This window comes from Sarcophilus harrisii, chromosome 4 (assembly GCF_902635505.1).
Source record: "Sarcophilus harrisii chromosome 4, mSarHar1.11, whole genome shotgun sequence".
NCBI classification, from domain to species: Eukaryota; Metazoa; Chordata; class Mammalia; order Dasyuromorphia; family Dasyuridae; genus Sarcophilus; species Sarcophilus harrisii.
Window position 1 is genome coordinate 404,672,095 of NC_045429.1, and position 72,089 is coordinate 404,744,183.

General features: G+C 33.5%; 1 protein-coding gene across 3 annotated transcripts; it reads left to right on the forward strand.

Moving 5' to 3' along the window:
- Positions 1-260: 260 nt before the first annotated feature.
- LOC100917086 (pancreatic alpha-amylase) lies at positions 261-21,806 on the forward strand. 3 transcript variants are annotated; one of them, XM_023503412.2, is made up of 11 exons: positions 261-334; positions 10,062-10,275; positions 11,309-11,455; positions 14,076-14,273; positions 16,406-16,636; positions 17,023-17,156; positions 17,898-18,020; positions 18,130-18,229; positions 18,362-18,480; positions 18,703-18,828; positions 21,110-21,806. In XM_023503412.2, the coding sequence occupies exons 2-11, from the start codon at positions 10,108-10,110 to the stop codon at positions 21,315-21,317; spliced, it is 1,554 nt and encodes a 517-aa protein (XP_023359180.1). In that variant the 5' UTR covers positions 261-334; positions 10,062-10,107; the 3' UTR covers positions 21,318-21,806. The 3 variants fall into 3 exon arrangements, with proteins under 3 accessions (XP_023359180.1, XP_012404995.1, XP_031823035.1); XM_012549541.2 differs by lacking the exon at positions 261-334 and adding an exon at positions 7,705-7,830; XM_031967175.1 differs by lacking the exon at positions 261-334 and adding an exon at positions 8,524-8,579.
- The last annotated feature ends 50,283 nt before the right edge of the window (positions 21,807-72,089 follow it).

The following is a 72,089-nucleotide window of genomic DNA, read 5'->3' on the forward strand; positions in this document are numbered from 1 at the left end:
TTGTTTGTATATGTGTCTCTGTTTCTCTCTTTCAGTATTTTTCTCTCTCTTTCCTCTGTTTTTATCTGTCCCTATTTCTGTCTATTCAAACATCCTCATATGTATTTAGCTTGTATGTTCTCTCAGAAGGCTTTGCCTTCCAGCCATCTGACTACTGACCCCCGTTTATTACTTTAGATTACTGGTCCTTTAAGACATGGAGGAAGGGAAGGGATTCTTTTGGGCAGGCTGAAAGAGCTGTTCATTTTTAGGTACTGGGCAGTCCCTACTACACAGCGGAGGAAGATAGGCTGGGTGACAAGCAATTGAAGAGTGTTGTCTCCTGAATTAGCAGGTGAGGTTACGAACCCGAAGGATCTCTGCTTTAAAGGAGAAATAGGGCAAGTTGTTCCCGTTGTTTAAATGTCCAGTGTGTATAGATTCTTTTCTGTTGAAATAAATTGTTCTGCGTATGTAATTTGATGCAGTTCAGTGTTTTGAAATTGGTTTCAGGCTTGTTGACAGCTAAGTATTCGTGTTGAAGTTCAGGAGCACAAACAGAAAGCTGCCTACTGCTGTTTGTAAAGTCCCTGGTCATGCTTGGGACCTCTGACTTTGCTGTGGGAAATACGTGCAGGGAATCAAGAGTCTTTACAACTCTGCATACAGTGAGTCACCGTAATGTTGCAATGTTTTCTTCCAGTTCTTTAGGAAATAACAGGCTAAATTTATAATTTAATGAAACAAAATCTAATTCCAAAAATTTTTCTATAGGAATAGCTAGGTGGTTCAATAGTTAATATAAAATTTCTAGCCAGGGAATGGGAAGACAGTCTGGTGTAGATGTTCAGCTTTTCTGTTGGAGTTAATGTTGTCTTTGTTTAGAAGCTTTTCCATGGCATTGAAGATTTATATAACTTTTTTTTTTTTTTTGGTGGTGGTGGTGGTAAGAGTTACTTCCATGTTCCCTCCCAGAGTGGATGAAGGTCTGGGCTTGAATGAATAGGTCTTTTCAACTGTCTGAACTTTTGTTTTCTCATCTGTAAAATGGAGTTGATAAGCTCTGCAGTACCTACCTCACCTCACAAGATTGTTGTAGGACTCAAATGAAATAATTTATGTGAAGCGTTTTGCCAGCTTTAATAGCACTCAGTATATACAGTATCAAAAAGTTTTTATAAAGTAGAATAGGATCATGTTGTATCCTGTGATTAGTTTGAAAGCTCCTTAAGGCGCAGGGGGCATTTTCCTTTTTATATTGTGTCATATTGCCTAGCATAGTACCTGGAACAAAGCAGATAATAATAAATATTTGTTGATGGGTGGTTTAATGATTTAATTTGAAAATAAGCTCCTTGAGGATAGGTTTTGTTTCAGTTTTTGTCTTCATACTCTGAACATCTAGCAGAGTGTCTAGCACATAGTAAGAGCTCTCAATTAATACTTGTTGAATTGGAGAGATATAGGTTGATATAATTGAGGAAGTGCTAGCCTTGTAACACTGAACAGGATTCATATCCTGCCTCTGGCACTATTATTTGTGTGACTTTGGGCAAATCACCATTTGTAAAATGAGAGTGTTAGATTAGACTTTGAATTTAAGCTATGATCTTAATGAAATGCACTGGCTCTTTTTTTTTTAAATGAATACAGGAAAATCTAACAATAACAGGAAAAAGGGATGGTAAGAAGCATTACCTAATTAAGAAAGTCTATAATGAGGAGCAATTAAGTTTATTGCTTCTCTATTCATTGGTTTTGATTTTTTTTTTAAATAATTTTGTCCAGCATTCACCTAGACAAAAGGTAGAATTGGACAGCCTATCACTTTCCAGCCCAATGATGAGCACTTCCTTGGTAAAACAAAAAGATTTTTGTGATTGACTCTCACTTAAGGCAGAGCCAAGCTGGGGCATGGAGGAAGTTAGAAGCACCATGTTCAAGAACTGACATTTCTATGCTGAGAAAGTGAGTCCATCTATTCTAAATGTATAATCCTGGGGCAGAGGGGTAAGAATAGGGCTGTACAATATTAAGTTTCTCAGAAGCATATTGTGTTACCTTGGTGACTTTTTCTTTGCTCTTCTAAGAAAGGATCACTTTTTTTATTCTTTTATTAGCTTAGAAGAAAACTAGAACTGATTTACTAAGGAAGATGAAGGAAAAGGCTGAATTAATACCATTTATTATGTTAAGCTGCTTCTTTTGGGGTCCATGAATTCTTTTAAAATATTTTGATAACTATTTCAATATCATTAGTTTTCTTTATAATCTTATGTATTTTGTGCATGAATAAATTCTTTCTCTCATACACATACACACAAGCACACAAAAGCCACACATATAGATCAACCCTTAATTGACACTGGAGTCTTCCTTTAATGTTGTTTATTTATAGTAATAAGTAACTTATGCTAGCTCATTTGATCCTCACAATTTTTGATGTAAATGCTATTATCGTTCTCATTTTAGGCATATAGGCATATAGATAGTAAATACCTGCAGAAGGATTTGAATTTAGATATGTTTCCAAGTTGAATGATTTGTGCATTGTGTTGTCTAGTTTGACTTAGATATACTTTTTTTCTATTTCAGTAACTTAATACCTTTTAAACTGCTCTAATAAAGTCCTAGGTGACTGCAATTTTGCTCTATAATGAACAAATATTAGATTCTTCAGGTTAGAATATTATATTTTCTGGAAATATGTTTAAAAGGATTGTGCATATTTACCATCTCAGATTGCTTGCTATTTTGAATAGAAAGGGCATAAAAGAGGGAGGAAGAAAAATTTAGAACACAAAGTTTTACAAAAGTGAATGTTGAAAACTATCTTTTATGTATGTATATTTGGAAAAATAAAATGCTATTTATAAAAAGGATGTTATATTTTCTTTTCTCCATTTCCTCTTCCTGCCTTCTTCCAAGCTTAGCCACATGAAACACAAAATGCTGTCTTTAGTATATTAACAAATGTTTTATATATACAATAAACTATTCCAACTCATAATTTATTTTTAAATGATTTTATTATTCTCATTAAAATAAAAACTGGTTTATGTAAAACTATTAATATATTTCTTATATTATTGCATGTTATCTCATTCTTTTACATTTCTAGTTTCATATATGGTATGAAAGGTAAATAATACATTGGAATAATAATAAGTACATATCATTAAGAAATAAATACACAGATATCAGGGGTGTATATTTTTACTGTTTAGGGTATATGTACAAAATAATTGACAACTACTGATTTAGCTCACTCTGCTAAATACCCAAAGTGGTAATCATGGTGGAGGAATCTTTCTTTCTATTGCCCACTTAACAAATATTTAGTTTTGTCTATAGGAGAGTAGAATCAAGTCTGTCTTCTTAAAGTTTCTGATTAAATGTATTTAGTATTTTATTTTTCCCTAGTTATATGTAAAAACAATTTTTCACATTTGTTTTTTTCTAGAATTTTTTTTAATTTTGCATTTTTAATAATAGCCTTTTATTTTAAAAACAAATGCACAGATAATTTTCAACATTCACCCTCGTGTTCCAAATTTTTCTCCCTCAGTACCCCCAAGCCCTAAACAACAAACAATCCAATATAGATTAAACATGTAATTCTTCTAAACATATTTCCACATTTTGCATGCTGAATAATAACAACAAAAATCAGATCAAAACGAAAAAAAAAATGAGAAAAACAAGAAAACAACCACAAAAAGTTGAAAATAATATGTTGTGATCCACATTCAGTCCCCACATTTCTCTCTCTGGGTGCAGGTAGCTCTCTTCATCATAAGTCTGTTGAAATTGACCTAAATCACCTCACTGCTGAAAAGATCCATGTCCATCAAAGTTGAATGTCATATAAGTCTGTTTTTACTCATTTCAATTAGCATCAATCTGTGCAAGTCTATCCAGGCCTTTGTGAAATCATCCTGCTGATAGTTTCTTATAGAACAATAATATTTTGTAACATTTACATACCATAACTTGTTTAGTCATTCTCCAACTGATGGGCATCTACTCAATTTCCAGTTCCTTGTCTTAACATTTGTTTTTAAAACTTTGAGTTCCAGATTTTTTCCTTTCTTCCCTCCTAATTCCCCTAACCACACTGAAAAGGCAAGAAATTTAATATAGGTTATATATGTGTAGTTATGCAAAACATTTTCATAATAGTTATGTTGTGAAAGAAAACATACACCAAAAAACAAAACAAAGCAAAACAAAAAATCCTCGGTCCTCGAGAGTATTGGGCAAATTTAGAAATGTATAAGTTCATTGTGACCCATGCACTGCACAAATACCCACATATACCACCTGGAAGGATTTTAAGAAAATATGAGAGAAGATCATGTTTTATTAGACAAATATAGGAAGTCATTTGATATAAAAAGAAATGGTTCTCTAGTATTTAAAATATTTAAGAATCTTAATATCTGTTTATTGTATGAGGGAAAGCTAAAGATGTGGTTTCACTGGAAAATATCTTCAATTTATGATGAAAAAGTGATTGGATGATAGATACTTTATGAGCTATCTTTAATAATTGATTTTGTAATTATCTGTTCAATAATTCCATCAGCAAATAAATGAGTTCTTTAAGATATTTTGCAAAAGTATTACACTAATGATTTTTGCTTTTCCAAATTTCTTTGATAATGTAAATGGGAAGAGTATGTTCAGATGCGTGAAAAATCAAAGGCAGCTATAGTAAAAGAATGATTTGCTTCGAAAATGTTTATATTTCACTTTGAGCAATGGACATGTATTGACATAAGGCCCTAAGCTTGGGTCCAAGAGTAATGAAAAAGACTATTTCCATATTGGAAAAGAAATTTCTTTGCCTAAAGGAATACCTCTGGCTGAAAACTTGTTAAACAATGGCTGTGTAATGTTTCCTTTATACCTCTGTGTTATCTTGTAATTAAGTGAGGTTAGAGTTATCCTGGTAAATAAAATTTAAAACATGAGCAAATAAAATATTGTGTATTTTTTAAAGTATACTTTAACCTGTATCAATTCTTTCTCTGGATATGTTCAATATTTTTCATCATAAGTCCTTCAGAGTTATCTTGAATAATGCATTATATTGCTGAGAAATGCTAGGTTATTCACAGCTGATCATATTACAATATTGCTGTTACTTTCTAAATAGTACATTTCACTTTGCATCATCTCATGGGAAGTTTTCCTATTTTTTCTGAGAGCATTCTGTTCATCATTTCTTATAGCACAACAGTATTCCATCATTATCATATACCTCAGTTTATTCAATCATTCCCCAATTAATGAGCATCCACTTAATTTTCAGTATTTTTGCTCCCAGATAAGAGGGATTACAGATATTTTTGTATATATGAGTCCTTTTCCTTTTTGTTTTATTTTTAAAATCTCTTTTGGCATATAGACCTAGTAGTGGTATTGCTAGATCAAAAGAGTATACAGGTTTTCATAGCTTCTGGGGAATAGTTCCAAATTGCTCTACTGAATGGTTGAATCAGTTCACAACTCCACCAAGACTATATTATTGTCTTCTTCCCTCCATCCCAAATTCCCTTCAACTTCTGTCATTTTCCTTTAACGTCTTTTTAGCCAATCTAATAGTTCTGAGGTAGTACTTCAGAATTGTTTTAATTTGCTTTTCTCTAGTCAATAGTGAGCATTTTCCAATAATGTTGACTATTTCAGCTGAAAACTCCTTCATACCTTTTGATCATTTATCAATTGGGGAATGGCTTTTATTATAATTTTATTGTTTTCTTTATGTTTAAGAAATAAAGCCTTTAACAGAAACTTATATTAATTTTTTCCCCATAGTTACTAATTTCCTCTTTTTTATCAGCCTCTCCCCCTTCTCTCTTATCCCCTTTTCTTCCTATTGCTAGTATGCTAGTATGCTAGTGCTCCTCCTCACTCAGGGATGCAACCTGGATGTGATTATGGGGAAGGCAATTGAGTCCTACCTCAGCGTTAACCTTAGTGTTAGTAAAGAGACTCCCAAAATTTCCTTCTGATTAGTTGTTTAATCCCATTACTGTCTGTGAGCTGAAAGCTCTGGAAGCAGTTTCTGCTGCTGTTGATTCAGTGGCTCCTAATGAATGCCCTTGGTTTGATGAGGCATTGGGGAGGATAGAGATGGGATGGAGCAGAAATAGACTTGCTCTATTTCTCTTCTCTGCTCTTGCTCACCCAAGTATGACAGACCCATCCTAACCTTTTAAGTAGTCTTTAACATCTATACACTGAAAATACTGGAAACTGCTACTGCTGTACTGATTCAGTTGCTCTGGGAACTATTTCTGATCTGCAACAGCCAGGTTGGTCCTGGGGCAACCTGTGTTGAATTGCACCTTATCCAGGTGCAACAGAATCCAACATTGCAATTTATAAGAAAAGTGGGAAGGGATTTCAGAAAAGCAAACTAAAGCTTATGGGACACATTTGTTAGTTTAGGATTACTGCTTTTGAGTGGGGCATATTATAGGAACCAAATGGTTTGGAACAGTAAGCATTCTGAACAGAGATCTCTTTTTACTTAAACTTTATTTTAGGACCTTGTAAGAGCTTACAGTGTTCTGTATACTCTCTGTATATGTGTGTGCATGGCAATAAGTATTTATTCATTTATGTGTGTGAGAGCGGCCAGAGTTGTAGCAGCCATTCACCAGCCACATCCTAATATAAGGAGAGTTTTGATCTTTATTTGTTTTTTCATGATACTTGTGTGCTTCTCCTTAGACAGCCTGGAGACTCTATGCTCTTGGGGGATCACCACATTGATATCTGGACCTGGAGCAAACAGTGGATTGGTTTGAGGGTCAGTTCAGAACTCAAACTCAAGCAATTCTCTGTCTTCAGATTCTCAGGTTCCCATGTGGTAGGAGTTACCAGTATATGTCAACAGTATATGTCAACTATGTTCTACATGTTTAGTAATAAATAAGTTTGAAATGCCTTACCATTTCTCTGCCCCCAGAGCTTTCAGATCTTAGAGACAAGAAGTTGAATTTGATGACTTACTTATACACATACACTGTAACACTGGAAAAGTCATTTAACTTCTAACAAATTCATTTTTCTAATTTGTAAAATGAGGATAATGAGTACTTGCTTCACACAATTGTGAGGATCAAATGAAATAACATATATTTTGCCAGTCTTAAAGGATGCTAGCTATCATCATCATCAGTACTGTTTTATTAGAATGAAATTTCAAATTCTTTAAGGTTACTGAATTTTATTGGTTTCAACTCACCCCCAACCGCCAAAATGAAATCCTTTGCCACTCTATTCAATTTTTTAAATTTTTAAAAAAAGAGTTCATCTTTTCTTTTCATCAACACAGCATTTTGTGATTGAATTTGTCCCTGGATTTGGAGTCAGAAGAACTTGGTGTGAATTTTGACTCTGCCATTTTTTGACTCTGTTATCTTGGGCAAGTCAGTTAAACTCTGGCATTTCGGTATCCTTATCTAAAAACATCAGACCCACCAGCTGGACTGTCTTTATCTTCCTTATTTAAGGACACATTAGAGAGTGACACTCCTTTATTAAAAAGTCCATGACAGTTAAAAATGAGAGGGATACTTGATTTAGAGGGAAGATGATAAATACTGTGGTGCAGTCCTACCTCTTACTGCTCTCATTTCATCTAGAAACTATGGGGTTGGACATAAATGGCCTTTAATGTTCCTTTTTTTCTATTCTAGCAAAGGAGACAATAGCTTAATGGTTTCAAAAACTTATTGTGGTTTATCAAACACTGAAGAATGGAAATATTAAAGAAGAGAGTTTTGATTCAAGGGCTACCTGCCAGCCTCCTTCTTTCTCCTTCCTCTTAAACAAGTAGGTTTTAGAGATTGCTGCAAATTTAGAAATATTTATAAGTGCAAAGTTTGATGAAATTATGGGCTTGCGGAAATACAAGGATAGGTTTAGTATATGCTATTTTAGGAAAAAATGTGTAGAGGTTGGGAGATGGAGTAGTGAAGATGGATAGAGCATTGGACTTGGAGTCCCTGAGATCTAAGTTCAAAGTCTGTCTCTAACACCAGCTATGTAATACTGAACAATTCACTTAAGCTTTCTCTGCTCTTTCCTCATCTATAAGTAGCAATGATAATGACATCTCTCTCACAGGACTATTATAAAGATCAAATAATAATTGTAAAGTATTTTGCACTGTGAAAATCCTTTACACCTAGCAAATCTTTTACTCAGTAGTGAGGATTAGAAAAAAGAAAGCGAACAAGAAAAAAATGTATGGCTGGATTGTTAAAAGAGTAAAATAAAACACTAATTTTATAAGTAAAACAATTATAATGAGCTCTCTAGGGTACCCAAATCATGTTACTGAAATGTGATTTTTATTCTTCACTTGTTGATCCAACAACATTGGACTGGCTTTTAGTATGGTAGTTCAGAACCTCCCAAGTCAAGCAATTTCCCCATCATCAGACTCTCATTGATAGGTGCATAGTTTAAAAAGTTAGGTTTGAAATGCCTTAACATTTCATATCCTCTGGAGGTTGTGGGTCTTGGAGACAAGAAGATCTCAGTTTGATGACTTATTAAGACATTTCTTATGATCCTAGGTAAGTGCCATTCTCTGAAATTGCTTTTTTGAGTCTTGCCAAATGCAATTGGAACCATTCAATACCAAACCCAAATAATTTGGGAGGTTATGTAGGAATGTAGAAAAAATCTTGAATTTGAAGTCAGAAAGCTTGGATTTGAATCTTGATTTTGCTCCTTAGTAGGAGTGTGATTTCTGACAAATGACTACTACTCAGGGTCTTAGTTTCCTCACCTGTTAATTAAGAAAAAATTGTACCCAATGGTTACCAAGGATACCTCATTATCACAATATCATTTCCTTTAAATGATAAGATGGTAATATTCTACTCCAATTATAAAATGCCATTAAGTTAAATACTTTCCTCCCAACAATTATGTGAGATGTGTAGAATATTATCAGTGGTTTCAAATAAGTATCCTTCTCCTTGGAATCGGAGAGATGGTAACTTGACTAAGGACAAGATACTTATTAGTAATGAAGCCAGAGCTTTGACTTTCCTATGGCGTATGTATATCCAGCAGTCAGAATGTTTGGGACAAAGATTATGGATGTCCTAGTTATATTTTTTAAAAAGTTAGTCTTTTTGGAATAGTTGGATCAATTCATAGTTCCATAAAACAGTGTATTATGTGCCTATCTTTAGGCAGCCCTTTCCTCATTGATTTCCATAATTTGTCTTCTTGGCCAGTTGGTTGGATGTGATGTCGAAACCTTAGATTCATTTTGATTCATGTTTGTCTTATTAGTTATATGGGAAAATCTTTTATGTGCATGTTAATAGTTTTCAATTTGTCTTTTTAGAATTATCCATTCATATCTATTCAACCACTTCATTTATATGATTAAACTTTTAGACAGTTTTTCATGAAATCCTACAACAAAAACAGTATTTTACAGGTAGAGATTGAATTAGATGGTCATATGACTTTTAAGGTTTGTTCTAAGAAAATTAAAAGAAACTACTTCATAGATATCTGTGTTAGAATTTTGAAATTGGAAAGAGTATGATCTTTTCATTCAATTCATGTATGTTCAATTCTGGGAAAATATTAGATTTGGATGAAAAACATTAAATAAGAGTGTTTTTTTTTTTTTTTTTTGCAAAAGAATACAAGATTGAATAGTTTATTTTCTCGAAAGAAGGATCATGCTTCAGCATTTATTAATTAGTATGTAATATTCTCAATTGGCATTAACTGTTATTTTTCTTTTGTGAATGAAAGATCTTAAAAATAAAGTCTGATCCAAATTAAATAACAGATGGGTCAATATTGTCAGTATAAATTAAAGTTCCAGATGCTTGGTATGTCTAATATTCTCTGAATAAGACAAACATTAAGTCCTAAAAGGTTATTTGTGGTTATGGTCCTGGGAAATTTTACAGACTATTTTCACCTGTTGAATTTTGCATTACTTGTAATCTTTTTCAGAATACAAATAAGTCTGTGTTCCAAGAACTCTCCATTCAAATTAATATTTGCTAGTTTGTCTCTTATAGGAGTATAAATGGTTGCTGAAAAGAGTACTAACTACTTCAAAGCAAAATGAGGCTCTTGCTGTTGCTTTCAGTCCTTGGGGTCTGCTGGGCACAGTACAACCCCCATACCGTACCTGGTCGAACATCTATTGTCCACTTATTTGAATGGCGCTGGGATGACATTGCTCTCGAATGTGAGCGTTACCTAGCTCCCAATGGCTTCGGGGGTGTTCAGGTATGTACACTTCAAAATTTATTTGATATTCATGTTCTAGGCACAACAAATAACTTTAATTTATGATTGTAAAAAAGAGAATAAAATGAAGGGGTTGGACCAGAAGATCTTGAGGTATCCCTGTAGTTGTAAGAAGTAGGCAGTGTAGTGTATAGAGCCTGGGACCTGAAATCATGAAGTCCTGAGTTCAAATACATCTCAGACATTAGGTGTGTGATTATGGGCAAATCCTTTAACCTCTGTGTGCCTCAGTTCCCTCATCTGTAGAATGGGGATAATAACAGCAGCTTTTATTATTACCTATTATCTGGGATTGTTGTAATAATAAATATGAATTAATATTTGTGAAGTGATTTGCAAACTTTATAAATTATTTATAAATGCTACCTATCATTATTAATTACCATTTTAAAAAGCAATGTTGTACAGAGGCAAATTCACTGATAGTTGTTGTTCTGTCATGTCTGACTCTTTATCACCCCAATTTTTTTGGGGGGAAACAAAGATATTGGAGTAGTTTACTATTTCCTTTTTTTAGGTCTTTTTACTGAGGCAGAGTTAAGTGATTTGACCAAGGTCATATAGCTTATAAGTATCTGAGGCCATATTTGAACTCAGGGAGATGAGTTTTCCTGACTTCAAGTCCAGTGCTTTATCTACTATGCCAACTAGCTACTCTAAAAGCACTGGACCAAGTGTTAAAGGATCTGAGTTTAAATCTTTCTTCTGCTACTTACTGTCTTTGTAAGCTTGGTCAAGTCCGTTTGAAGTTTTGTGTTTCAGGTTTCTTATCTGTGGGTGATTATATATTATGACTTTTCTAAATCTATGATTCTACAAGTTAATGAATGTAAAAGGACCTTTCAAGGACAGTTATAATGCTATGAAAATAAGGGTTTCTATCTAAATAAACTCTTGTTAAAATCTAATACTATATGACAATTCATTATGTCAGTGGATTTTGAAACATTTATAAATATAACACAAAATATGATCTATGTGTTACTAATCCTTTACTCTTCCTAAAATGTAGATTTCACCTCCAAATGAGAATGTAGTGATCAATAATCCTTCAAGACCTTGGTGGGAAAGATACCAGCCAGTTAGCTACAAGATATGCACACGGTCTGGAAATGAAGATGAATTCAGAGACATGGTGACAAGATGCAACAATGTTGGAGTAAGTGGATAACTACTTTAAGTGGTTCTTTAAATCAAGGGTTTTTATTCTGGGGCCCACAAATACCCAAAAGGTCTCTTGATTAATTTCATGGGGTCCATGAACTTGGATATCATAAAATTGCATCTTTATTTTCACCAAACTCTAACTGAAATTTAGAATTTCCTTTGGTTCTTTAAAATGTCATTCAGAGAAAGGGTCATTGGTTTCATCATTTACAGGATCAATGACCAACAAAAATAAAGAACCCTTATTCCATGGTTCAAGAGATTACATTGTTAACTTTCCTTTTTCCACTCATGCTCCCTCCATCTAAATTTTGAATATTTTGATGTCCCTGTGATCTCATGCTATTGGAGATTTCCTCTAGCAGAACAGATTTGAACATCTATGTCTTTCAGTCCCTGTACAACTCTTATTCTGTCTTGTAACTCTTCCACCCAGTAAAAACTAACTCTCTCTCTGTCCGTCTCTGTCTCTGTCTCTCTGTCTCGCTCTCTCTCTCCTCCCTCTCTCTTTGTCTCTGTCTCTCCGTCTGTCTCTCTCTTCTCTCTCTGTCCCTGTTTCTTTCTCTTCTCTCTTTCTTCTTTCTCTGTCTCTCTCCCTGTCTCTCTCCTCTCTCTCTCTCTCCTCCTCCTTTTCCTTCTCCTTCTCTTTTCCTTCTCCTCTTCCTCCTCTTTTCCCTCTCTTCTCTTTCTCTTTCTCTCTCTTTCCAATTCAGTTAGTAGCTATCATTTTTTGGAATTCATTTATTTACCAGAGAGAATGTAAGTCAAAGAAACCTAGATAGTAGATTTGGCCTGTGTCTTACTGAGGAAAAAAACATTAATTAAACTTGGAAAAATGAATAATTTCAAAAACTACCCTTCCCTATTCTAAATCAAAACTAGATGTTGTTCATCAGTCCTTTTTAGAGTTATACTTTAAGTCTTTCTACTTAGAAACCTTTTACTCTTCTAACCAATCTGTTGATAGACATTTTGATAGGCTATTATAAATTTATATTACATATATACATATTTATAATATTTTAAAGAGTCTCTTAGAGTGAGTCTCTCCAATGGATAGCAAATACACTTACTCATAATCAATTTAGTCAGTTTAGCTAAACTGATTAAATGAATTAACTGACTTTTTTAAATTGACCAAAATGGATAGATTGGTTGTGTGTGGGTATAAGGATATTCTCACCCAAGACAATCAAAATATATTTAATCTGTTCTCTTGGGAAATAGTTCTGGGAATAAGGTAGTAACTTTGAGAAAAGGTGATTATTAGCTTAAAATTAGAATTGGTTGGTTTTTTGTTTGCATTTTCAGTGTCTTGCCTTGAAGTGTACCCTGCAGTAGTATTTGTTATGTTATAACTGGAAGGAAGAAGAATATATTAAGTTAGGTTCATTGCCTAAATAAATGTTCAAAATTCTGCTGCTAAAAGAAATCATGCGTCCTGTCAAGCTTACTAGTAGTACCTGTCATCTTCTTGACAGCTGGTGGCTGGACCTGGACCTGGAGTCAGAGAAACTTGCATCAAAATCTGGCTTCAAACAATTACTAGTTTTGTAACCCTGAACTAATCACTTACCTGTCTGCCTCAGTTTTCTCATCTATAAAATGGGACTAATAATAACATCTACCTCTTGGGTTTGTTGTGAGAATCCAATGAGAGAATAAATTGTAAAGGGCTTAGCACAATGTTTGGGACATAATAAGTGCTATATAATTGTTAGCTTGGTATAATTACTATTGTCCTATTAGTTTTATTTAGTTATATATTTCCTGTTTGCTTGATTCTTTTGGGTTCAATGTGGATCTTTTACAAGAGACAACATAGTATAATAGACTTATAATCAGATTTGTTCTTAAACCCTGTTATCTTCTAACTAAATGATATTGAACAGATCACTTATCCTCCCTGGGATTTAGTTTCCTTGTCTATAAAATAAGGATAATACTGTTTACCCTGCTTGCTTCACAGGGGGTTTGAAAGGATCAAATGGTACTAACTATTATGCCTAATACAAATACAAGTTGTTACTCTTGTGAGCGCATAAGGTAGGGAGACTGTGCATCCCTCTCTTCCCCTTTGTTATAATAAAATAAAATAAAATATTGCTAAGCAAAACCATCTGATACAGTGCCTCTAGTGGAATGCCTAAAGCACCTTTCATAGGTTAAGATTGGTCATTACAATTTGTCAGTCTCTAGCTTTGCTTCAGAAGTGTCCTTTGTGTTTATACCTTTATTTGTACCTTTATAGTCATTGCATATATTCTCTTTTTAGTTCTATTTACTTTACCCTTGAATAATTCACACCCTATTTATATACAATTAGTGACCATTGGTTTTTAGGACTAGTCTGATTTATTTAAGGTGCAGAGACCAAAGACAGAGTTTCATGGCTTAATTATATGAGACCAGGAAGACAGATTTATAAATTAAGTGAAATAGATGTTGTCAAATTGCATTAACATTCATTATAATTCATTAAATAAGGAAGAAAAATAGCTAGTATCCCAAAGTAGAAGGAGTGCAGCACACTGACTCAGAAAATGAGAGTTCAAGTCATTTCAGTGACATTCTGTTTGTCAAGCTTCAAACACGAACCTTGCTTTTTGCAGGTGCGCATTTATGTGGATGCTGTAGTGAATCATATGTGTGGGAATGGTGTGAGTTCTGGAACAAGTAGCACCTGTGGAAGTTACTTCAATCCTGGATTAAGAGACTTTCCTGATGTTCCATATTCTGCCTGGGATTTTAATGATGGCAAATGTAAAAGCTATAGTGGGGACGTTGAAAACTACAATGATATTTATCAGGTAAATTTTTAGTGGTAATTAGCCATATATGATTTATCTGAACCCAATTTTTGTTACCAGCCCTATCTGATTTGCATAATCCTATGTTCCCAGCTATCCTTTACTGCCTATATGGTTTATGTACATGAATATCAATGTCCTTATCTCCTGGATTATAGTGTTACTCTCTTATTTGGTCCTCCTGCTTCCCATCTCTCTATTATTAATCCATATTCTAGGTCCCAAATTGATATTTCTAAATCACAGGTCTGACTATGTCACTCATTTAAGTCATCTCTGTGGCTCCCTATTACTTACTGATCAAGTACAAATCTTTCTTTTGGCATTTAAAGCCCTTTCCCATTTGGCTCCAGTCTATCATTACAAACTTATTCATATTCCTTACCCTCACCCACTCTATGGTCAGCCATACTGACCTGTTTGCTGTACCCTGTACATGACATTTTCTTTCCAAACACTGCCTTTGTCTGAGATGCTCTCTTTCTTAATTCCACATCTTGAGGTTTCTAGTTGCCTTCCAAATTTAGCTCAGGCACTATCTCTTATACAAGTTATTATCTGGTCCCTCCAGTTTTGGGTATTTCCAACCCACTCCCTTCCTCCAATAAATTTGCATGTACTTATATATGTACATGTTTCATTTACCCTAGTAGAATATTAATTTCTTGAGGACAGTTGTGTTTTGGTAACATAATACTTCACATATAGAAATTCATAAAAAGTATTTATTGGATAGAACTATATCCAAAGGGTTATCAAACTGTGCATATCTTTTGATCCAGTAGTGTCTCTACTGGGACTGTATCCCAAAGAGATTGATCATAGAAGAGGGAAAGGGACCTACATGTGCAAAAATGTTTGCAGCAGTTCTTTTTGTAATGGCAAGGAACTGAAAAATGAATGATGCCCATCAGTTGGGGAATGGCTGAATAAGTTATAGTATATAAATGTTGTGGACTATTATTGTCTCTAAGAAATGATGTGCAGGATGATATCAGAAAGACCTGGAGAGACTTACATGAACTGATACTAAGTGAAGTGAGTAAAACCAAGACACTATTGTACACAGCAACAAGAAGATTACGTGGTCATTAACTATGATAGATGTGGCTATGTTCAAAAATGAGGTGATTCAGGCAGTTCCAATGATCTTGTGTTGGAGAGAGTATTCTGCATTCTGAAAGAGGATTATGGGGACTGAATGTGGATCACAACATAGCATTTTCATCTTTTTTTGTTGTTGTTTGATTGCTTTTTTGATTTTTCTTATGCATCATGATAAATATGGAAACATGTTTACAAGAATTACACATGTTTAATTGATATTGAATTGCTTGCTATCTAGGGGAGGGGATGAGGGGAAAGAGGGAGAAAAATTTGGAACACAAGATTTGGCAAGGATGAATGTTGAAAATTATCTTTACATATATTTTGAAAATAAAAAGCTAAAAAATATTTATTGGGGGCATCTAGGTGGCACAGTGGATAGAGTACTGGCCCTGAAGTGAGGAGGACCTGAGATCAGAGTTAGCCTCAAACATTTACTAGCTATGTGAACCTGGGCCAGTCACTTAACCCCGATTGTCCCAAAGAAAGTAAAGAAAGAGTTGGACTTCATTAGTATAGGGAACTCTCTAGAAGAATTGCAACCCTCTATGTTTTGGAGGAATTCCCTAAAGGACACAGAAGTTATATGATTTGCTCAGAGGTAGCATTTGAACAGGTTTTTTTTTTTCCTGATTTCAAACCCTGATTGCTATCCACAATACCAAACTGCCTCCAGGTCCACATGAAATTATAGGGTCATAAGATCTAGAATTGGAAGGAACTACTTTGACCATGTAATTCAACCTTCTCATATTATAAATGAGACAACTAAGGCCCAGGGAGGAGAAATAGCTTGCCCAAGATCATACAAATCAGAAGCAGAATTTGAACCTAGTTCTTCTAATCCGGAGTCAGGACTCTTTTTACACTAAAGAAAAATTAGCAATTTCTAGAAGCTAGTAATTTTAAGATTATTCTAGCCAAAAATGCTTACATTGTGCCTCAGGTGTTTAAAATGAGCACTTCAAAATCTGGAGGCAAAAGATGTTGCTGCCCATGTATCACATCTATCCTTGTTTGTACAGGTTAGAGATTGTCGTTTGGTTGGGCTTCTCGATCTTGCCCTGGAGAAAGATTATGTGCGTTCCAAGATTGCTGAGTATATGAACCACCTGATTGACATTGGTGTGGCAGGATTCAGAATTGATGCTTCCAAACATATGTGGCCTGGAGACATGAAGGCATTTCTGGATAAGCTGAAGAACTTAAACACAAGCTGGTTCCCTGAAGGAGCCAGACCATTCATTTACCAGGAGGTACTAATATAAAATGTGTGTAAAAGCTGGGAACAGAAGTTGAGTGACAGCGTATTCATGCAATGATTTTATTTATTGTGAAAAAAATGATAATTTTTATTAAATATGTGTTTTCTATAGGCTGGCCCAATTATGAACTAATCTTGATTATACAGTCCTAGATTGGGTCAGCATTTTCACAGGGTAAAATATTAATTGCCTAGATAATTTGATGCTTTTAAATAGCATCCTTACAGAATGAAAAAATTCAAGTCATCTCTTAAAACAAAATTAATTTGAACGTTTTAATAGCATAGAGCACTAGAATTGTTGGCATAAAATGCTAATATGATGATTATTTTTGGAGTTTCTATGAAAAATCATATTCTTTTTCTTATTTCTAACAGGTAATTGATCTAGGTGGTGAGGCAATTAAAAGCAGTGACTACTTTGGAAATGGTCGGGTTACAGAATTCAAATATGGTGCAAAACTGGGCACAGTTCTACGCAAGTGGAGTGGAGAAAAGATGGCTTATTTAAAGTAAATGAAAAAGAGGGTACCTTTGGACTACTATTCAATGAAATTTTTCCTGAATGTGTAACAAATTTTAGGCATTTATTTGCCTGTTCCCACTGTTAATTGGGATAATTCTACATTGATATCAATTAGGCATTTTTGTTACAAATAGATGTCAATTCAAAAACATGTATTTTTGGAACCTTCAGACAGAATCACTAGGTTTTAATTCAGTCATGATAGGAAGAAACGTTATTTGTCTGCTTTTTATTATTATGATATACTAAAACCACATGAATATGAACATTTAAAAATCACTGTAGTACAAAAATAACATGTTGGAGCCTCAGAAGTGACACCCTTTGCTTTAATATAGATTCTTAAGTATCCTTTTATTTTACAAAGTCTCACACAGAATATATAAATACTACATGAGCATCTAACATATATAGGACTCAAAGGGTTTCAATTTGTCTCTAGAATAGTAGAGCTGAAAGAAAGCTTGGGGAATCAAACTAATTTTATTGATATGGAAATTAATGGCCATAGTAGTGAGGTGACTCATTGGAGGTTAAATTGTTAGTACATGGTTAATTCAGAATTTGATCCCACTTGTTCTGATTCTCAGTTTAGTTCTCTTTCCAGTACACTATGGATATTCTGGATTAAGTTTTCTGTTTATTTCAAAGAGTACCCTACAGGGAAAGAGGACCAGGAGAGCTACCTGTGATCCTTAAATAAAACACTCCTTATTTTTTTGTGCAGGAATTGGGGAGAAGGCTGGGCCTTCATGCCTTCAAACAGAGCCCTTGTCTTTGTGGATAATCATGATAATCAGAGGGGTCATGGAGCTGGAGGATCTTCCATTCTCACTTTCTGGGACCCCAGGTAGTTGGTAGAGTTCTCTACCTTTTTTCTCCAAATTTTTTCCAATTTCTCCAAAAATTTCTCCAAATTATTTTTCTTTTCATTGATAACCATGCTTTATAACTTCCAGATTGTACAAAATGGGAGTTGGATTTATGCTTGCTCATCCTTATGGATTTACACGAGTGATGTCAAGCTTCAGGTGGCCAAGATATTTTGTAAATGGAAAGGTATTTTTAATTTCAATATTTAGAAAGTGACTACTACATAAAGAATCTTGTGATTGGAAAAGTTATTAGAAAGATTTGATTACAAAAGAAATGAAATCACTGATACTCATGTCTATGTTTTGACAAATTAAGGATATTAATGATTGGGTTGGACCACCCAATGAAAATGGAGTGATTAAACGAGTAACTGTCAATCCAGATACTACTTGTGGCAATGACTGGGTTTGTGAACACCGATGGCGTCAAATAAGGTAGGAAAGCAAAGTTGTACTAGCCCAATGACATTCTTTTAACAACTAATATATAAGTATCCCAAAATTTTTAAAGCAGTATTAATCTTTAATATTTTAAAACTGCTCTGAAATACGACTGTTTACATACACACAGAGACACACACATATATATCCTCACAAAAGAAGAAAGAATATTAAAATCAAATATATTTATTAATATTTTGTATATTCTGTTTACAGGAACATGGTTATTTTCCGTAATGTAGTTGATGGCCAGCCTTTTACAAATTGGTGGGACAATGGAAATAACCAGGTAGCTTTTGGTAGAGGGAATAGAGGATTCATCGTATTTAACAATGATGACTGGTAAGTAGAAGTGAATTTTTAAAAGTTCTTTTAAATATATTCTTGAGTGATCTGATGCTTTTATTGATATTCTGAAGAATACTATCTAGGGATTAGAATAGGTGCTCCCAAGTAAAGACAGAGAGGAAAAAAGAAGGAAAGATGATAGAAAGGGAGAGAGAAAAAAATTTTCTAAAATCAAGACTTCTTGAAGTACATGCTTAAGTAATTTTTTTTTTAAATGCAGTTGGGCTTAAGAGACTAGCCCAGGATCCCACAGCTAGTGAGTGTTGTGTCTGAGATCAAATTTAAACTCAGCTCTTTCTGAGTCTGGAGCTAGTGCTATATCTACTATGTTATCTAGTTGTCCTTCAGATTATTTCTAACTTGGAGGAATTCCCTCTTTTAGCCTTTCTATATACTTCACATATTTGAAAACAACAAAGGGAGTATTAATAAAAAAGATATCACTATCCATCTTCAAAATTCTGCTTTGTTGCTCTTTGTTCTTGAAATATATCAAAAGAACTCCCATGATTTTTAACAGGTTTTAGCTTCATATTTGTTCTTAAATTTTTGAAATTATCTATTTTTATGATATAAGCTTTATTGATCCCTCTTGTTTTTATATCATAGTCATTTCTTAATATTCCCATCCTGTAGGGCCATCACTCCTATCAACAACAACCACCACAAAAATCACAATACATAATTAAGGGAAAAAAAAACTATCAATGACCAGTACAAGTGAATATATTGGATTGTAGATGCAGCATTACATACAGTGGCTCCTCACTTCTCTACATAGAAGGGGGAAATGTGTTTTATTTCCCACATTTAGATTGCTTGTTAAAGTTGTTCATAGTGTGTCTTGCTTTTAGAATATTTTTTAATTTACATGATTATAATAATTGTTTATAATAATTACAATAAATATATAATTTATAATTTCCTCACTCTATATAACTTTATTAGGTTTCTCCTGGTTTTCAAAATTCCTCATACATGCCATTTCTTATGGCTATTCCTCAGTGTATGTAAGTTTTCAGTTTTTTTGCTATCACAAAAGTGCTTCCGTAAGTATTTTGACATATATGAAATCTTTCTTTTTGGTCTTTGACCTTCTTTGATCCATTTTTAAAAAAACTGAGTAAGTTTGACTAAATGATTTCAAAAAACCCTTCCAATTCTAATTTATTATTCTCAATGAAAAATTATTTCTAATGCTGACAAGTAACTCAAGATCCTTGTGATATTCCAGTTATGCATTTTTAGGAAGACAACAGGTTTGTTGAACAGGTAACAAATATTGAGGGAACAAGGATGCATTGTTGTCATCATTATCATCATCATCCTCATCATCGTCATCATCATGCTAATAGTAACTTTGATAACTGACATGTCACAACCATTCTTTTATTAGAATAGGAGGAAATCAAAAGAAATGAATGAAGAGAGACAAAAAAGGAAATCTTAGTATAGTAGTTGTGATAATACCAGGTAGAGTTGGAAAGTTCTATATTTTAGTTAATTTTTAAATTTTGGGAAATATAACCCAAGTAAAAAGATCTTCCAATTTCTCACACTCTTGTTAAGAGTGAATAAGTTGGCAGCAGCAATTTACAAAGGGTATATAAAGTTTTTGTGATATTGTGGCTAACTGGATATGCCTTAGCATTTTAGATCCTTTAACAGACCTATATCAATGAACCTGCCATACTAAGAACTGAGTTTTCTACCTCCAACACTTAGTCTCTTAGTCTGCTTACAGAAGGAAAAATTCAACCAAGTTTATAATTGCCTTGTCAAAAATTGTAGCTTTTTGTCTTTCAAATTAATATCTTCCATGGCCAGTGACATCAAAGTACAATTTCATTGGGTAACTTTAGATCTCAATCATTGAAGCACCAATGACTTGTTTTTTTAGCCTTCAATCCAAAACATTTTTTACTTCCTCAAGGAAAAAGCTAAAAATGATCAAATTTAAATTATAGATCTTTCCTGAATGGAAGATTGCATAGATTTGAAATGTTCTCATTTATCAAAAAGATTGTAATGAAAACCTTTTATAGATACACGTTTTGTGAAGTTTCCACTCTTGTTCAAATCTTCATCTTCAAAAATTCATCACCGGCTAAGAAATCTTGTCCTATCCTTAAATTTTTTGGGTCCATTTGAAGACTGTCCAAATTCATTTATAGGACATATTAATAATAATCATTTAGGGTAGCCACATTTGTTTGTTTTTAGAACACATTTCCTGTTCTTGTTTTATAATGGTAATTTGCCTTTTGTTTTACAGGGAATTGTCAGTAACTCTACAAACTGGTCTTCCTGCTGGAACCTACTGTGATGTCATTTCTGGAGATAAAATTGATAACCAATGTACAGGAATTAAAATCTATGTTTCTGGTGATGGTCGTGCTTACTTCAATATTAAGAACACTGCTGAAGATCCATTTATTGCCATCCACATGGATTCTAAATTACACATCAAACTGGATAAATAGCATTTCCAGAAACAATAAGCAAAAATAAATACCATATTGGTCAATCCTCTCTTCTTAGATATCAAAAATAAATAAATTTTCTACTATATGATGTAAAAATATTACAAAATAAACCTAACATCTTGACATTTAAAACATATTTTAATGTAATAATTAGAATGCAATGATTATGTCCTGTATTAGATTCAAGTAAAAGCAACATGGAAAGAATAACAAAAATACTTGGGTGTTTATTATGAATCCTATGTTATTTAATTTGCATTTCAAAAACATAGGATTCTATTTTGTTTTATTTCATGTACTACATTAGTGGGGCAAAATACATCAGATTTGTTCCTATTTTCACTAGAAAGGAACATTATTACAACAATCAATAGGCAGAATGGTTCTATTTTTGATGAAACAGTGTATCTGTTTCTCAAATCTCAAATAGAATTGTAAAGGTTATCTAATCCAAATAAATCCTTACTCAATGTGAATTTTTCCCAAGTGTTCTTTCAGCCTCTGCTTATTTCTTTCAGTGATATTTTAGATGTCACTTCCAGATTTGACTCATGTAAATTTAATAACTATCCCTCCATGTCTTAAGATTTACAAAGCACACTATAAATTTTATCCTTATAAGAGCCTTTTGACTTAGACGGTATTATTATCTCCATTTTATAGATGAGGAAACTGATACAAAGAGAGATTAAATGACTTGCGCAGTCACCCAATTAGTAGTTATGTGAAGTCAATTTGGAATTCATTCCTTCTTGACTTTAATCCCAGAACTCTACCCATTGTCACACCCAACTGCCTCATAATTGAGCAGAACATTGTAAAGAATAGTCAAAAATATCACAAAATATATCCCTCAACTATGACATTTCAATTGAAAGATGGCTGAATGAGTGGTGGTATATGATGGAGTATAAAAAATGAGTTATAAGAAATAATAGATGATTTCAAAAAGATGTAGAAAGACATGAATTGATAGACATTCTTTAGTTTCCAACTTTTTTGCCAGCACCACAAAAAAATTACTTTAAATATTTTTATATCTAAAGGATCTTTTTCTTTTTTGGATGTAGGTCTAGAAATGGTATAACTGGATCAAAGGACATGGACTATTTAGAAGCTTTTGTATTTATGATTATGCTCATTCACAGGTTTGCCAATAATACATTCATGTATCTGTTTTCCCATAGATCCTCCAACATTTAGTATCGTTTTCCTTTTTTGTCATTCTTGGTACTCTGATGGGTATGAGGTGTAATCTTAGAATTCTTTCAATTTTCATTTTCTAATTTGGGAACAATTTGAATTTTTTTCATATGATTATAGATAGTAACTATCTTCAGATATAATATATGTCTTCAATATATTCAGTTGAATAATGGTTGTTTTTCTTATAGATTTGAATCAATTTCTTGTATATCTCAGAAAAGACACCGTTATCAGAGTATGTTGCTGCAAAGATTTTTCCAATTGTTTCCCTTTTAATTTTTGCTATATTAGGTTTGTTTGTGAATATATATACATATAAACTTATGTGGTCAAAATTATTCATTTAATCTTATGCAATCCTCTCTATTTCTTATTTGGTCATGAACTCATGTGAAGGAAACCAAGAATCTCCTAAGAAATAAGCAAGAGAAATGGGAATGAAGGGGACCTAGCCATGACATATTTCAAAATATGCTAAAAAATAGCAGTTATTAAAATCATTTGATATTTGATAATTTGTGATTTCCTCATACCAATTTTTGTCCCTAATTAAATTATTAGCCTTTTGCTAACAAGTTAAAAGTTGTTTTTCCTCATTCACACAGAGATTACAGATTTTTGTCTAAGGACAGGAACCAGTCTTTTGGTGTAACTGTCAGATAGGTTATAGGTAGGTTGTAGATCTATTTAAGACAAAGATTTGTTATGAGACAGAATTACTTAAGGAATCACACTGATAATTATGTTATTTTTTGTGATATAAAGGAGAAAAATTCCACTGGGAATACTTCAACAAAAAATAGAATTGCTGTAAATAACAAAAATTTACAGAAAATTTTTGTCATTGTCTATGTGGCTTGTTGCAGAAATTTTTCTATTGTCTATATAGCTTGACTAAATGCACCTCTTTGATTTGAGGGAAATTTTAAGAAATTCAGAGGGACTGGAGGAACCAACTCTTTTGAATACTCAGTTTTCTTATTTCACAGATGAATAAACCAAGAACTAAAGAGATAAAGGGAACTTCCTAGTTCACTCAGAGAATGGAAGATGGGACTAAAACTTTTTTCTCATTTTCATGTTCTGTCCACTGTACCACTTTGTCTCTCTTGGTTTAGATTGAAGCTCAGGTTTGTTTTTTGTTTTTGTTGCTTTTTGCTTTTCTATTTTATAAGAACAATAGAATTTCTAAGTATAACAAATGACATTTCCACTTTGGCATAAAAACGGGGGTTGAAGGATAAAATTTATAGAAAAACAACTTAAGAGCTCTGATGAAAAAGAAATAAAACAATAACTTCTATTTTTAACTGAAAGGAAAAAACAGAAAGAAAAAGGTTTGAAGATAAGACCTTTAAAGGTCTTCCATCAGAAATTGAACAGATGGGCAAATACACAATCTGTTTGCTCGATTTGCCCTTTACCCTTGAATGTAAACTTTAGGAGAAAAACAAAAAGATTGAGTATGGCACAGGGCCACTGACACACTTTGTTTTTAAGTAGAAATGGATTTATAGAAGAGATTAAGATACAAAGTGCACTAGACTCAGATTGGCATGAGAAGTGGAATTGTCCCTCTTTTCCTAAGAATTGTAAATTTATCCTATGCATGTTTATGCATAGGATACTTTATGTTATTTGACATTTTTAGGGACATTTTATGTTTCACATCCTCATTTCCTGCTACTTTAGTTTAATGGTCTTGACTTTTGGTATGGTATCATGCTACACATAAGAAGGCCATCTGGTATTTCTTTCCTTACTGCCACCCAGCCCATGTTTTGAAATCTCTAAGAGATATTGGATATTAGAACTAGACAGGAATTTTTTTTAATAATAGCTTTTTATTTTCAAAATACATTCAAGAGTTTCCAACATTCACCCTTGCAAAATCTTATGTTTCAAGTTTTTCTCCCTCCTTTCCTCCCATTCTCTTCCCCTAAATAACAAGTAATCTAATATAGGTTAAACATGATCAATTCTTCTGTACATATTTTTACATTTCTCATGCTGCACAAGAAAAATTAAATCAAAATTAGTAGTCTTAAAAATGAAAAGGGAGTACTTTCCACCAATGAAGAGGAAATTAGAGAAATAATAAGGAGTTATTTTGCTGAACTTTATGCCAATAAATTTGATAACCTAAGTGAAATGGATGACTACCTCCAAAAATATAGACTTCCCAGACTAACAGAGGAAGAAGTAAATTGCTTGAATAGTCCCATTTCAGAAAAAAGAAATAGAACAGGCAATTAAACAACTCCCTAAGAAAAAATCCCCAGGACCAGATGGATTTACATGTGAATTCTACCAAACATTTAAAGAACAATTGGTCCCAATGCTATATAAATTATTTGATAAAATAGGGAATGAAGGAGTCCTACCAAATTCCTTCTATGACACAGACATGGTAAGTGATACCTAAACCAGGTAGGTTGAAAACAGAGCAAGAAAATTATAGACCAATCTCCCTAATGAATATTGATGCTAAAATCTTAAATAATATATTAGCAAAAAGACTACAGAAAATCATCCCCAGGATAATACACTATGATCAAGTAGGATTTATACCAGGAATGCAGGGTTGGTTCAATATTAGGAAAACTATCAATATAATTGGCCATATTAATAACCAAATTACCTAAAACCACATGATCATCTCAATAGATGCAGAAAAAGCATTTGACAAAATCCAACATCCATTCCTATTAAAAACACTTGAGAGTATAGGAATAAATGGACTTTTCCTTAAAATAATCAGCAGCATCTATTTAAAACCATCAGTAAGCATCATATGTAATGGAGACAAACTGCAACCATTCCCAATAAGATCTGGAGTGAAACAAGGTTGCCCACTATCACCGTTACTATTTAATATTGTATTAGAAACGCTAGCTATAGCAATAAGAGCTGAGAAAGAGATTAAAGGAATAAGAATAGGCAATGAGGAAGCCAAATTATCACTCTTTGCCGATGACATGATGGTATACTTAGAGAACCCCAGAGATTCTGCTAAAAAGTTATTAGAAATAATCCACAACTTTAGCAAAGTTGCTGGTTATAAAATAAACCCACATAAGTCATCAGCATTCTTATATATCACTAACAAAATCCAACAGTCAGAGTTACAAAGAGAAATTCCATTTAAAGTAACTACTGATAATATAAAATATTTAGGAATCTATCTGCCAAGGGAAAATCAGAAACTTTATGAGCAAAATTACAGACCACTTTTCACACAAATTAAGTCTGATCTAACCAATTGGAAAAATATTAAATGCTCTTGGATAGGGCGAGCAAATATAATAAAGATGACAATATTACCTAAACTAATCTATTTATTTAGCGCTATACCAATCAGACTCCCAAAAAACTATTTTAATGACCTAGAAAAAATAACAACAAAGTTCATATGGAAAAACAAAAGGTCAAGAATTTCAAGGGAATTAATGAAAAAAAAATCAAATGATGGTGGCTTAGCTGTACCAGATCTAAAATTATATTATAGAGCAGCAGTTACCAAAACTATTTGGTATTGGCTAAGGAATAGATTAGTTGATCAGTGGAATAGATTAGGTTCAAGGGATAAAACAGTCAACAAATATAGCAACCTAGTCTTTGACAAACCCAAAGATCCCAGCTTTTGGGATAAGAACTTACTGTTTGATAAAAATTGCTGGGAAAATTGGAAACTAATATGGCAGAAACTAGGCATTGATCCATACTTAACGCCGTACACCAAGATAAGGTCAAAATGGGTTCATGACCTAGGCATAAAGAATGAAATTATTAATAAATTAGAGGAACATAGGATAGTTTACCTCTCAGACCTGTGGAAGGGGAAGGTCTTTATGACCAAAGCAGAACTAGAGATCATTACTGATCACAAAATAGAAAATTTCGATTATACCAAACTGAAAAGTTTTTGTACAAACAAAACTAATGCAGACAAGATTAGAAGGGAAGCAATAAACTGGGAAAATATTTTTACAGTCAAAGGTTCTGATAAAGGCCTCATTTCCAAAATATATAGAGAATTAACTCTAATTTATAAAAAATCAAGCCATTCTCCAATTGAAAAAATGGTCAAAGGATATGAACAAACAATTCTCAGATGAAGAAATTGAAACTATTTCTAGTCATATGAAAAGATGCTCCAAGTCATTATTAATCAGAGAAATGCAAATTAAGACAACTGTAAGATACCATTACACACCTGTCAGATTGGCTAAGATGACAGGAAAAAATAATGATGATTGTTGGAGGGGATGCAGGAAAACTGGGACACTGATGCATTGTTGGTGGAATTGTGAATACATCCAGCCATTCTGGAGAGCAATTTGGAACTATGCTCAAAAAGTTATCAAACTGTGCATATCCTTTGATCCAGCAGTGCTTCTACTGGGCTTATATCCCAAAGAGATCATAAAGAAGGGAAAGGGACCTGTATGTGCACGAATGTTTGTGGCAGCCCTCTTTGTAGTGGCTAGAAACTGGAAACTGAGTGGATGCCCATCAGTTGGAGAATGGCTGAATAAATTTTGGTATATGAATATTATGGAATATTATTGTTCTGTAAGAAATGACCAACAGGATGATTTCAGAAAGGCCTGGAGAGACTTACGCGAACTGATGCTGAGTGAAATGAGCAGGACCAGGAGATCATTATATACTTCAACAACAATACTATATGATGACTAGTTCTGATGGACCTGGCCATCCTCAGCAATGAGATCAACCAAATCATTTCCAATGGAGCAGTAATGAACTGAACCAGCTACACCCAGAGAAAGAACTCTGGGAGATGACTAAAAACCTTTACATTGAAATCCCAATCCCTATATTTATGCCCACATGCATTTTTGATTTCCTTCACAAGCTAATTGTACAATATTTCAGAGTCTGATTCTCTTTGTACAGCAAAATAACGGTTTTGTCATGTATACTTATTGTGTATCTAATTTATATTTTAATATATTTAACATTTACTGGTCATCCTGCCATCTGGGGGAGGGGGTGAGGGGGTAAGAGGTGAAAAATTGGAACAAGAGGTTTGGCAATTGTTAATGCTGTAAAGTTACCCATACATATAACCTGTAAATAAAAGGCTATTAAATTTAAAAAAAATAAAAAAATAAAATCAAAAAGGGAGAAAATGAGAAAGAAAAAAATAAACAATAAAAGATGAAAATACTATATTGTGATTTATATTAAGTTCCCACAGTCTTCTCTCTGGATACAGATGGCTCTCTCCATCACAAGTCTATTGGAATTAGCATGAATCATCTGATTTTTTAAAAGAATCCCGTCCATCAGAGATGATCATCACATAATTTTGTTCCTATATACAGTAATCCCTTGGTTCTACTCAATTCACTTAGCATTAGTTCATGTAAGTCTCTCCAGATCTCTCTGAAATCAGCTTGCTGTTCATTTCTTATGGCACAATAGTTTTCAATAACAGTTTTGTAATGTAACTTATACAGTTATTCTCCAACTGATGGGCATCAACTCAATTGGAAGGGAATTTGAAATAGATGAACTATTAGCTTAAATTTCCATAGAGCCCCATTAGAGAAAGTTCCTCTTTTTTCTCTTCTCTATTCCCACCTCACTCATACAAAGGATTAGATTAAAAAACACTGGAATGGAAATGAAAAAAGTTGTTTTTGTGAGATTAATAAAGATCAATGCTTAAAAACCTTCCTTCAACATGTTGCATAGGGGGTTATTCCTTTTTTCATCTCATGAGAGTGATGCAATTGATAATAGCTATAGATTGTCATTCTCTATATAGGATGATATATATATATATATATATATATACATATAATTCTTATTTGTATTCTATTTTAAGAATTACAAAAGATTTTCTTCTTTTTTAAAAAAATTATAATAACTTTTTATTGACAGAACCCATGCCAGGGTAATTTTTTACAACATTATCCCCTGCACTCACTTCTGTTTTGATTTTTCCCCTTTCTCCCTCCACCCCCTACCCCAGTTGGCAATCAGTCCTATATATGTTAAATATGTCCTAGTATATCTTAGATACAATATATGTGTGCAGAACCAAACAGTTCTCTTGTTGCACAGGGAAAATTGGATTCAGAAGGTAAAAATAACCCGGGAAAAAAAACAAAAATGCAAACAGTTTACATTCATTAGCCAGTGTTCTTTCTTTGGGTGTAGCTGCTTCTGTCCATCATTGATCAATTGAAACTGAGTTAGGTGTCTTTGTCAAAGAAATCCACTTCCATCAGAATACATCTTCATACAGTATCATTGTTGAAGTACATAATGATCTCCTGGTTCTGTTCATTTCATTCAGCATCAGTTCATGTAAGTCTCTCCAAGACTCTCCATATTCACCTGCTGGTCATTTCTTACAGAACAATAATATTCCATAACATTCATATACTACAATTTACCCAACCATTCTCCAATTGATGGGCATTCATTCATTTTGCAGTTTCTAGCCAAAAAGATTTTCTTTTTTTTTTTTTTTAATTTAATAGCCTTTTATTTACAAGTTATATGTATGAGTAACTTTACAGCATTGACAATTGCCAAACCTCTTGTTCCAATTTCTCCTCTCCTTCCCCCCCCCAGATGGCAGGATGACTAGTAGATGTTAAATATATTAAAGTATAAATTAGATACACAATAAGTATACATGACCAAACCGTTATTTTGCTGTACAAAAAGAATCAGACTCTGAAATATTGTACAATTAGCTTGTGAAGGAAATCAAAAATGCAGGTGGACAAAAATATAGGGAATGGGAATTCAATGTAATGGTTTTTAGTCATCTCCCAGAGTTCTTTCTCTGGGCGTAGCTGGTTCAGTTCATTACTGTTCCATTGGAAATGATTTGATTGATCTCATTGCTGATGATGGCCAAGTCCATCAGAATTGATCACCATATAGTATTGTTGTTGAAGTATATAATGATCTCCTGGTCCTGCTCATTTCACTCAGCATCAGTTCATGTAAGTCTCTCCAGGCCTTTCTGAAATCATCCTGTTGGTCATTTCTTACCAAACAATAATATTCCATAATATACATATACCACAATTTTATTCAGCCATTCTCCAATTGATGGGCATCCATTCAGTTTCCAGTTTCTGGCCACTACAAAGAGGGCTGCCACAAACATTCGTGCACATACAGGTCCCTTTCCCTTCTTTATGATCTCTTTGGGATATAAGCCCAGTAGAAGCACTGCTGGATCAAAGGGTATGCACAGTTTGATAACATTTTGAGCATAGTTCCAAATTGCTCTCCAGAATGGCTGGATGTATTCACAATTCCACCAACAGTGTATCAGTGTCCCTGTTTTCCCATATCCCCTCCAACATTCCGCATTATTTTTCCCTGTCATTCTAGCCAGTCTGACAGGTGTGTAGTGGTATCTCAGAGTTGTCTTGCTTTGCATTTCTCTGATTAATAATGACTTGGAGCATCTTTTCATATGGTTAGAAATAGCACAAAGATTTTCTTAACTACTGAGTAGAATGTAGAAGTATTTTTATCTTCACTTTACAGATGAGGAAACAAAAACAAAGAGATTCACTGACTTGTTTATCATCATATAGATAGCAAACAATAGAACTTGGACTGGAACCCAAGTCTCCTAGCTCTGTCAAGAACTTTTTTTTTTTTTGAGAGTCAATTGGGGTTAAGTGACTTGTCCAGGGTCACACAGCTAGTAAATGTAAAGTGTCTGAGGCTAGATTTGAACTCAGATTTCCTGACTCCAGTACTCTATCTACTGCACCATCTAGCTTCTCCCTCTCAAGTGTTTTTCCTACTGTAGCATGATGCCTTCCACCCATCCTTATATCTATAATGAGTATTTCTCCCCCTACCCTATACAATAGAAAGTTGTGTGCACAAATTATTAAAATCCTGGCAGCAAGAAGTTTCACAGTGAGCTAGAAATAGAAAGAACTCAAGGGATCAGTTAGTCATACCCTAACCCATTATATGATAAAAACTGTGGCAAAAAATGACATGATCCTTGTCTGAGCATGAATTGTATGAAAGTGATAGACCTGTGTTTCAAATTCATATCCTCTTCAAACCCAGCACCTTTTCCATGGTATTTTTCCTGAATACATGCAAAGATATGGTAGTAAATGATTAATAACTAGTTCTTGCGATGGGGGAAAAGTATGTATAATATATTTTAAAATTTAACCTGCATTCTCAACATCTTCCACCATTTCCTTAAGTCTACACAAATTTACAATACAATAAATCAAATTCTGATTTTATAGCATTTTCTGATTTTAGTTGTAAATGTTGTTATTGAAGTTTTAACAATCAGCTCTTGTAAGCCAGTTCAAGATGGCTTCACTACATCTCTCAAGAGTATATAATAGATTGTATGACTTTCTTTCTGTTTTTAATGAGCTAGTGTCCAATTAATCTATTAGCATATGTTCCTCTGCTCTACTCCCTGCATTGATATGTCCTCTCTAATCAATATTGAAATTTATCAGTGCTATATTCTGACAATGGCTATACCAGGACCCCAAGCATCAAAAAGCATTAATCACAAACTATCAGTAACAGCATATTACAGTTAGGTTAGATACATTGCTCTTCCTTCTTTCAGTGCCTTCCATTAAAAAATAATTGAGTAATAAGGTGGTAAGCTCCTTTCTCTCATTTCTGAGTTTTTCTCTAAATCTGTTCTTACGTATGCAATTTATAGGATTATTTCTTCTGAGAACTTTAGACCTAGTTACATGCTGCTGTCATGTGTTCTAGGGCTGACCTTATTATCGTTGTTGTGCCAAGTGTGAAGATTAAGCAAGTATAGATGATGTAATGAATATTTATAGATTATCTAGCATGTCCAGAGCACTACCAATGTCAAATATTTAAAAGAAGCATGGAAATAGTTTCTGACCTCAAATAGCAACAATCTAGTTTTTGAGACATGACAAATACTTAGTTCTGTGGTCATTTTTGGTGTGGGCACTTTTTTCATTCTGTGCAGATTGCAATTCTTTTTTAAAGACTTATCCTTGATGGTTTTTTGATATTTTTCCTTTTTTAAATCCTTACTCTATATAATATAGATTAGAAATTATCTGTACTTTGAGAAGTATTATGGAATGGAAGGAAAAGAATTGAAGAGTAAGTAAAGCAAAAAAGAGTATTTCAAAAAAGGAAAGAATTGAGTCAGGATTTTAGCTATTTAAGATAATTTTAAAATATGGTTATCAAAAGAGATCTGCTTCTTTTATCCTATTTCTGACTTCCTTTCCTTCTTCACCTGGTAGTAATTTGGAGAGTGCAGTCACAAGTTCTCAACAATTTGGCCAAGAATTTCCCAAATAGGAATACTGGGAAGGGAGTGTCTCACTGGGTACTTTACAGGCATATATAAGTTATCAATTCTACTGGTTTCAAAATCTTGGATTTTTAAGATGCTGTTGTTTTATGTGATAACCTAGTAAACATAGTTAGAGATATATCATTTAGAGAATGAATGACCAGAAAGAGTTGTGCATCAGTCATCAGTCATCAACTGGTTAGTCAACAAGCATTTAAGTGCCTACCATGTTCCATGCACCACACTAGGTAGTAGAGGGAAAATGAGATACTAAACAGTCCCTCCAACTAATATACTTATTAATCTTAAGATAGTGAAAGATCTATAGATCAAATTGAGGAACAAAGGGTAAGTTGCAAAGGGACATATTTAGACTTTATATAAAGAAAAAAAATTAATCAGCTATCCATAAATAAGAAATATTAATTGGATTGACCATGGTCACACACTATCACATAAGTGGCAGATTTTCCCTGGTAATAAAAAGATGGGCAGATGAGGACATATTCCCTCAATAGCCATAAAATCAGTTGAAGCAGACACTGTGGAGTGCTTAGATCTTCATTAGACAGCAAAGACACCAAGATTATCCACTGCATCCTGAGCCATCACCAGTCACCTTCACTTTGTCTTGTTACTGGGCTGTAATAACTATGGAAGAGAGAGTGAAGCTGGAGACTTCATGCAACTCTGACTGACTTAACCCAATTTATTCATGCATCAAAAAAACAGCAGCCACACCATTTTACCATTCTTGCCTATCTCTAAGTTCTGTGGCAACATGCAAATGATAAAGCAGCAGCTACAGATACACTGGGAGCTGTAGTCACAACCTGCACATAGGCAGTCCAGGTGATATGATTGTCTTCTCGCTGGAAGCAGCAGTAGGATTTGGCAGCTCTCTGGGTGTCTGAGAAAGCTTTTAAGGATTGCAGTTATCACTTCCTTGTGTGAAACCAACTGCTGGTGGCTAGAAAAGGTGCCTTTAAAATTGTCTGCTTTACTCAATCCTGCATTGCAACAGGTGGGGATCCCACCTAGTGGTGGAAACACAAAAAAGAACAATTTCTGCAGACATGAGTTCCCTCTCCATTGGTACAATGAATTTGTGCATGGTTATGGATGATACGGAATCCAACAGACCTGCAAGATGACAAGCTCTGGTTGCAAAAGAACTCAGCAGGTATTGTATCCAAATAACAGTCCTGAATGAAATAAGGCTGGCAAATGAGAGCTAGTTAGAGCCTGATAAGTGTTTTGCTAGAGTAGCCTCGAGAAGGATAATGACATGAAGTTGGTATAGATTTTGTAATCAAATTTAATCTAATCAACAACTTTGTATAACTACCAAAAAGAGTAAATGACAGACTCGTGAACATGAGATTGCCCTTTGCAGGAAAGCACCACATAACAGTCATTAGTGTGCATGTTCTCATCATGACAAACCCTGATAAGATCAAAGAAAAATTTTATGAGGAAGAGTAGAGGTCGATACTCAATATTTGTAGATCTGGCAAGGCCTTTGATACAGTCAGCTGTGAGGGCTTAGTATCAAAATTTGGTTCCCTGGAGAAGTTGATCAGTATTGTATATTAATTTCATGACAGTATTGCCCGTATTCTGAAAAATGGACAATACTCTTGAACTTTCCCAGTCCCCAATGGAGTTAAGTACGGTTGTGTGCTTGTTCCCATGCTTTTTAGCATGATGTTTTCAGCAATGTTGTCAGATGCCTTCACTGAGTATAAACATAGCATCAGATCATCTACTACAGATGGTAAATTATTTAACTTGACAAGGATACAGGCCAAACTAAACTGAAGGGAATGTTGGTACAGAGTGCACTTGATGTAGCCTCTGAAACTGAGATGCAACAATGTGTGAGCAGATTCTCTTATGCTTATGCTAATAACACCAAAAAAACACTCGTTCTTCATCCATATGTGGAATCATGTTAACAGCAAATGGAAAAATTAAATGATGTGCATAAGTTTACTTATCTCGGCAGATACTTTCTAAGGATGTACACAAGTGATGAGGTTGACGTATACATTGCCAGAGCTATCTCAGTGTTTGAGAAGCTCTGAAGACAAGTATGGGAGAGACCAAAATGAAGGTCTTTAGAGTCAGTGTTGACTTCAATTTATTTTTATGAAACCTGGACAGTTCACCAGCGCCATGGCAGGAAACTGAATCACTTCCATTTGAATTGTCTTAGGAAGATTCTGAAGTTCACCTGGCAGGATAAGGATCCAGACATTAAGTTCCTTTCCAGAGTTATATTGTCAAGCATTCAAATGCCATGGCACATGACACAACTCAGATAGACAGGTCACATTGTCAGAATGCCAAACACATGTTTGTCTAAAATTTATTTATTTATTATTAATTAATTAAAAAATAAAAATATTATTTTATAGAGAATTCATGCAAGGCAAGCACTCACATAGTGGTCAGAAGAAGTAATACAAGGACACTCTCAAGGTCTCTCTGGAGAACTTTGGAATTGATTGCTTGACATGGGACATACTGGCAAAAGACCACCCAGCATGACATGCCTGCATCAAAGTGCTGGGTTCTCTGAGTAAAACAGAATTGCAAGAGCTTAAATAGATAGATGCATAAATTTAGAGACATCTCTACTCCAAACATTCATATGAACTATTTGTGCCTCATGTATGATAGAACCTTATGACCTCTATTGATCTGATCAGCCAAAATCGGACATACTGTACCTTGACTTCAACATACTGATGTCATTTTGATTCTCTTTCAGGATGGAGGACAACAATTCAACTAACCAATCAACCACTCAGCTAAAGGATAAAGTGATAGAGAGGTAGTCAAAGAAAATCTGAATTAGAATTTTGCTATGGGCATTAGGCTGCAAGCCCTAGGCAAGTAAGTCATTTAGCATTCTGAGTTTTTTCTTCTTTGAACTCCAGATAATAACAACCATCTCCTAGTATTATTGGCAGGGTCTAATGATATAACATATGTAGTGTTTCTTTGTAAACCTTTATGTGCTTTATATAATAGTTTTTTTGTTTATTATTGTTGTTATTACAAAACTTTTTATGCATTATTTCATTTGATCCTCAAAGCAAATATTATTATCTACATTTTACAGATCAGGAAACAGATTCAGAAATATACAGTGACATATCTGAGGTAGCAAAGTTTGTAACTGGTAAACTTGTGCCTACATCTTTTTACTCCAGATTCCATGAACTTTTTGGTTTATAATGAATATCATTTCAAATCAGTAGTGCAGATAATGGATATTTTGAATTGAGAGGAAGGTAAGATCATTATGAGTTAGTTTGGGGACATTTCAAGGAGGGGAAAGGACAAAAACTAGAACTTGAAAGAGAGAGAGGATTGGATTAGGCGGAGAAGATGACAGAATTCCTCCAAAAGGGAAATGCTTGAGCAAAGATACAATGGTTAGAAAAATTCAAATCATGCTTTGAGATCAGTGAATAAACTAATTGGGTTATATATAGGGGTTGTGCAGTAGCATAGTAATAGATCATAGAATAACTCATGAAATCATAGATTTAGAAGTAGAAAGGGCATTTGAGGTCTTAGAGCCCAATCCACTGAGTTTACAAAGAAATTGAGACACACAAATTTAGTGATTTTTTGTTAAAGACTATGCCTAGATGAAGGGGTAGGTCAATTCTCCGAGAGCCTCCATAACTGTGAATCATAACATCTGAAGGAGTTGCAAAGCAGCCTTTACTGACACAGGTGTTGCTTGTGGACTGGGAATGAAATAAATTGAGGCAGAGGGAAGAGGAGAGAGGTCAGAAAATGCAATTGCCTTTCAGTGGAGAGGTCAGAGAATAGGAAGTTGCTATGCCTGAAAGGCAACTTCCCCTCAGTCTCTTGTATCATCATCATCCTCTCACATGAAGAGCTCCATTATACAGGTCTCAGTTATACCTTCAGCAGCCACTGGCAGGTGGCTCCCCTATTACAATAACTTCCCAAAGGGTCATACATGGGCTTTGGAAAGAGTTGGAAGACAATTGGAGGTGAACACCTATGGGGGCTATTATTTTATCAAGTATTATTATCACTTTTGTTAACATAGAAGTTCTTTATCTATGATAGATATCCACTTAAAGTGCAATTTCACCCTTTTATAGTCATGTCTTAGTTATCTACTCATTACACTTAAAGATTCTTTCTTCTATTGATGAGTTTTTGAAACTTTCATTTTGGGGAAGATCTGGACCAGCCATTCTTGATTCTCTGGACTTAGAAATATGCCCAGGCCATCGTTACTTCCTTTTCCTTCTCTGTTTATTTTTAATTTTCTCTTTTATATGTTATGTCTCTGCTTTAGAATTTAAGGTCCCTGAAGGCAGGAGGCTTCATTTTTCCTTATGCTTGGTCCCTAGTACTTAGCACAATGCAAGGCACATAAACATATTCATTTATTTTTAGTGTTCATCATATCCTTTTATAATTGTTTTCTTTCCTAATTAAGTCTTCTGCTAATGACACTTTCATTAAAATAAATGTAATGTTTATCTTTGCATATCAATAGTATACCTGCCAATCTTTTAAGCTCTTTAGATTTGCATGAACTTATATTTGTCAACTGTTCTTTGGATGTGGATTATCATAGCTTGAAGTGATAGATTTTGACTGACAGTCTGATTCCAGGCTGCTATTTTTATATCAACAGTCATAAAAATAAGGAAACTCTCCCTCGATTGAACCGTCTGTCAAATGACATCTCAGGTACTCTAAAATTAAACAAAGTCCCACAATATGCCAGGAAGCCATGTTGTCAGTAATGGTACTGGATTTTATAGGAGAAATACAACATTTCAGGTTTTGCTTTAATTTAAAAGAATATTAAAATAATATTTAAAAAATAAACAATTGAAGCAAAATAAATCATCTAATAAGGTGCCAGATACCATAAACTAAACTTTGAATTTACATTCTCTCTTCTCCGCCCCCTTAAAAATGAAATTAAGATCATTACAAAAAGAAAATTTCCAACCTCTAAAGTGATTAAGCATCATTTATTAGAAAGGACCTGGAGTTAGGAAAGACCTGAGAATAAAGGCTGACCTTACACTTTTTATGCCTGTGACTAAAGGCAAATCACTTTATCTCTCTGATCCTCATTAATATCTACCATGAGACATTGCTTTGTTTCAACATTGCTCCCTAAGGAACAGATATTTTTAAGAGTGAGGCACAGCAGAATAAAAATAAGGACTGGGCAAAATCCTTTTTTCAATAAATGTCTGCTTGCTTGATAGGTTGAATGATTGATCCAAATAATTTATTTTTCTGACATTAAAATATATCCATTTTTACATAATATTATTTAAAATGATTCTATTAGGACAATTTGTTTCCTTCCTTCAGTTCCCTCTCCTCTCCCCATGACAGAAAGCAATCTGATGGAGACTATACATGTACAATTATGTTAAACATATTTCCACATTAATCATGTTGTAAAAGAAGACTCAGAACAAAAGGGAAAAATGCTGAGAAAGAATAAAAAACACAAAAGAGTGAAAATAGTATGTTTCAGTTCCATAGTTCTTTCTCTGCATGTAGTCAACACTTGCCATTTAGAATTGCTTGGAATTGTCTTGGCTCATAAATAGCATTGCTGAGAACTAAATCTAACATAATTGGTTATCTTACAAAGTTGTTGTTATTGTATACAATGTTTTACTGCTTCTGTTCACTTTACTCAGCATCAGTTCATGTAAGTCTAGAGTTTTCTGAAATCTGCTTGCTCATCATTTCTTATACAGCAACAGTATTTTATTACATTCATATACCACAACTTATTCATCCATTTTCCAATTGAGGATTGTAATGGGCTGAGGCTTGAGTTGATGCACTGAGGTCCCAAGCACGTGAGGCTAAATAGTAATTGGACCATACTCTATTAATATATATGCTTGGAGAAAGAATGGCTCCTACCCACTCTCTGTGCAAGTCCTGATGTGTTGTAAAGGAAATGACGATTTTGGTGGGTGGAGGCAGAGGGGCAGGAAGAGAGGCTGGGAGAGAGACCGCTGGCTGGGTTCTGCTCTGGTGGCTTCTGGTCTGGCTAGCTTCTTGACTCAGCTACACACATTGCTATCGCGAATTCCCTTTTACCTCCAATTCCCCTTTACCTCCAACCCTTCTTCACCTCTACTGAAAATAAAGATTGAAGATTTTCCCTTAACCTGAATTCCTGACTCCAGCTGATTTTAAAATATGCGGTCTTCATAGAGGACCATCCCCTCAGTTTCTAATTGTATGCCACCAAAAAAGAGCTGCTTTAAATATTTTTCTACATGTAGGTGTTTTCCCCTTTTTAAATGATTTCTTTGGGATAGCAGTGATATACATAGTGGTATACTTAGTAGTAGTATATGTAGATCAAAGAATCTAGATACCTAAATACCTAGAATCAAAGAATGAATAGTTTTATAGCTCTTTGGGCATAGTTTCAAATTGTTCTCCAAAATAGTTGCATAGGTTCACAATTTCACCAACAATGTATCGGTGTTCAAAGCATAGAAAATATACCGATCAAATTTTTGGTAAAGGAAAGAATTTGTATAAAATAGGTAGTTTTCATATCCTAGTAGGGATTTGCACATACTATCAATTTAGTAAATACTGGTTGAGTTGAATGAATGTAATTTAGGTAAGGTATGGTTCTGAGCTAGGTCTTATATTTTCTTAAATGAATGACTGAAAAACATTTAAGCAGTTATTATGTGCAAAAAACTGGGCAAGCACTGGACTAAATAAATAAATAATTAATATGGGACTTGATCTCAAAGAGTTCTTGTGCAAATAAGAGTGGAGAGAGAGAGACAATTTGTATGGAAGGTTTTGGCTGCAAATCAAATGGCAAAGTTTTATGGTCTTTAAGCTTCAGCACCAAAAGCAAATGGTGATTCATGTTCTTTAATGTCATTTTAATTGCTAAAATCATACATCCTTCTGATATTGAACCATTTGAAACAGCTAAGTAGAGCAGTAGCTAAAGCACTCAGCCAGAAGTCAGGAAGACCTGATTACTAGCCTAATAAGCCTACTTATTAGATGTATGACCCTAACCAAGTCACTTAACATGCTTGCTTCAGTTTCCTGAGCTATAAAATGGGGATAATAATAGCACTTGCTGTACAGGCTTGGAATAAAAATCAAGTACAATCATATTTATAAAGTGCTTAGTACAGTGCCTGGCACATAATTGATCTTTTACAAATGATAGCTATTATTACTATTTTGAACAGTTTGGGACAGATAGATTATATAATGGTTAGAGAACCAGGTCAATATTCTGGAAGATCTATGTTCAAATCCAGTTTAAGGCACTTTTTTGGACTTAATTTCCTTGTCTATAAAATTGGGATAGAAATAGCACTTACTTCCCAGGGTTACTGTGAGTATCAAATGATATAATAAATTGTAAAATACTTTGCATACTGCCTGGAATATAGTCAGTATTATATAAATGTTAGGTATCATCATCATCATCATCATCATTGTCGTTGTTGTTGTCCTCCTCCTCCTCATTGGCATTATTTTGAATTGTTTGAAACAATTAGGTGGCACAATGGTTAGAGTGCCAGGTAAGAATTAAGAAAGACCTGAGTTTAAATCCAGTCCCACACACTCACTGGTTATGTGATTCTGCATAAATCACAACCTCCATTGGGTTCAGTTTCCACAACTATAAAATGGGGACAATAATAGCAGCTACTTTCCAAGTTTAGCAGCCAGATGATATAGTGAATACAGCATTGAGCCTTGAAATACAAATTTCTGAGTTCAAATCCAGCCTTAGACATTTAACTACAAACTACATCAGTAGTTTTGTTAAGAAAAACCCTTGCATTTGTCAGACACAACTGAATAACAATCTGTGACATGTAGAAAGCAATATATACATACTAGTTATTATTATTATTATTTGAAAAAGTCAATATCTTTAGTGACAAGAATTTTCTTTCCTAAGTCTTGGGTAGCTGTAACAAGTACAGGGTCAATTTGAAAGTTTCATTTTCCCAGAGACTGGTCTCAAGGCTGATAGCTCTGAGGTCCAAGCTAGAAGCAAGGCTCTTGTTGGGTGATGGGTTGAGAGTAGTTATTGCTATTTTAAGCATTTTTAGGTATATCTGCTCATCAGTTAGTCAGTAGTTGATATTTCTGCTGGTGGGGCTGCAGCTGCAAATAGTTGCTCTTCTGCTTAAAGCAGTGGACAAAGTTCCTAGGATTCACAGGCTCTAGGTCCTATGATATATTTATAGGTGTATGAAAGAAGGTGGCAGTTGAGGTGGTGATAGTGCTTTGACCTGCCTCCTGTGTCTCCATTTGAACCCCATGCTAGTTCAGCGAGTTTGATTTGTCTGCTCTGTTGATGACAGTTGTCAGTTGTACATTTGTTTTGTTTAGATTCTTAAGATGTTATCCTAGTGTACCACACAAGATAATATCAAAATGAAAATATAACTTCCATCTAGGATCTGGTACTTAAAAAATCTATTAGAGAAACCAAGAAATGTTTTCTCCATCCCTAATATGCTGTTGAAAGTGCTTTTCTGAAATTATATGTATTTACTAAAGAATACTGAAACTGAGGAGAGACCTTTGGGATTTTGCTAAAGAAGAGCAATTTTTCTATATTTCATAAGAAATGAGTATTAGTTCTAAAAATATGAAATAGTATTTTTGATATTTTCAATTTTTGAATGATAGTCCTACTACTATCACTACCTATCTATCACTGTCATTGAGGAGATCCAATTTGGTGTCCTGATCTAAGAAGGATTCTTTCTTTTAAAAAAAAATAGTATTTTCCACAGTTAAATTCAAGCAGTTTTTTAAAATTTATTTTTAAGATTCTTGAATTCTTTTTTTTCTATCATTCCCACCCACAATTAGTAAACACATGTGAAGTTATGCAAGAGATTTCCATAAAAGTCAAGTTGTGAAAGAAAACATAGATCTCTCACTCTAATGAAAATAAAAATCCTCAAAAAAAAAATAAGCTAACAATAAAGAGAAAGAGAGAATGCTTTAATCTGTATTCAGATTTGATCAGTTCCTTCTCTGTGTATGATGAAAGCCTTTTTAAAATTCCCTTTTGGAGTAGTAGTTGTTCATCAAATTGAACATCATATATGTAAAGCAAGAAAACAGGTTTGTTTAGGTTTAATCATTTTTCAGAATTAGATGTTGTACTTTACAAAAGAGTGATTAAATAAGATGGCTGGATGCTAGAGACAATGTATTCATTAATAAAGAGAGAGAGAGAGAGAGAGAGAGAGAGAGAGAGAGAGAGAGAGAGAGAGATGGAGAGAGAGATAAAGAGAGAAAGATGAAGAGAGAGATAGGGAGATGGGGAGAGATGAGAGAGAGATGGAGAGAGAGAGATGGGGAGAGAGATGGGGAGAGAGATGAGGAGAGAGAGAGAGAGGTGGAGAAAGAGAGAAAGATGGAGAGAGAGAGTCTTAGAGAATAAGATCAGAGAGCAAGAGTGCTCATCAGAAAGAGACAAAGAAAAGCTTAATTAATAATGAATCTTCTTCAATACCTTCAAATAAAATTTAATCAGGATCATGTGGTAGAATTTAGCATAAAGACTCAAGAGAGCTTTTGTACTCAATTTAAGACAATGAGTTTTTTTTTTTTAACTTCCCATTTGAAAGGTTTTATGGAAATAGAAAGTGTTTTGTCCATGACATCATAAGATGATTTTTAAAGTATTAGTCAATAATTTACTTTCAGTGCTAATTGAGAAGCTTATTGGTAATCCAGCTCCTAAAAGGATGAAGGAGTTCAAGTTTCAAAGAATGACATAAGTTTAAATGTGATAAAAATGAAGCTCTTGGAACCTGTCAAAATGAAAACGAGAAATCATCAGGTGCAGCAATGTTGAAGGAAATTACCAGTGTAATGGGCTGTGCAATTACATATAAAGGGATTTAAACATACCTTCAAGGACTGTTCTGTCGGTGTGATAGATCTCAGAATGATCAGGAGAGTGAAAAGAAATGTTCACTTACCTCAGATAGACTGACATGTAAAATCACAGAATGTGTTCCTGGAAGCTTTCAAGCCTCAGGATATTTGTGGGCACCTACAGAAATAACATTATTTACAACCTGGTCCTGAATCAATTCTTAACCATATAATTTTAATTTGTGTCACAACCAGAACAACTAGCTTATAGGAGCACTGAAGAGAGATGGAGGTAATCGGGTTGTATGATGTACTCTTCATATGTAACTCTTTCGAATACAATTTTTCAAATGTCTAGAAATCCTTTGGGGGAGAATCATTGACATAATTTCTTTATAGAAAACATTCATGTTACTTCATTCAGATTCTATAATCAATAGGCAATAAAAAGAGAATTGGTTATGAAATAATAGATTTATAGATTGAGAGCTAAAGAATATATAGTGTAACCCCTTCATTAAAGAGGGGGAAACAGGCCCAGGGACATTTAAATAACTTACCAAACAATAAGGCTGCAGTAAGTAACCATTATCCCTCATGGAGTTACATTCTAAATCAGTAAGATAGAATGTGTGTGTGTGTGTGTGTGTGTGTGTGTGTGTGTGTGTATGTGTGTGTGTATACAGAGATTTTATATATACACATGCGTATGAACACATGTAAATATATGTATATAAATGCACACATGTCACATATATGAAATAAATACACATTAGTTTGATTTGTAAATGAGAAAAAGGAGTCATATAGATGTGGTGTTTGAGAAAAAGGAGAAGAGGAAAAGAATTCCAATAATATGAGTTAGCCAGCATAAAGGAACATAAATAGATGTGAGAAGAATAATAAGCAGTCCAGTGAGATTGGATCATGAAGTATGTGGAGAGGATTAATGTGTAAGAGGACTAGAAAGGTAGAAAGTATATAGGGTATGAAGAGTTTAAATGACAGTATGGTTAATATTTGACTCTAGAGTTAATAGGGAGTTATTGGAGTTTCTTGAGTAAGAAGATTCCAAAATCAGATTTGTCTAGTGAAAATTACTTTTAGGCTGTGTGGAGGATGAATTAGAGATTTAAGGTATTGCAGATGTAAAAGAAAGGTGATGAGGGTCTGAACTTGGGTGGAGTTAAGGAAATGACCTGTTTTATATCTTTCTTTTTCTTTTTTTCTTTATTTTTGAACACAATTGGGGTTAAATTACTTGCCCAAGATCATACAATTAGTAAGTGTCTGAGGTCAAATTAACATCCTGATGATTGATAAATATGCTAGTCAGCAGACCTTGGTTTTTCAGAAGGCCTTATCAAGATTATGAGCTTGGGGTTTATGGGGTTGGGTTGATGAGAGGATATCAAAACATCAACATGGTTAGAAAGGCAGGTCACAGTCCAGCAACTAGCATCACTCATTGGCCAAGTATTCATAATGACCTCCCCATGTTGAGCATTAGAGGAATGACAAGGGACTAAGGGGCAACAAAAAAAGCTAGGGGAGCTTTCAATGTAGTTGAGTTACCCTCAGAATGCTGGACTTGGTTACCATAACAAGGAAAAACAAAGATGGAGGTCTTCTCATTAGCTTCCAATGATTAATCAAATGAATTTACAATCTGCAGTTCACAATTCTGAGGCCCAATATCAGAATTTATAATCACCATGCCTATGGAATCATCAAACTGATTAAGATGAATTGGAATAAAATAGGAGTCCAATAATAGGAATAATAATCGGAGTTCAATTAATCATCTATTACAGAAATGTGGGATGAGTGATCATAAGCAGTTTTATATGACAGCAAAATTGCAAATATAGATGACTGGGTGCATGGTGGTACCATCAGTAATAATAGGGAAACTTGGAAGATGAATGGAAGCTTTCTTTTTAGTGCTTTTCAAAATATGTGGGAATGAGTGCAGCACTGAGGCTGTTCATCTGTTATCTTTTACCCTTGTTATGTGAGTGGTCCATTTTTGGAGGGGGGGGTGTCATAATCTTATTGAATATTTTTAATATTGCTTTATAAAAGTAAGTCATTGATGTTAATATGATGCTTATTAATAACTATCAGATACCTTTCCATTGTCCTTTGAATCACTCCACAATATATTCTTGGGAAATTATGGTGTTCTCTGATTCACAGACAATAAGCATTTCTCTTAAAATATTAGTGTGCTCAAGTGCAAAAGAATACAACCAAAGATATTTTAGAGAAAGATATGTCTGAAGGGGCATCAGTGAAAGAATGAGCTTCATGTTCAGTATGGACCTGCTAACTGGTGGTCTCGCCACTGACTTAAGTCTCTTCTTCAATGAGACCTTCTCTTTTGTGATCTTTTTTCCAAATCAGATCAAGAAGAGAAAAAAAATGAGAAAAATTCAAACAAATAGTAACAAAAAGAATGAAAACACTATATTGTGATCCACATTCAATCTGCACAGTTTTCCTTCTGGATGTAGATGTCTCTCTCCATCACAAGTCTATTGGAATTGGTCTGAATCATTGTTGAAAAGAGTCATGTCCATCAGAATTGATCATCACATAATTTTGTTATTGCCATGTACAGTGATCTCTTTGTTCTACTCATTTCACTTAGCATCACTTCATGTAAATTTTTGCAGGTCTTTCTGAAATCATCCTGCTGATTGTTTCTTATAGAACATTAATCTTCTATTATATTCATATACCATAACTTGTTCAGCCATTCTCTGACTGATAGGCATCCACTCAGTTTCCAGTTCCTTGCCACCACAAAAAGGGCTGCCACAAACACCTACATCAATTTATATGACATTTATATGACATATGATTATAAATTGTAAACAAATTGTGATCCACATTGGTGGGGAATTTCAACAACAGTGAAATGATTAGTCCTTGACATAATTGGCATAGTGATATAAATACAAACAAAGGTACATAGTTCTTTTAAAGATCCAAGGACCTTTCAAACTAGATCAATTCTTATAGAAGGATAAGAGAAAGATTCACATGTAGGGCATATTTCATCTGGACCTGGAAGACAGAAAATTTTTTTATAGATAAATAATCAGGATATGGAAGATCAGATATAAATGGCAGCATCCATCACCGTGTATTTGCTAAGCATTGTGTCAGGACCTAGGGATATAAAGACAAAGAATGAAGCAATCCTTCTTCTAAAAGAACTTGTATTCTACTGGGGAAGAGTTTACATTATATTTATATTTATTTTTGTATATTATATTTTACAAATACATTGATATATAATATATTTTGTTCTTATTACATGAAGTATGTAAAAATTTATTATATGTTAATTTACATAAGAAATGTGTGTAGAATAAATATAAATGAAATAAGAAAAAGAAATGCAAGATAATTAAATGCCAGTAAGGTTGGGATGGAGGACTTTAGCAATGGGACAACCACAAAAGGCTTTTAATAGATGATTGTGTTTGAGATTTGTTTTAAAGAATTCTATGAAATGGAGGTCAAGAGGGAGAGCATTCCAGCCACAGAGGAAGCCAGTGACTGGAAATAGAGGATTATGTATGAATAACAGAGAGAAGGCCAATTGGATTGAATCAAAGAAAGTAGAAATAAGCATCATTTCCAATGGAGATGGAAAGAGAGAAGGGGGTCATGTTATGAAGGGTTTTAAAAATTAAACAGAGAAGCTTATCATAGAGACAGGATATCACTGAGTTGATTGAGTAGTGGAATAGAATGGCTACTAGCATGAGCAAAATCACATTGGCAATAATGTGTAGGATGGATTAGAATGGAGAGAAATTTGAATCAAGGACACCAATTAATACATTCTCGCAATAATCTAAGCAAGAGGTCATGAGAGTCAACATTTCTCAAAAATATCCATTTCTCCTCTATTACCAGAGAGCTTTAAAGAGTTAACATCTGAAATAGCCCTTAGAGTAGGTACTTGATAAACTCAGGCTCAGTCAGGTTAATGGACTTTTCAATAGATACATGGATATTTAGATGACAGAGCTGGGATCTGAGTTCATATACTCTCACTTTTAAATCTAGTGTTTTTTTTTTTTTCCTCATTACTCATGCTATAAAATCAGAGCTAGGAGATCAATTAACACTCTACTTCAGCATGACAAAAGAAGATAGGATGCAGAAGACACTGGCTTAATAGACCAATTATGTATTGTTTAGCACACTTTATATGGATTATTGGAATTTAATATAGGTTTAAATTTTACCTTTTGTAGTTCATGAAATAGCTTGTCTAGTCCCATCCTGTAGAAGGTCACAGATATTGGGGAACCCTAGGTGAGGTATAAGAGCCTTTATTTCAATGGAACTCTGCTGTGTCTGGTTTGGCTCCCCTATAATCCCTGGGGATGTCTCAGCTTTCCTGAGAAGTCAGGGATCATGGCAACCTGTCCTGTAATTAAAGCAGAGTCATACTAAAGTGGCAAGGAAACATCTGCACACAATAGCAAGTTGTTTACATGGTCCTGCATGGGTAGTATCCTATAGTTAGCACATGTGCAGTGAGCTATAGTTATATACGTGTATTAGGGTATATAAAGCTGAGAAAATTTTGAATAGACTCCTGTTTGACTATCTTTGTAAATCCCACCCCTTCACTTGTCACCCATGATCAGGATTTGGGATGGTACCGAAATCCTCTAGTGAGCAGATCTGGACACTATTCTTCTTATTCTGGGAATTATGGTGAGACTATATGGTTAAGAAGTTTCTATTTTGTTCAGAGCTTTACACACGGACAGGTCAGGTGGGTCCTTTTTTTTTCATTCTGCCTCTGGTATATCATGACACATCACCCAAATTTCTGGTATGTCTACAATTAGAATGAATTTCCCTGGCAACCACTTGTGACTGATTTTTCAACCTAAAGATGAATTTTGATCTCTCTCTCTATATCTATATCTATATCTATATATATATATACACATATATATCCTTTTAAAGACCTTTTCAATGAATTGTAAATAACAAAGAAAGCAAAAGAGATGTATTGGAATAGTTAGTCTGTGCAGAGAGCCTAATGGCTACCTCTTTCTACTAAGAACTATGGGCAAAAATTCACAGATGAAATGTCAGATTCATATATGAAGTATTGTTCACTTGGGAATATAATAGTTCTGCATTTTATTTTTAGAAAATAAAAAATGACTGATGCACTCAGCACATATTTACATAAAAGTGACCTTTCTAGTCAATACTATACAGAAATCTAATATAAAACATGTAAAGACAACAAGAAAATTAATATTTCTTTAATCAGGCACTTATTTACAAGTTGTATATTATCAGGTGATACAACACAAGTTTTGTGAAAAAAAAAATACAGGTCCAGTTTAGGCTATTGAACATCTAAGTGGAAGCTGTACATGAAAAATGAATAGGTATTTATATTCTTGGCTTAACTTCTATGCTCCTAGAATTACACAGATATTTTACCATCCTGGAGAAATTTCTTGAAATTTCATGGAGATTCTGAGCTTAAGTATTTTGGTCTGAAAATAGTGCTGGGTTTTGTAATGGAGACTCCCTCACTCCCCTACCATCTCAGTGACATGCATCATAAACTGTCCGGTAAACATCGGGCTGTTTTTGATGGGCCATGTATATGGAGAGAGATCTCACTTGTAATGAGTGATGTGACTAATAAATGTCAGCAGATACAGGCCATGACTTGCATCAATGGGAGTGAAAACAGTAAAAAATGTTGCCTGATATGTCATTACAATGCAGATATCCGTTGAGTTGTGCAACATATGTATTTTTCAGTGGAATATATAAATTGAATTTTTGTAAATGGAATTATTTTAAATGATTTAAATATATATTCCCAATGTTTCATTCCATAATTATATTTTAGTTATTGAGCTTTCTTTTTAAAAAGGGAAAATGGCATATGTGTTCCAGGAATATATTTATATTATTTTCATTTTTTATTATGAACTTCATAAACAACAATAAATTGATTTTGATAAAGAATAGAAAAGATAATGCACATAAAATCTTTCTATAATGTAGTTAAGTGCATATGAATTTTAACAGAATTCATATAACAGAATTTTTCCCTTCCTGTCTCTGTTCCCATTTGAACTTCTTTCTTCTGTCTTGTATATTTTTAAAAAAATCATTGATACTATTTTTATATTAGCTTTATTACCTCTCAACTCTTTCCCAATTCTTACAATTCCTTCCCCAAAGTCCAGCCTTGCAAAATAAAAATATGGTCAAGCAAAACAAGTCATCACAGTGATTATATCTGTGAAATGGATATCTCTGTTTGTACCTCTAGTCTGTTTTGTCTCTTCCAGAAACGAAAAAGTATATTTCATCTTTATTCTTTCAGGGTCTAATTTGTGACCGCACTGATTAGACCTCTGAGGTCTTTCAGGGTTGTTTTCATATACATTAGTGTGGTCAACATGTAAATGAATTTCCAAACATATATTATTTCAAATCATTCCAATAAATTTGGAAATTTCTAATTTAGCCCCAAAGAGGTTTGTTAAGTATTTGCTATGGCAGGTAAGTAGTGCAGTAGGTAAGAATGCCAGACCTGAAGTCAAGAAGATTCATCTTCCTGAGTTTAAACCTGTTCTCAGACACATACTGTGTGACTGGGAAAGTCACTTAACCCTGTTTGCCTCGGTTTTCTCATCTATAAAATAATCTGGAAAAGGAAATGGCAGATCACTTTAGTATCTGCCCCAGTGGGGTCATGAAGAGTTGGACATGACCAAAATGACTAAATAACAATAGCAACAACAAAACAGCTGCTCTGTGCAACACTTGCTAAGGAAATAAAAACATTATGGAAAAGCAGTTTCTGTTCCTAAAGATCTTATATATTGGGAAGTGCAACATGTAGGTATATAAATGTATACATGATTATTTGATAGGAGGAAGAACACTAACAATAGGCCATGAGTCAAATGAATAACAGCACATAAGTCCATATAATAGTCAAAGCTATGATTTTTCCAATAGCAATCTATAGCTATGAGAGCTGGAATGTAAGGAAAGTGGAGTGCTGCAGTATGAACACTTTCGAATTGTGATCCTAGAGAAGACTTGAAAAACTTTACAGCAAGGAGATCAAATCAGCCAATATTTAAAGAAATTAATTTTGCTTTCTCATTGGAAGGACCTTTGGCAGCACCATGAGAAGCAAGATTCACTAAAAAAACATCCTGATGTTGGAAAGATAGGAAGCAAAAGGAGAAAGGAATGGCAGAGGGTGAGATGGATGGATAGGGTCATGGAAATAATGAACATGAGCTTGGACAGACTTTGGGAGATAGTATAGGAGAGAAGAGCCTGATATGCTATAGTCTATGGGGTAATGCAGAATGCCAGATCAACAACACTGCCAGAATTGTGGCAGTTGTTGAGATTACAAATAAATTCAGAAACTGTCCTCAAGGAGCTGGAAGCCTAATGGGCTTTATTTGGTGCAAGATAATTAAGCTAAAGAAAAATAGGGATTCTATGAAGCAGAGTTAAGAAGATGGAATATTTCAGGGCACAGAGAAAGGAGATGGAATACCCAGGAATAGAGTGCATGAAGGGCAAAGTAATTTGTGTTACATAAGTTGGAACTAGATTGTGCAAGGCTTTAAATGCCTAAGATTAGGAATTTGTTGTTTACCCTAGAAATAATGGGAAACTGCTGAAATATCCTGAGTAGAGAAGTGACATAGTCAATCTGTATAAAAATAACATAAGCATTCATCTCATAGTTTGACAATCTACAATGTGTGAAACACCATAGTAAGAAACTGTTTAGCCAGTTTATAATATATGAATAAGTTATTCATATATAAGAAATATAGCTATAGATAATAAGCAATGAATTGTTGGTACACTAAATACATTTTGTAAGAGTTTAGAGGTAGAAAAAAATCATTGTGAATTCTAGTGGACAATAAGGTTTTATTGAAGCAGTAGGACTTGAATTGGACCTTGAAGAATAGGCAGAAGGTATTCAATAGGTTCTTAAAATAGAAAGATAATTTTGATGTATAGCCTATGTTCTTTGAGTTGTTTGTTCCATTGTAATCATTGTGCACTGTTCCATATATATTCTCTCACCTAGTGACCCGGGAAACCAAACAGTGTATGTTTGTAAGATGGCTGGTTTGGATAGACTATTCAATCTGTGACCCTGGAATAGAATGAAGTTAACTGATAGAAATCAGACCAGAGGTATTAAGCTTAGCATCATGTTTTACACAAATGAACTAATCTCATTTATATCCTCATAAACACACTAGAGATCAGGAAGAATGTTTCATGTGATCCTAAAAATGTTTTCCAGAAAGAATTTACAGCTGTTAAATTTCCAGATGACATGAAGTTAAGAGGGACAACTCAAATGTTGAATGACAAGTTCCAAAACGATCATGGGTTAGAACAATTTTCCAAACAGATAAGGACTATTTCCAAAGCAGGTTCACAGGAAGGATGAACCAGTTAGACAAACAAGGCACTCATATTTTTAGTGATGTCTACATTTAAAAAAAAATGGACAGTATGGGTCACTTCACAGAATCTTTTACTAAAAAGGGTAATGTCATCAATACTGAGAAAATGTTAATGCTCAGCATGTAGAGAAATGTATTCTTAGTCTCTTTTGTTATGCCTAAAAATAATGATATTAAGTTAAACTTCTGTTGGTTTTTGGGACTCTTTATTTGGAATTGACCCATATAAGTGGGAAGGAACCACGCGAGAACTAAGAAACAATATTAAGAGCAAGAATGGATTTAAGAGTCCACAGCACATTCATTTTTAGGATGGTCATGTCTATATGCCTTATTGTTTTCAGAATAATTCTCCCAAACAACAACATAAAAATTTACTATACTTAAAATGCTTTTTGATTTAAGGCAGATTATAAGAATTATGTAACTCTATTATACAATTATAGTCCATATTCTTTGAGTTCTTTGTTCCCTCATAATCACTGTGCATTGACCAATACACACTTTCTCACCTAGTGTCCTGGGAAACCAAACAATGTGTGTTTGTGAGATGACTGGTTTGGGTAGAGCATTCAATCTGTGGTCTTGGAATAAAATGAAGTTTACTGATACTTTAGAAATCAGACCAGCAGTGTTGACCTTAGCATCAAGTTTTACACGAATGAACTAACCTCCTTCATATCCTCAGAAACTCTAAGAGACCAGGAAGAATGCTTTATGTGATTTAAAAAATATTCTCCAGAAAGAATTTGCAGAAGTGCTGTTAAATTTCTAGATGACATGAAGCTAAGAGGGATAACTCAAATGCTGAATGACAGAAACAAGTTTCAAAAAGATCACATTGGATTATAACACTTTTCCAAACAGATCAGGGTTATTTCCAAAGTAGGTTCATAGGAAGAGATGAACCAGTTAGAAAGACAAGGAGATCATATTTTTAGTGATGTTTGAATTAAAAAAAAAAGGGACAGTGTGGATCACTTCACAGAATATTTTAGGGTAATGTCATCAAAACCGAGGAAATATTAATGCTCAGCATGTGGAGAAATGTGTCCTTCATCTTCTTTTGTTATGCCTAAAAATAATGATATTAAGTTGAACTTTTGTGAGTCTTTGCTACTCTTTATTTGGAATGGGCCTACACAAGTGAGGAAGGACAGAGAAACCACACAGGGACTAAGGGATAACATTAAGAGTAAGAATGAATTTCACATTCCACAGAACATTCATTTTTAGATAGTCATGTCTATATGCGTTATTGTCTTCAGAATAATCCTCCCAAGCAACAACATAAAAGTTTACTGTACTTAAATTGTCTTTTGATCACTGTATAAGAAGGACTTAGATCTTTGAATTAGAGCCATTATTTGCGTCTTTAAAAAGCAAATGTGAATATAAAACATTTTACTATAAAGGCTGGTTTAACTGTGCATCATTTCCATTTACTGGTGTAATCAACAAAATGGAGCACTCTGTTTATGAGCTCAAACTGAAATAAACACCAATGATTTCAGGAGAGAAAAACAAAATCAAGCCAAAGTTAACCACTCCTATTAATTCATTATATGATTGCCATGATTTTCATTCTTTCACAGTTGGCAGCTAAAATCCAAATGAAATAAACTTTCAGGAAGACTGTACTATGTCAATTGAATTGCTTCCTTCAGCACAAAGAAATTTCAGCAGTGTGTGAATTATATTGCAAGAAAACAAGGATGGGATGGATAGCTGATTCTAGCCTTGTTTAGTATAGGGAAAGGGAGAGAGGAGGAAATAAAAGGAGAGAGAGAGAGCCAGAGAGAGCCAGAGAAAGAGACACAGAGAGAGAGAGAGACAGAGAGAGAGAGAGACAGAGAGAGATAAAGAGAAAAGAGGTGAAGGAGGGGAGGAGAGGGGAAAGAAAGAAGGGAAATGAGAAGAGGGAAAAAGAAAGGAAAGGGAACAAAAAAGAAAGACCCAGAGAGAGAGAGAGAGAGAGAGAGAGAGAGAGAGAGAGAGAGAGAGAAACAGAGAATATTGAACTGATAGATATAAATACGCCTATAATTTCTTTTTCTGATTCTTTCAGAATGGCTTGGAAGTGATTTTGGGTTCTTCATGGTCATTCCAGAGAGGAGCTACAGCAAGAAGAGCCTACTATATTGTAAAGGCTTTCAGTATTATCTTTGGACAACCTAGCCATTTTGTAATTCTTTGCATTCACAGATCCAGGAAACAAATACAAAATATGAAATATTTAAAGGCAGATTCCTTCCTAATCCATAGAAAGGCTGATGAAGAAAAAAGCAGAGCATTGAGTGGTGAAGATTTTAGTAGGCCTACAAAACTTAACTTCTATATTAAAACTTTAAGTATGAAATCATTCTTTTCTGATCAAGGAGTGGAAATATTTCTGGATGAATTGATTCATACCAATTGTAACTTTTTCTTTTTACTCTAACTCAAAGGTTCTTAACCTGGAGTCTGTAAAATAGATTAAAAACTATTTCGATAACTATATTTTAATGTAATTCATTTTCTTTGTAATACTGTTTATTTTTTCATGAATTCAAAAACATTAGTCTGAGGAGTTCATAAGCTTTACCATCCTACTGTCAAAAGAGTCTTTAATAGAAAGAAGTTTATAAAGTTCTCTTCTCAATGAAGACTTAAGATGAAAGAAAGTTGTCATTAAATAGGATAGGTTACAAGTTCTTAAAGAGGCAAAGGAATTGGTAGAATTGCTTTTATTGTTTATCCAAAGGCAATAAGAACATCATTTTATGTAATACTTGATCATTTCATCTTCTATTACATATGATGAGCATTTGCAAAAAAAGACAACTAGAAAGATAATTGCAGTTTATATGCCAGCACATGTTATGAGGGAAGAGGAATTATAGAATTTCATTGAAAATTTTGATGAGATCTTCCAAATTAAATAGCATTCAGTGACTTCAATTTAAAAGCCGACATAGAGGAAGACAATGAAAAATGGATTGAAAAATATGGTTTATGAATAAGACATGAAAGAGTCTAAAGGTTGATTAACTATATTGAAAGTTATAATTGTATATTATGGATCCTTTCAATTCATTTAAATCTGTCGAGCATTTGATAAGCATATATTATATACAAGGTTTTATGCTATGTACTAAAATTACAAAAAAACAATAAAAGAGTTAAAAAACACTTAGGAAATAAATCCCAAATATTTCCTGCAGAAGAAAATATAACATATAAATGATAAATATAAAGCATATGCAAACATAAATACAAAGCAACTGTGGAGAGTGGAGCATTAGCCACTGCAAGGAGAGGTCTTTAAGAGATAACATTTGAAGTAAAGGCACCAGGGTTTCCAAGAGGCCAAGGGAATAAAGAAGAGGAAAGCATGTACAAATACATGAAGATAGGAGATTAAAAGTCACAAGACATGAGTCAATTGGCAAGAAATTAGATAGCATAACAGAGAATACTTCTGAGTGTGAAAAGATAGTATGGAGCCAGATTGTGAAGGGCTATAAATGTATAACGTTGATCTTGGTATTTTGCCCAAGAGGCAATAGGCAGTTACTAAAACCATTTGAAATGGAGGATGTGACATAGAAAGACTTGTGCTTTAGGAATTTTATTTTGATAGTTCAATTACTCAATCAACCAATAAACATTTATTAAGTGACCACTAATTTCCAGACATAGGTGAAGTGTTGAGTATACAAAATAAGACAAAAAATAACCCTGTTTTCAGGGAGTTTACAATCTAATGGGGAGATGATATGCAAAGAAATTTGTGGAAAGAAAGTATTATACAGAATAAATCAGAAATAATTAAAGGAGGGAAAACACTGGAATTAAGGGAAATTGGGGGAAACCTCCCGTAGAAGGTGGGATTTAAATTTAGAATTAAGAAGAAAGAGAATTAGGAAGACTTAGGAAGCAATTGGAATAGTGAAGGACCAAATGGAAAGAAAATAGACTGAAAGGGAGAAGATGAAACATAAAGCAACCATTATATTTCAGTGGAGAAATAATGAAACCTTGTGCTTGGAAGTAAATGTGTTAACATTGTTATGACACAGTTTCCTTTTAATGTCCTGACCCAGTTTCTCCAATTGTCCTATTTAGTTACTCTACCTCAGGTTATATCCTTTCCCTCTTAATGTTTGATGAGATAAAGGTTTTATATCTTTAGACTATAATCATTCCTTCTTAATGTTTGACAGGATAAAGGTCTATCCATTTTAGACATCATTATAATATCAGTAACCTCTCCAGTACCTCCCTCCATTATGTCATCCTAGGTACCTCCCTCCATTATGTCATCCTAGGTGCCTCCCTCCATTATGTTATCCCCATCCAGGTACCTCCCCCATTATGTCATTGTTCTTGTTATCCTATAAAAATCTTGCTGTCCCATACTCAGGGCTGGATTTTTTGAGACAATAGTCTTGTTCAGCCCTGGGACCAACCATGGATCCATTTGGTCCCAGAAAATGTCTCCATTTAATAAACTATTAAATTGTTCTCTAATCTCTGTCTTGCTCAGTTTCTCTTGCATTACAATATAAAGAAAGAGATAGATGCAAGAGATGTCAGAGAAATAGAATTGACAAAATTTGACAATTGATTGCTTATGGGTAGTGAAGGAGAATGAAGAATTGAATTTTTTTCAGTCTCCTGGGAGATTAGAACAAAGATGGTGCTTGTACAACACAATCTTTTGAAGGAAAATGCTATAAGATCATGAGTATTATAGGAATAGAACAGGGACTGAATTTGTGATGTCTGGGCATAGTAAGTACTTAAATATTCCTTTACTGAATCACTTGGCTTATTAATTGATTTCCTTGGTACCAGTAACTTTAAGAGGAGGGAATTCCCTTTCTGGCCATGCATATTTACAACTGTTTTTTAAGTGCTAGTCTTAAAGAATTGATTAGATCATTAAAAAGTTAAGTGACTATTCCAAGATAACAGCAATAGATATCAAAAGTGGGATTTGAATCTAGGTCATCCTACTTTTCAAAAACAGTGACTATATCTGGATTCTTACAACAGCAGTTCATGATGTACTGCATGGGAAAGTAGAAATGTTACTAACCAAATTTTTAAAAACAAGAAGAGTAGTTGAAATAGATCATGTATGTAGAAGAGATATGTATGTTTTGAAGGAACATAATTTTTAGGACATTATGAAATGGATTCTCAAAATTTCAGAAAAAGGAGAAAACATCAATCAACTGGAATAAATCATACCTTACCATTACAGAACAAAGGAAAATTAAAAAAAAAAAATTCTGATCCCAATGCTTACTTTGGTTATCTCTACAAAATTGTTGTTATAATTTCTGTGTGTGTTGAAATTATTCTTCATGAAGGTATAGAAAAGGAATAGCACTTTTGGATGATATACTATAGTGGGCTATTTCAATCCAATCTTATACCTGAAGCCACTCTAACCTAATTATATCTTCCAATATTTGTACTTTACTGATATAGTTTTCTGAAAATGAGTCACCTCCACCTCATGATAATGTGGCAATGAATAATTTTTATGTATTCATTTCATTAAAAATAAAGGATACCCCTGCTGAATTGGACAAAAATAAACATTAAGATATCTTTGTTACCTGCTAAAATTTTTACATACATTTTGATGTAAATGTGAACAAATAGATGTAGCCACGATGGTCCCCAACTATTAACAACAACAATAACAAAAGACAGAAAAAACCTGAAATTTAATGTAAAATATAATGTTTCTTTTTGGAGAAGCAAATTAAGGATCTTTGGTTATAATTGGTTTAACCATTTATTCAAAATTGCCTGGTCATCGTAATTTTCAGAGATCATAATAAATGTAACAAAAAGGATCACAAAGAAACCTGAACCTATTTATCAACATTTCCTACACAGAATGAATTAGAGAAATGTAAATAATTTGATAACTCTGTCAATATATTCTTGGGGGCAGCTAGATGGCACAGTGGATAGAGCACTGGCCCTGACACAGGAGGATCTGAATTCAAGTCTGGCTTCAGATAATTAATACTTACTGGTTCTCTGACTCTGGACAAATCACTTAACCACAATTACCTTGCAAAAACAACATATTCTTTCATATATGACTCATTCAATGGAAAGATGACAAAATGAAGATGGCAAAGACCATTTTGGAGCTTATCAAGATCCAGAAATGAAAGAGGAAAAAGGCTGGTAAGGTACCCAGAAACCTTAGAGCTCTCTATCACAAGTCACAGGATAAGGCAATCTCAGAAAAACATCATTTACAAATAAAATTGACAATATTCCAGTGGATAGGAAATGACTGGATACTAACAAAATACCCATGCAAGAAAAACAATGGCAGTCTCAATTTGTTGGGACAAAGACCATGATATGTGTGTGTATGTACATATATGTGTGTGTATAAAGATATATATGTATAGGAAAATGTATATATATATATGTATATATATATATATATATATATGCACACACACACACACATATATATATATATATATATACATATAATTAAAATAATTTATGACACTAAAATTCTGTATGGAATGATAGCAACTACACCCTTATTTACTTTAACATATTGTTCTCTCTGAAAAAGGAAAAATTCTCAGAATAAAAACCACTGAATCTGACTTAACAGTATGGTACTAGGACAGTGGATGGGGGGTTGGCATTGAAGTCATGGAAACTTGGGTTCAAATTCCAATTCTGATACATACTACCTATGTAACCCTGAAAAAGTTATTTATCCTCTCATTTCCCAAGACAACTATTTAAGATAAAAAGTAACAGAATGGGATATTCACAGGATCAAACCATACTAGAAAAAAGTAAAGTATTCAATAAAGCTCCAGGACTCTGGCTCCCGATATATGATCTCTCCTCTTAATTACTGTCCATTTCCAAGCCATATTTCTTTCTTACTCTAACTTCCTCTTTCCACAGAAATTCATATCTTCCCCTGAGACTTTAGGGTTCAATAAATGAGCTTTCATTATCTTTCTTGGTCAGGCTACGATAGCATTTTCCTACCTTTCCCAAAACTTGTTATATTATTATCTGCCCAAACTGTTGCTTTCTACTCATATACTTTCAACTATGAATTCCTTTTGTCAGTCCCTAACTTTAAATGTAATCTCTTTGAAGGCAAGGATTTATCTTGCTTATTTGCTCAAAAAAGCAATCTTTTTACAATTGACTTTTCATTCATTTATTCATTAGTTCATTCACAAAAGACCTTGTCAATAACATATATCACCAGAGAAAAAGAAGAGGTTTTTTTGCAGAGAAAAATGCAACATAATAAGTAGACAGTTTGAGGGCTAAATTTGGAACTAATTTGGTTATAATGGACAGAGTCATGAAGTACTGAGTGAGATACTTAGTAACTGTGTGATATTGGGAACAACTCAATTTTTTTGAGTTTCAATATTTTTTATTTCTAAAATGAGGCTAATGATAATTATAATACCACAAGTTATTTTTATTAGTTTGCTAAGTGGAAAGCATGATATAAATGTCACTGTTACATATTACAAATAGCAGCATGATATAGGAACGGAGATTTATTTGGTCTTGGAGCAAGGAAAACCTGGGTTCAAATCTCACTTCTAACATAAATGGCTAATTGATTAATGGAAAATCACTTAATTCCTGAGTGCTCTAGGCAACTCTTTATGATTTATAATTTGCAGATTAGGAGACAATTAGTATTTATGATGATGGTAGTGATCATATTAAGATTTTTATAAATATTTTCTCATTTGACTTAAAACAATCCTGAGAGTTAGGTCCTATTATTAATAGTAGAGGGAAATTTCCTCACCAGGAATTCTGTATACAGTATACAGTATACACTAAAACCACAGATTCTGTTCCTATTTTTGTTTTTAATTATTAAAATAACCAGAGTAAGACCCCTGATGCATTAATTGTGCCTTCAAAAGAAGATATGTAGGAAAATGTGGAAACTAATAAAAGAGTTGTAGAAAAAGAATTGCTATTAGTCCAAGGAAGGAATATCCAAAGTAAATCAAGAATCTATCTAAGATAAGCATACATATTACTTGTTTGACAAGTAGTGCATGTGAAAATCCAAATGAAGACTTCTTGTGGCACTCAGAATCTAGTAGGAAATTATTAAATGTTAAGCAAGTGAATGGATTGAATCAATGAATACTCTTTGGATAATCTGGTTTAAAAACAACCCTAAATTTGCTTTTGAAGAGGCATTACACCTATTACTCTCATTGATAATAGTAATAACAATATTCCTATCTTGAGGATCAACTGTGATGGATTTTCAATAATGTAGCCAATTCCAATAGACTTGTAAGGGAGGGAGTCATTTTACATCCAAAGAGAGGACCTTTGAGATTGAATGTGCATCACAACATAGTATTTTCACCTTTGTTGTTGTTTGCTTGCTTGCTGTTTTCTCTCATTTTTTCTTCTTTTTGATCTGATTTTTTCTTGTGCAGCCTGATAAATATAGAAATGTGTTTAGAAGAATTGAACATGAATAACCTATATTATATTACTGTAGAAGAGAGGGGATGAGGGGAAGAAGAGAGAAAAATATGGAACATAAGGTTTTGCATGGGTGAATGTTAAAAACTATTTTTGTATGTATTTTGAAAAATAAAAAGCTATTGTAAAATAAAGATAAAATAAAGAAAAAAACACCCATACATTGAACATTAGAGATTTAATTTATTTATTGAATGTAAAAACATATTTTATACATATAAATATACACATACATGTATACATATGTATAGACACTTACATGCATACATATATGCATACATTATATATGTGTATACAACACACACACATATATATATACAAACATATATGCCGATATGTATATAAGCAGCTAGTGTACATTGGATTGAGTGTTGGGCCTGAAGTCAGGTGGTTCTGAGTTCAAATTTGACCCACCTACTAGCTTTGTGATCCTGGGCAAGTCCCTTAATCCTGTTTGCCTTAGTTTAATCATCTGTAAAATGAACTAGAGAAGGAAATGGCAAACCACTTCAGTATCTCTGCAAAAATAACAACAGCAACAACAAACTCAGATGGGGTCACAAAGAATAGGATACAACTAAGCAATCATTTAATAATAATATATACGACTGAACAATCATTTAATAATAATATATACAAAACGTGTGTATGTTTATATACGTATATACATGCACATGCATATATATCAACCTTTATATACTAAATTTATATTCCTGTCACACTAAAGATAGTAGAAACTAATCTATTTTATAGTTAGATTTTAATTTTATTGTGTACATTTCAGAAGTTTGAGTTTCTACTGAACTCTGCACTTTAAATTTTGAAGTTTTTTGGAATAACTGGGTGAATTGAAATAGATAGCTTAGGCTCTCTGATTTCCATTTAAATACTCAACAAACTGTCACAGAGGAAGTAGTTTTGCATGGTTTATAACAACTTGAAGAGATCTGCAGTTGTGCTATGAATACATTCAATTATACTAAATATAACCTTCAAAATTGCTTTTTTTTTTGCAATCACTTGGACAAATTTGGTAGAAATGAAAAAAAGGATTGCTTGGAAATATTCTGTTAATAGAGATTCAAACACCTGATCTCTTCAAACACATCTTTTGATATACCATTTAAATGTAACGAATATTTATTGAAAATAAAATACTTTTTCTACTTTAAAATATATTTTTTAAAGTTTATTTGAACTCAGAGCCTGACTGAAATGAACCATATATCTAAGATCATTGACTCATTGATTTAGAACTGGAAAGGATTTTAGAAATTATATGATCCATAGGTATGTCACTTTTCCTTTCTAGTCTTCATTTTTTAATCTGTAAAGTTAAGTTATTGAACTAGATAGCCTTCAGCTCTAAATCTATAGTTTCATGAATAAATGTTACTTTATTTTCAGTTTGGTTTTTCATGAGCCTTTTTGCATAAATAAATTGATATTAAGAAAAAAAAAAGAAATTATATGATCCATCTTTCTCATTTTATGTGTAAGGAAACTAACATCCAGAAAAGTGAATGAATGACCAAATTTGCATAGGTAGTTAGAGAACAGATGTAGGACCCAAACCACAGTTTTCTGACTCCAAAGCCAGTACTATTTCCACTTGTCAGCAAAAAGTTTAGAAAGTTTGCTAAATTTTAGGATATCACAGGACTTTGGAGTTATGAGACTTCAGGAATCATTTGGTTCAAAATGCACTGTAAATTTTCCTCAGTTTCTCAAATTTCTCCATGACAGGAATTATGAAAGGTGTATCACAGAAAGAGCATCAAAGTGAAATCAAGATTTTTGAGCATCAAATGTACTGCTCTGTTGCCATAAATTAGGAGTTAGGTCTGATCACATACTTTTATTTATTTATTTAATACCCTTTTATTTACAGGTTATATGTATGGGTAACTTTACAGCATTGACAATTGCCAAACCTCTTGTTCCAGTTTCTCTCCTCTTGCCCCAGACCCCCTCCCCCAGATGGCAGGATGACCAGTAAATGTTAAATATATTAAAATATAAATTAGATATACAATAAGTATACATGGCCAAACAGTTATTTTGCTGTACAAAAAGAATCAGACTCTGAAATATTGTACAATTAGCCTGTGAAGGAAATCAAAAAAGCAGGTGGGCAAAAATATAGGAATTGGGAATTCATTGTAATGGTTTTTAGCCAGGTCCATCAGAATTGGTCATCATATACTATTGTTGTTGAAGTATATAATGATCTCTTGGCCCTGCTTGTTTCACTCAGCATCAGTTCATGTAAGTCTCTCCAAGCCTTTCTGAAATCATCCTGTGGGTCATTTCTTACAGAACAATAATATTCCATAATATTCATATACCACAATTTATTCAGCCATTCTCCAATTGAGGGGCATCCACTCAGTTTCCAGTTTCTGGCCACTACAAAAAGGGCTGCCACAAACATTCGCGCACATACAGGTCCCTTTCCCTTCTTTATGATCTCTTTGGGATATAAGCCCAGTAGTAACACTGCTGGATCAAAGAGTATGCACAGTTTGATCACACATACTTTTAAAGAATGTAAGCAAGTTAAATAAAATAAGAAAACAAGCCATAAAATTTCATGTTCATATAAATATCAAAAGCTGGTAAAGTTGAATGAAATGTTGTCTCTTACTTGCTTTGTGCAAGATAACTCAGTTCTAGAATTAGAAAACAAAAAGAGGGAACTGAAGAATGTTATGGAAGAATGATATGGATATTTCTTTCTCCTAAACTTATAAGGTACTTTCTAGAATTGGAAGTTTTCATACTTAATATGTGTGTTCCACACAAAAGTACTCTTTTCTTATAATCATAGATATACCCCTTTCACTATTAAATGAACTGACTAATTGATTATGTTCCACATAAAAGCACCCTTTATACCTGAGATGTATTCCTTATTCCATAAAACATCTGTCTATTAGCACATTAAAGATTATTTAGGATTGAGTTCAGATGCTACCCTCTTTCCTAATAATTTCTCTGGTCCTTCAGTTGAAAGCGATTTTTCCTTCATTTGATTTTTTTATTATTTTTATTTTATTACTTTTGTATCCTTGAAGTTAAATGGAAGGATGCTTTTCAAAGTCTCCTCATGGAAGCAATGAAGTAAATTTGTAGAACTTGTTTTATCTTTAACTTTCTGGTTGGTCTTCCATTCTTTAAGTTCTTCTCCACACTATTCAATCTTCCACTTAGCTAATAGAGCAATATCTGACCTAGTGTTAATTTTGATTGTAAATTTTGTGAATTTAGCTATTTACTTACTCCATTTCTTTTGACCCAAGTCAGTAGTTAGTCATATGACTGACATTATGTTTCTAAAATGTAGCTAGTTTCCTCACTTCAACCAATATTGCCAAGTTAATTTATTTTCCTAAAATATAGGTCTTACTATATAATTTCCTTTTTCAAAAAATTACAGTGGCTCTCTCTTGCTTCCAGAATCAAATATAAAATTTTCTATTTTATCTTTTAAAGCCCTTCATAACCTGGCCCTCTATTAATTACTTCCCTCCTAAGTCTTCCTTAATTCCCCTAGAATGCTCTATAATAGAATGACTCCTTATTGTTTCTTGTACAAGTTATCCCAGCTCCTAATTATTTGCACCTTCACTTCCCTCTTTCTCATCTCATCCCTGAAATTCTTTCCCTCATCACCTCTGCCTTCCGGTTTCCCTAATTTTTTTTCAGGTCTCAGCTACAATCTCATCTTTTATAAGAAGTTTCCCCTGATCTTCCATAATGTTTGTGCATTCCCTTTAAGATTGTTTGCACAAAATTGTTAGTATAGTGTTTCTCCCATTAGATTGTGAGCTTCTTGATGATAGATGTTGCTTTTGTCTTTATTTGCATCCCTAGCACTTACCACAGTGTTTGACATGAAGCAAGAACTTAATGTTTGCTGATTTGATTTGATTGGTCAAAGTAGTAAGAAATTCCACATTTTGGGATATCTCATATTGTAGTATCTATAATGGACATTCAGAAAGAAAGCAACATATAGATAATTGGAATTTATGTGCAGGAGATCAGAGGTAGAGAAAATCTATTATATATTATTGTTCTGTAAGAAATGATCAGCAGGATGATTTCAGAAAGACCTGGAGAGACTTGTACAAACTGATGTTAAGTGAAATGAATAGAATCCAGAGAACATTTTACACAGCAACAACAAGATTATGCAAAGATCAATTCTGATGAACTTGGCTCTTTTCAACAATGAAGTGATTCAGGTCAATTCCAATAGAATTGTGATGGAGAGAGCCATCTGCATCCAGAAAGAGCATTGTGGGGGCTGATTGTGGATTACAATATTGTATTTTCACCTTTTTTGTTGATGTTTGCTTGATTTTTGTTTTCTTTATTATTTTTTTTCCCTTTTTGATTTTTTCTTATGTAGCATTATAATTGTGGAAATATGTATATATATATATATATATATATATATATATATATATATAAGAGTTGTACATGTTTAACATATTACTATCTAGAGTAGGGGGTAAGGAGTAAAGGAGGAAGAAAAATTTGGAAAACAAGGTTTTGCAAGGGTGAATTTTGAAAACTATCTTTGCATGTATTTTGAAAATAAAAAGCTATTATTTAAAAAAAAAATCTATTGTAGCTCAGGGTTTAAGCCTGGTATACTTTTACGAATGTATTCTTATAAGTGGAAGAAAAAATTACTTGATTCTCCAAACCTGTGTTAGAGGTACAGCTGGTAAGAGTTTGGGAGGGAAGAATTTCTTGTTCTTTTGGTTTGTCTTTGGCACAGGGCATATTTTTGCTTTAAAATCTCTTCACAGAAAGGAATGAGAAAATGACTATTGGAAGAAGTCAATAGGGATTTTTTTTTTTTCCCAGCTTGATTCTTTGGGTGAAATTGGCGTTTCTCTATGTTTCTTTCTGTCTCACCTTGTTCCAGTGGGAGAACTCATTTATTGATATGTTTTTAATAGTTAAATATCTTTAATATGCTTTTCTTTAAGATAAAAATATTTGAAAGAGAAGGATATTAGCAAAAGGATGGCAAGTGTATAGAGCAAAAAAAGTATATCAGAGCAAAAAGAGAAAGAAATCCTTAATTGTAACACAATAGATTTGTTCTAGTGTTAATTTTGGCTCTGTCAATTTTGTGAATGTAGATGTTTACTTCCTTCATTTCTTTTGCTATAAGTCAGTAGTTAGTTTAGTCACATGTCCAACATTATGTTTCTAAAGTTTAGCTACTTTCCTCACTTCAACCAGTATTGCCAAGTTAATCATTAGTAACCAAAATAAACAATAACCTTTCCAGTCTTCCAGAGTAATTTAAAATCATTTCCAAAACTTCCAAGATTTATTATTATTTTATCATTGATTTACATTGAAAAGGTGTTTTATAACATGGAGGAAAAAGCATGAGAGAAGCTAAATGTACCATTCCTTTTTTTTTTTCAGAACCAAGAAAACAATTTTTATATCAGCATTATGAATGGAAAAACAAACTTTGAAAGACTTAAGAACTTTGATCAATTCAGTGATCAACAGCAATTCTAGAAGACTGATAATGAAATTTGCTACTTATTTCCTGATGGAATCAAATTACAAACTTAGACATACTAAATGTACCTTTCTTTAAGACAAACAGAATGCAATCCCCAAAGGTTTATTAACTAAATGGCTGCCTAGGTAGGTCTTTGCTTTGCCAAAGAAATCTCTATTACCCCTCCTAAGTGGTAAATGAGAAAAAGGTGGATACAAGAAGCAAGAAAGTGGGGGTAAAAAAACAAACAAACAAACAAAAAAACACCTTTTTTTAACACTTAAGGGCAGGCACAAACCATATAAGTAAAGTTGGTGAGAACTTCTATTACTTGAATGTTGTTATAGATGGATATTGAAGTTAGATTAGCAAAGCTTTGGTCTGAATTCTACTTTAAATGCTTTCTAGCTATGTGACTTGGGAAAATTATTCAATTTCTCTGACTCCTTCTTTTTGTACAATGGGGATAAAGGAGTACCTACCACAGGGGGTTAGTACAAATATCAAATGATAGAAAATAAATATAGTGCTTTGCAAACTTTAAAGTAACCCACATAGATATCAGCTACTTTATTAGCAATTCTCAGTGATGCTTTCACAATCAATTATTCATTATCTAAAATTGGGGAGGCTAAGGAATAGTGAGGCAGGAAAAGAACAACAAGAAAAGTTCACAAAAACCTAAAGATAAAACTTTATTCAGGAGAAGATTATGATCTAATCAGTCAATAAACATTTATAATAGGATTCAAGCTTTGCACTAAGCCTTAGGGATCAAAAAGAGAAAAAAAAAAAAAAAAAAAAAAAAAAACCAGACTTTGCCCTAAACAAAAATGTACAGATAAGTAAAGATTGTAGAGACATTAAGGAAGAGGACTGAGAAAAGGCCATTAGCTTTGACAATTAAGAGATCTTTGGCTACTTTGGAGAAAGTTTCAGTTTATTGCTAGAATTAGAAATTACATTGTACGGGTTTTAGATGAGAGATGAGAAGGAGGCACTGAGTATAGATGACTTTCTTAAGGAGGTAGCTTAAGGAGAGGAACAACAGGATAATAAATAGCAGGGTTAAAGACTGAGGTTGGGTGTCTTCCTCTTAGTTAAAGGTGAGTCAATTATTTCCTTCACATTCTGAAAATCCAGCTTATTGTAATAAACTTTTAAAATAGAGAATAAACCTATCCACTATATATCTTATTTCATGTTCTTCCCATTAGACTGTGAAATTCTTGAGAGTAGAGAATTTTTTTAACCTTCTTTGCATACCTAATACTTATCACAGTGTGGGTTTCATAAATATTTATTGCCTAACTAAATGAAAATAAACTCAAAAGTTTTATACATATGTATTTTTTTTTTCCTCTTTCTTGAATCTCTGGGTTTTAGGAGTCAGTCAAATAGCTTTTATTAAGTGCATACTTTGTACCAAGCACTGTGTTACACAGACTAGTGGTTGTATCAGTAGGTCAAAAAATTTGTAGTTTAATAAGTTTTGGAGCAAAACTACGAGTTGGTTTCCAGAAGAGCTTTACCAACTCACAGTTCTGTCAATACATTTTTGCTTTTGTTTCCTGGAAATCATTTTCCTTTTCTCTTATTTTTTTTCCTAAACTTTATCAGATTAGAATTGTAGTTTCATAATTGCTTTAATTTGAATTTTTCTAATTAGCAGTTAACTGAAGCACCATTTTTCATGATTGTTGATAGTTTGGATTTCTCCCTTTAAAAATGCCTTTCATGTACTCATAATTGAGAAATGGCTCTTGTTTAATAAAATTGAATCTGTCCGTTCCTTCTTCATCATGAATATGAGACTTTTGGTCAAAAAATGCTTCAAGAAGTTTCTCCCTTAATTATCTCTTTGAATTATAATCTTTATAGCATTGGTCTTGTTTATACAAATTATTTTAAATTGTACATAATCAAAATTGTCCATTGTGTGTATGTGTATGTACATGTTTGTGTGATGACCATTTCTCTAATTTGTTTCTAGTATCATATTTTATCTCTAAATCATTTGACCTCTATCTTCTTGGTAGATGAAGTAAAATTTTGATGTATATGTAATTTCTGTCAGATTACTTTTAAGTTTTCCTAGTAATTTTGGTAAATAGTGAATCTTCCTTGAGTAAAGTAGTTTGGATCTTTGAGTTAAACACTTGGTTACTACATTTGTTTGCTTTTGTATGTTGTATAATTCTTCTATTTCACTGATCATCATTGCAACATGAACTCTTTTCTGCTTGAAAGAAAATTTATTTACTTATTTATTTTGACCTAGAAATTCTGGAATTTGGCTTTGACATTACCTGTGAATTATATATATATATTTTTTCAGGAATTAACCAGTGCATTCTTTCTATTTTTTACTTTTACTTTGGATTCTCAGTGATGTGGACAGATTTCATTTGTGATTTTTTTTTCCTAATTTAGTACCCAAGCTTTAAAAAAAATTTTTTTTGGTCTTGATTTCAGGAATCTGATTATTCTCAGATTATTTTTCCTTTACTTGTTTTCCAAATCAGTTGTTTTGGGTGCCTGGTACATAACAGGTTTTTAACAAATTCTTGTTGACTCGACATTACATTTTCTTCTGTTTGTTTTTTAAAAATAAATCTCTTGATTTTTTACTTAATATTTCTTTTCTTCTTTAGTTATTTCTCTCTTGGCCTATTATAATTTGCAAGGAATTCGAATCTTGGGTGAGGGATAAGCTATATCCTGTCTGTTCTAAGGTTTTCATTGTCCTTGCCATTTCTCCTTCCCTAGCCATTCCACTTTGCATCATTTCTTTCAGATACTTTTCCAGTTTTTTTTTTCATTTTAAAGCATTTTATTTTCAAAACATATGCATAGTTTTCAACATTCACCTTGCAAAACCTTGTGTTCCAATTTTTTTCCTTCCATCTCCCCTCTCCCTCCCCTAAATGACAAGTAATCTAATACATATTAAATATGTGGAATTCTTCTAATATATATTTCCACAATTATCATGCTGCACAAGAAAAACCATATCAAAAAGGGAAAAAAAATGAGAAAGAAAACATAATACAAGCAAACAACAACAAAAAGCGAAAATACTATGTTATGATCCACACTCAGTACCCATTGCAGAGGGCTCTCTCTCCATCACAAGACCATTGCAACTAGCTTGAATCACCTCACAGTTGAAAGGAGCCACGTTTATCAGAATTGATCATCACATAATCTTCTTGTTTCCATGTATAGTGTTTTCTTGGTTGTATTCATTTCACTTAGCATCAGTTCATATAAATCTCTTCAGGCCTTTCTGAAATCATCCTCTTGCTCATTTCTTCTGATAACATTCATATACCATAACTTGTCTAGTCATTCTCCAACTGATGGGCATCCACTCAATTTCCAGTTCCTTGACACTACCAAAAGAGCTGCTACAAACATTTTTGCATAAATGGGACCTTTTCCCTTTTTTATGATCTCTTTGTGATATAGGCTCAGTAGAAACATATACCCTTCTAGTTTTGAGTGCAAATCATTCTTTTCTTTGAAATGCTGTTTGAATTTGTGAATTTACTTTTTTCTTTTGGGATTACACTTCAGGCTTTTCTTTGCCCAAAGTATTTATTCAATTTATCTTTTTTTCTACTTACTTGTAGATCTAATAATTAACATTTATTTAGTGCCTACTATGTCCCAAGTACTATGCTAAGTCTCGGGGATACAAAAAAGGGAGAAAAGAGTGTCTTTGCCTTCAAGAAGCTTCTAGTCTAATGGAGGAAGAAAAGCTTAGTTTGTGGATTGGGAGCTTTTACTTAAGGTTAACACTGTTTCTATATATTACTGTATAATCTGGATAGGCTCTGCTTTACTTAGTGACTAAATTCAGTCTTTTATTTTGCAGTTTTCTGGTCTTAATCCCTTATTACTGTCAAACATCCGGGTCAATATTCCCAAATCTTACTACTTGGATTCTTGCCATAATTATTATTTTCTTCATCTCCCACTCTGCATCTGCTAGTCTACCTGATTTCAATAAGATGCCCCTCTCAGGTTAAAGTCCTTTCCTTTAATCTCATCACCTAGGGCAACTCAAACTTTGATGGATACTACCTCCTTGAATCTTCTTTTCCTTCTAATTAGAAGACTGGAGAGTGGAAAACCAACTTGTTACCAGTGCAAGTTGTTTAGTCTTTTTGTTCTTTTTGTGGTTTAGTCTTTCAGTCCTGTCCAACTCTTTGTGACCCCATGGACTATAGCATGCCAGGCCCTTCTGTCCTCCACTATCTCCTGAAATCTGTCCAAGATCATGTTTGTGGTTTCCACTATATTATCTCTCAATCTCTCCATTTCATCTTCTGTCATTCTCTTCTCCTTTTGCTTCAAATATTTCCAAACATCAAGGTCTTTAAATGAGTCCCATCTTTTCATTATGTGGCCAAATATTTAAGCTTCAGCTTCAGCATTTTACTTCTAGTAAATAGCCTGAATTAATTTTTTTAAGTATTGACTGCTTTGATTTCCTTGTGGTCCTCATACAATTTCCTCAGAAGACAATTAAGATGATCTGATATTCCTATCTCTTCAAGAACGTAACATTTTTTGTTATGATCTACAATGTTGAAGGCTTTCATGTAGTGAATGAAGCAGACTTTTTTTTCCCTGAAGTTTTCTTGTTTTCTCCACAATCCATGATTATTGGCAATTCGGTCTCTAGAACCTCTGTCTCTTCAAAAGTCAACTCACTTTTCTGGTAATTCTCAGTTTACATATTTGGTGAAGTGTATTTTACAGAATCTTAAGCACAATCTTTTTGCCATGTGGAATGAGCACAATTGTTCAGTAATTTGAATGTTCTTCGGCATTGCCTTTCTTTAGGATTGGGACACCAACTGATCTTTTCCAGTTTAGTGGCCACTTTTGAGTTTACCAAATTTGCTGGCATATTCAGTGCAACATTTTAACAACATTTTTTAAATTTTATTTTAAATAGCTCAACTAGAAATCCATTACCTCTACTAGCTTTATTGTGGTTATGCTTTCTAAAACCTACTTGACTCCATTTTTCAGGATGTCTGATTCTAGATTAGTAACCATACCATCCAAGATGTTAAGATCTTCATTGTATAGTATTCTTGTCAACTTTTCTTAATCTCTTCTGCTTCTAAGTACTTATTATTTTTTGTCTTTTTATGCCCATTTTTGCATAAAATATTCCCTTCGAAAGGGACCTGTATATGCATGAATGTTTGTGGCAGCCCTCTTTGTAGTGGCTAGAAACTGGAAACTGAGTGTATGCCCATCAGTTGGAGAATGGCTGAATAAATTGTGGTATATGAATATTATGGAATAATATGACCCACAGGATGATTTCAGAAAGGCCTGGAGAGACTTACACGAACTGATGCTGAGTGAAATGAGCAGGACCAGGAGATCATTATATACTTCAACAACAATACTATATGATGACCAGTTCTGATGGCCCTGGCCATCCTCAGCAATGAGATCAACCAAATCATTTCCAATGGAGCAGTAATGAACTGAACCAGCTACACCCAGAGAAAGAACTCTGGGAGATGACTAAAAACCATTACATTGAATTCCCAATCCCTTTATTTTTGTCCACCTGCATTTTTGATTTCCTTCACAAGTTAATTGTACAATATTTCAGAGTCTGATTCTCTTTGTACAGCAAAATAACAGTTTGGTCATGTATACTTATTGTGTATCTAATTTATATTTTAATACATTTAACATCTACTGGTCATCCTGCAATCTGGGGGAGGGGATGAGGGGTAAGAGGTGAAAAATTGGAACAAGAGGTTTGGCAATTGTTAATGCTGTAAAGTTACCCATACAGATAACCTGTAAATAAAAGGCTATTAAATTAAAAAATAAAATAAAATAAAATAAAATATTCCCTTCATGTTTTTAATTTTCTTGAAAAGATTTCATCTTTCTCATTCTATGGTTTTCCTCTATTTTTTGCATTCTCACTTAAGAAAACCTTTTATCTCCTTGTTATTCTTTGGAATTCTGCAGTTAGTGGTTATATCTTTCCAATTCTTTCCCTTTTGCTTTCCCAGCTGTTTGTAAAATCTCATTATTCAACCATTTGTTTTCTTGATCTTTTTTTCCCTTTTAGAATTTTTTTGATTGCTTTCTCCTATACAATATTTTAAACCTCTGTCCATAGTTCTTCAGGCTCTCTCTCTCTACTAGATCTAACCCCTTAAATCTTTTCATCACCTCCAATTAACATTCATAAAGGATATTATTTAGGTCATATCCATATGGTCTGATGGTTTTCCCTATTTTCTTCAAAGAGAGCAGAAACTGGACTTTTCATCTTATTCTATTATGCATCTTACTGTTTATTGGATGGGCTTAGTGTTCTATCAGATTTTGCCTAGAGTCTCTAGGATTTTAAAAGATGATCTGTTGCCTTACATTTCACAGAACTGAGGTTTTATGTTTTTCTCAAACCAAACCACCAAACTTCTATCTATTCTTTATTCTTTCACTAAAATTGAAGCTTCTTGAATTGCAGAGGGAGTCATGCTTTCTTTAATTTATCATCCCAATGTTTAGCACAATGCCTGACACATAATAAGTAGAATTCTCTTCCTCCTCTACTTTTAACTACTGACTTCTGGTTTTTTCTAACTTTTTTTACTCTTAACACTTTTTGATTTCAGTTCTTTCCATCTTTTATTTTTGGCTTGTTTTGGATATATTTGTTTGCATGTGGTCTCCATTAGATTGTAATCATCTTAACGATCACAGGGAGGATAGTCTTTTGCTTCTTTTTGTACACTCAGGGTGTAGCTCAGTTCCTGACACATAGTAAGCATTTAATGAATTTTTCTTTATTGATTGAGTGATTTCTTTCTTTCTCTGTTCTCTTTCTTTCTTTTTATCATCTTGTTATATGTGTGTGTGTGTCTATGTATGTGTATATGCTTTTATATGTAATCTTTAGCTCAATCAAACACTGATGTAAGGGAAAAAAAGAAATGAGTATTTTCCAAATTCTCATCATTATACAAACTTTGATAATCCATTTTCCCCTCTGCTCCATTTACTCACAATGCAATCTCAACCATACCTATTCTCCACTACTTTAGCTTTCATTTTTAGGACAGTTAGGGTCTGGATCTATGATATCTATGATTTTTTTTTGTGTAATGAATTCCCAAACTAAGACACTTCCTCCACTGTTGTTGATTAGTATATTCTCTACAATGTATAGCCTGATTGTTGCTAACACTAAATGAATGATTAATTTACTTATTCACACAACCAGTAATTTTCAGAACTTTTTCTTCTAAAGAAAAGTAGGGAAAGAGGGGAAAACAAAACAAAACAAAAGCTGGAAAAGGAAAAGATTATGAAGGGTATGAAGGGAAGATGGTAAGAATATTTTGAACTGGTTTGTAGATGATTTGAAGTAGATAACTTAAACCAAATTTAGTAAGAAATGAAATAGACCAATTTATCTTCTTATATAATGCAAGATTTAGATCTGATATGTTAAATTTAAACATTTCAAGCAAAAAATGGACAATATATAAAAGAAAATATTCACCTAAAATGATGAATAACAGTGTTTCTGGGTGTCATTAAAATATTTGGATTGTTTATAATCCCACTCTGTTTAATTTTGC

Excerpts from the sequence above, each read along its gene's own strand:
- LOC100917086 (XM_023503412.2), top strand. The coding sequence starts at position 10,108 with ATGAGGCTCTTGCTGTTGCTTTCAGTCCTTGGGGTCTGCTGGGCACAG. Across the intron at positions 10,276-11,308 it reads ATGGCTTCGGGGGTGTTCAG|ATTTCACCTCCAAATGAGAA; the intron begins GTATGTACACTT and ends CCTAAAATGTAG. Across the intron at positions 17,157-17,897 it reads GAAAAGATGGCTTATTTAAA|GAATTGGGGAGAAGGCTGGG; the intron begins GTAAATGAAAAA and ends TTTTTTGTGCAG.